This window comes from Triticum aestivum, chromosome 6A, assembly GCF_018294505.1.
Source record: "Triticum aestivum cultivar Chinese Spring chromosome 6A, IWGSC CS RefSeq v2.1, whole genome shotgun sequence".
NCBI lineage: Eukaryota > Viridiplantae > Streptophyta > Magnoliopsida > Poales > Poaceae > Triticum > Triticum aestivum.
Genome location: NC_057809.1, coordinates 557,575,414 through 557,647,502, shown reverse-complemented (window position 1 = coordinate 557,647,502; position 72,089 = coordinate 557,575,414). Strand labels below are relative to the sequence as shown.

The 72,089-nt window shown below is 45.0% G+C and overlaps 2 protein-coding genes across 2 annotated transcripts; one reads left to right on the top strand and one right to left on the bottom strand.

Annotated features, from left to right (window-relative positions):
- The first annotated feature begins 28,032 nt into the window (after positions 1-28,032).
- On the top strand, positions 28,033-45,578 carry LOC123128479 (protein CTR9 homolog). Its single transcript, XM_044548491.1, has 24 exons — positions 28,033-28,265; positions 28,827-28,893; positions 29,044-29,235; positions 30,086-30,186; positions 31,463-31,549; positions 31,628-31,744; positions 31,835-31,898; positions 31,978-32,192; positions 32,339-32,423; positions 34,860-34,960; positions 35,052-35,144; positions 35,937-36,005; positions 37,269-37,361; positions 37,445-37,699; positions 38,804-38,884; positions 38,952-39,113; positions 39,489-39,584; positions 40,823-40,924; positions 41,006-41,113; positions 41,197-41,421; positions 43,538-43,804; positions 43,896-43,967; positions 44,682-44,972; positions 45,179-45,578. The coding sequence occupies exons 1-24, from the start codon at positions 28,125-28,127 to the stop codon at positions 45,296-45,298; spliced, it is 3,204 nt and encodes a 1,067-aa protein (XP_044404426.1). The 5' UTR covers positions 28,033-28,124; the 3' UTR covers positions 45,299-45,578.
- Positions 45,579-46,556: 978 nt separating this feature from the next.
- Positions 46,557-56,830, bottom strand: LOC123128478 (uncharacterized). The gene is made up of 7 exons (XM_044548490.1): positions 56,366-56,830; positions 55,449-55,601; positions 55,281-55,344; positions 55,116-55,199; positions 54,890-55,011; positions 49,023-49,099; positions 46,557-48,204 (listed from the first exon to the last, which is right to left on the bottom strand). Exons 1-7 carry the CDS (start codon positions 56,506-56,508, stop codon positions 47,066-47,068), a joined length of 1,782 nt encoding a protein of 593 aa, XP_044404425.1. The 5' UTR covers positions 56,509-56,830; the 3' UTR covers positions 46,557-47,065.
- Positions 56,831-72,089: the final 15,259 nt, after the last annotated feature.

Below are 72,089 nucleotides of genomic sequence, written 5' to 3'. Positions count from 1 at the left end.
TGAGACTTTTGTACATCCCTGTTTCAAGCAATGTCTTCAACCTAGCATTTTCATCAGCAATAGCAGTGGTATCCTCAGCAGAGGGGTTAGTTACCACATCAACAGTTGAAGATATCGCAATAGTAGCAGCAGTAGAACATCCAGCAACAGGAGTAGCGTTATCACGCTCAATGCATTTAAGACATGGTGGTTCAAATCCTTCCTGAGCGGAACTGATCTGTTTGGCGCGAAGTGACTCGTTTTCCTTTTGAAGATCTTCATGAGCCGCTCTCAATTTCTCAAGATCTTGCTTCCTTTGAAGATAATCATAGGAAAGCTTTTCTTGAGTTGTTGAGAGCGTTTCATGACGACTTTCAAGTTCCTCATACTTAACATGAAGATTTTTTATGTCTTCAATTAAGGACCGAGATCGAGTCATTTCAGCGCCTAACAGGTCATCGCTTTTTTCTAATAGTTTTTTAATATGTTCCATAGCTTTCTGTTATTCAGTTGCAATTTTAGCAAGTGTTTTGTAGCTGGGTTTAGAACCACAATCACAGTCGTCTTCACTGGATGTTTGATAGTGAGTAGTGCTTGTGTTTACCTTGGCACCGCGTGCCATGAAGCAGTAGGTGGGAGCAGAGTAGTCCTTGTCATTTGCATCGGCGTCGGTGATGAAGCCATTGTCTTCAGTGTTGAAGATGGACTTGGCAACATATGATGTAGCCAGACTTGCAACGCCAGAATCGGACTCCTCCTCAGACTCCACCTCCGCCTCTTCAGAAGCGTACTCCTCCTCTGAATCCATTTCCTTGCCAACGAACGCACGAGCCTTGCCAGATGAGCACTTCTTGTGTGATGAAGACTTTGAGGAAGACTTGGAAGAAGACTTTGAGTATTTCTTCTTCTTCTTGTCGTCAGAATCATACTCCTTGCTCTTCTTCTTCTTCTTGTTCTCATTGTCCCACTGCGGACACTCAGAGATGTAGTGGCCAGGTTTCTTGCACTTGTGGCATGTTCTCTTCTTGTAGTCATGAGCAGAAGCTTCATCATTCCTTGATCTTGATCGTGAAGACTTTCAGAAGCCTTTCTTCTTGGTGATTTTTTGGAACTTCTTCACAAGCATAGCAAGCTCCTTTCCAATGTCTTCAGGATCATCAGAACTGCTGTCAGATTCTTCTTCAGATGAGGAGACAGCTTTTGCCTTCAGGGCACGAGTTCGCCCATAGTTGGGACCGTAGATGTCTCTTTTCTCAGAAAGCTGAAACTCATGTGTGTTGAGCCTTTCAAGTATGTCAGACGGATCGAGTGTCTTGAAGTCAGGACGTTCTTGAATCATCAGGGCTAGGGTGTCAAACGAGCTGTCAAGTGATCTCAGGAGTGTCTTAACGACTTCATGCTTGGTGATCTCAGTAGCGCCAAGGGCTTGAAGTTCATTTGTGATGTCAGTGAGTCGATCAAACGTGAGCTGAACATTCTCATTGTCGTTTCTCTTGAAGCGGTTGAAGAGGTTGCGAAGGACACTGATTCTTTGATCTCTCTGGGTTGAGACGCCTTCGTTGACCTTGGAGAGCCAGTCCCAGACTAGCTTAGATGTTTCCAGAGCACTCACACGGCCATACTGTCCTTTGGTCAGATGACCACAGATGATGTTCTTGGCCGTGGAGTCCAGTTGAACGAACTTCTTAACATCAGCAGCGGTGACACCTTCACCAGCCTTGGGGACGCCATTCTTGATGACATACCAGAGGTCGACATCAATGGCTTCAAGATGCATGCGCATCTTATTCTTCCAGTAGGGTTATTCAGTTCCATCGAAGACTGGGCATGCAGCAGAGACTTTGATTATCCCTGTAGTCGACATAGCTAAAACTCCAAGTGGTTAAACCGAATCACATAGAACAAGGGAGTACCTTGCTCTGATACCAATTGAAAGTGCTAGTGATCGACTAAGGGGGGGTGAATAGGCGATTTTTAGGAAAGTCTTAAAAACATGGGAGTTTCGAAGACAAACGATAGAAATAAACCTATTACCATGCAGCGGAAGGTAGACTACACTAAGCAAGCCATAGTCAAGTATTCAATGAAGTGAAAGCACAACGACTATTGCAGCTAGGCAGTATAGATCAGGTAGGAAGATAGTATGAAGCCAATCAGAACAAGCAGTCACTCTGTGAAGACAAAAGATAATGCAAACAGACAATGACTTCACAAGGACCAACTGTAAATAAAGAGATGGGAAGGATAGAACCCGTGACTCGTTGAAGACAATGATTTGTTGGACCAGTTCCAGTTGTTGTGACAACTGTACGTCTGGTTAGGGAGGCTGAGATTCAACTCAGAAGACCGTGTCTTCACCTTATTCCCCTTGAGCTAAGGACACCCAGTCCTCGCCCAATCACTCTGGTAAGTCTTCAAGGCAGACTTCCAAACCTTCACAGACTTCGTTCACCGGCGATCCACAATGACTCTTGGATGCTCAGAACGCGACGCCTAACCGGCTGGAGGATTCACAGTCCTCAAGTGTAATAAGTCTTCAGATCACACAGACAGGAAGACTTAAGTGATGCCTAACACTCTTTGGCTCTGGGTGTTTAGGGCTTTATCCTCGCAAGGAATTCTCTCTCAAAGGCTTCGAGGTGGGTTGCTCTCAAACGACAAAAGCCATACACTAACTCTGAGCAGCCAACCGTTTATGGTTGTAGGGGGGTGGGCTATTTATAGCCACTAGGCAACCCAACCTGATTTGTCCGAAATGACCCTGGGTCACTAAGGAACTGACACGTGTTCCAACGGTCAGATTTCAAACACACACGACAACTTTACTTGGGCTACAAGCAAAGCTGACTTATCCAGCTCTGGATAAGATTTGCTCTCATTGTCTTTGCTCGAAGACATAGGATTTTGGTTAAGCATCACTTCAGTCATTCTGACTGGTTCTCTTGGACCCCACTTAGCAGTACAGTGGTTCCTATGACTCAACAAAGAAGAAAAAGAACGACGAAACAACTAAGTCTTCACGCTCCATAGTCTTCACGCGATGTCTTCTCTTGTCATAGTCTTCAATGTGAATGTCTTCACATACCACCTTTGACTTTAATGTCTTCATACATTTTTAGGGGTCATCTCTGGTAGGAAAACCGAATCAATGAGGGACTTCTACCTGTGTTATCCTGCAATTCTCACTAACACATTAGTCCCTCAATCAGGTTTGTCGTCAATACTCCAAAACCAAACTAGGGGTGGCACTAGATGCACTTACAAGACCGCAAAACATAAATGCAGAGCACCTTTAAAGACCAAGGACTGACTAGACATTGTTATTCATGGTAAAAGAGATCCAGTCAAGTCATATTCAATGTAAACTAACAGTAATGAATGTGAATGACAGCGGTGCTCTCCAACTGGTGCTTTTTAATAAGAGGATGATGACTCAGCATAAAAGTAAGTAGATAGGCCCTTCGCAGAGGGAAGCAGGGATTTGTAGAGGTGCCAGAGCTCGGTTTTAAAACAGAGGTGAATAATATTTTGAGCAGTATACTTTCATTGTCAACATAACAACCAAGAGATGGCGATATCTTCCATGCTACACACATTATAGGCGGTTCCCAAACAGAATGGTAAAGTTTATACTCCCCCTTCCACCACAAGCATCAATCCATGGCTTGCTCAAAACAACGAGTGCCTCCAACTAACAAGAGTCCCAGGGGGAGTTTTGTTTGCAATTATTTTGATTTAGTTTGCATAAAGCATGGGACTGGGCATCCCGGTGACCAGCCATTTATCTCGTGAGTGAGGAGCGGAGTCCACTCCTCTTGAGAATAATCCACCTAACATGGAAGATACAGACAACCCTAGTTGATACATGAGCTATTCGAGCATACAAAACAGGATATTTATTTGAAGGTTTAGAGTTTGGCACATACAAATTTACTTGGAACGGCAGGTAGATACCATATATAGGTAGGTATAGTGGACTCATGTGGAATAACTTTGGGGTTTAAGGAGTTTGGATACACAAGCAGTATTCCCGCTTAGTACAGGTGAAGGCTAGCAAAAGACTGGGAAGTGACCAGCTGGAGAGCGACAATAGTCATGAACATGCATTAAAATTAATCAACACTATATGCAAGCATGAGTAGGATATAATCCACCATGAACATAAATATCATGAAGGCTATGTTGATTTTGTTTCAACTACATGCGTGAACATGTGCCAAGTCAAGTCACTTAAATCATTCAGAGGAGGATACCACCCTATCATACCACATCATAACCATCTCAATAGCATGTTGGCACGCAAGGTAAACCATTATAACTCATAGCTAATCAAGCATAGCACAAGAAGCTATGATCTCTAGTTGTCATTGCAAACATGTTCATTCATAATAGGCTGAATCGGGAACGATGAACTAATCATATCTACAAAAACAAAAGAGGTCGAGTTCATACCAGCTTTTCTCATCTCAGCCAGTCCATCATATATCATTATAATTGCCCTTCACTTGCACGACCGAACGATGTGAATAATAATAATAGTGCACGTGCATTGGACTAAGCTGGAATCTGCAGGCATTCAATAAATAGGAGAAGACAATGCAATATGGGCTCTTTTGTCAGATCAACAATAATGCATATAAGAGCCACCTCGACAATTTAGTTATGGTCCCCCAAAGAAAAGAAAAGAAATAAAACTATTTACACGGGAAAGCTCCCAACAAGCAAAAGAAGAACAGGAAATATTTTTGGGTTTTCTTTTTAATTACTACTACAAGCATGGAAATTAAACTAACTAAAAGTTACAACTAATTTTTTGGTTTTTCTTAAGGTTTATTAAACACACAAGAAGAAAGCAAAAAAAGGAAAATAAACTAGCATGGATGATACAATGAAAAAGTATGAGCACCGACATTTAGCAATGAGTGTGTGAGCATAAGTGTAATGTCGGTGAGAAATACATACTCCCCCAAGCTTAGGCTTTTGGCCTAAGTTGGTCTATGGCCACGGCTGGCCTGGCGGATATCCATAATAATAGTTGTTGGGGTCGTACTGTGATGAGGAAGAAGAAGGCTCAGATTGCCACTGGCTGACAATCATCTCTGGATCCCACTAGTAATTAGACTGTCGTGAAGGATCAAATTGTGGTTCCGGCTCTGGCTCCTCGGCTGATGCAGGGTTCCGGTAGGCGTGGATAGCCGTGAACGGAACAAGGTATGTGCCTATAGTCAAATCAAACAAAGAAGGAGCGGGCAAGGTAATAGTCTCAAGATGATGTTTATTAAAGAACAATTGATATTTAAGCTCTCCTTCCCTATTCTTAACAATAAAATCATGTGCCACCATACTTTTATAATCTAGATAAATACGGGGCAGCACTTTTTCTTCCTTCTCAGCATGCCTAATAGGTATGTTAAAATGTGCAGCTAGGCGTGTAGCATAGATGCCTCCAAAGATGGGGCACTTGGTACGGTCCAGACTTAACCGTTTGGTAATAATGCTGCCCATACTAAAAGAGTTATCACCGTATAAACCGTGGTGCAAAATAATAATATCAGGGATACTCAGGTTTCCACAGTTTCCGCGACCAATTAAGCAACAACTAGCAAATAATGCAAAGTAGCATAAAACAGGAAAATGTATGCTAGTGATTCGTGCATCGGAAACCTTCCTTGTTTCCCCTATAGTGATAGTGTCAATAAATCCCTCCACATCATCACGATGTGGTTCTTCTGTCTTGCCCCCAAAAGGGACTAAACAGATCCGACAAAAATCATAATGTGACATCTCCTTATGCTCATCATATAAATGAAACTCCACCGTAGGTGGTGAGTTCCTAGAATGGAAATGAAAGTTTTGCACAAAGGTATTTGCGAGCAAGAGATACTGATCGCATTGGTCATGGAGGAAAGAGGTAAGGCCTGCAGTCTGAGCCAATTCATGAAAATCTTCATAAATCCCGGCTGCTCTAAAGAAATCCTCGGAAGGCCATTCACACGCCCGAACCTCCGCGGTGCGAGGCAGATTATACGTAGGCTTTGGTGTCTTTTCCTTCGAGCTTTGGCTCGGTGATCCCCTCAAAAGTCTCCTCATCATTTTCTGAAAAATTCTGAATTTTTTAGTAACTTCAAAATAAAAGTAAATCAAACTCAATAATATTGATAGCAACTACTCCTACAAGTGCCTAGGGCCTATATCATGCATCAAAACTACTTTTGACCATATAAATTTGACATGCAAGCTCAAGAACAGGGTCACCTAAACAACATAAATTTGCAATGAATAAAGCACTAGAACAATAACTAATTGGACCAATGGAGGAGTCACATACCAAGGAACAATCTCCCCAAGCAGTTTTGTGAGAGGTGCTTGATAACCACAAGTATAGGGGATCGCAACAGTTTTCGATAAGTAAGAGTGTCGAACCCAACGAGGAGCTAAAGGTAGAACAAATATTCCCTCAAGTTCTATCGACCACTGATACAACTCTACGCACGCTTGACGTTCGCTTTACCTAGAACAAGTATGAAACTAGAAGTACTTTGTAGGTGTTGTTGGATAGGTTTGCAAGATAATAAAGATTACGTAAATGAAAAGTAGGGGCTGTTTAGATAAAAGAAACAATAAAGTAAATATAGCGAGTGTGGAAAAATGGTGGTAGGAGTTGCGGAATTGCCCCTAAGCAATTGACTACTTTACTAGACTGTTAGCAAGTATTATGTGGGAGAGGCCACTGCTAGCATGCCATCCCTGACTTGGAATTCTATGCACTTATGATTGGAACTATTAGCAAGCAATCCGCAACTACTAACGTTCATTAAGGTAAAACCCAACCATAGCATTAAGATATATTGGTCCCCCTTCAACCCCGTATGCATCAATTTCTATGCTAGGTTGAAGCTTCTGTCACTCTTGCCCTCCAATACATAGTCCTATCAACATACAACTAACCCTATGGTGTGATCCACGCGCGCTCTCATATGATGGGAACCAAAGGACAGCAACATAACCACAAGCAAATTAAATCAATCATAGCAATTCATCAACCCCCGATAGGACAACGAAAATCTACTCAGACATCATAGGATGGCAACACATCATTGGATAATAATATGAAGCATAAAGCACCATGTTCAAGTAGAGGGTACAGCGGGTTGCGGGAGAGTGGACCGCTGTAGATAGAGGGGGGAAGGTGATGGAGATGTTGGTGAAGTTGCGGAGGTGTTGGTGTGGATCGCGGTGATGATGATGATGGCCACGGCAGCGTTCCGGCGCCACCGGAAGAGAAGGGGAGAGGGGGCCCCTTCGTCTTCTTCTTCCTTGACCTACTCACTAGATGGGAGAAGGGTTTCCCCTCTGGTCCTTGGCCTCCATGGCATGGGAGGGGCGAGAGCCCCTCCGAGATTGGATCTGTCTTTGTGTCTCTCTCTGTTTCTGCGTTGCCAGATTCTTCCCTTTCACCGTTTCTTATATTCCCGGAGATCCGTAACTCCGATTGGGCTAAAATTTTGACATGATCTCTATCCGGAAATTAGCTTTCTTGCGGCGAAAGAAGGGCATCAACCGCCTTACGGGGTGGCCACGGGGGTCAGGGGCGCGCCTGCCTCCCCAGGGCGCGCCCCTACCTCGTGGGCCCCTCGAGCATCGTCTCACGTGGATTCTTCTTCCCAAAAATCATATATATTCCAAAAAAATCTCCGTCAGTTTTTATTCCGTTTGGACTCCTTTTGATATGGATATTCTACGAAACAAAAAACATGCAACAAACAGGAACTGGCACTGTGCACTGGATCAATATGTTAGTCCCAAAAATAGTATAAAAAGTTGCCAAAAGTATATGAAAGTTGAATAATGTTGGCATGGAACAATCAAAAATTATAGATACGACGGAGACGTATCAGTGCTTTGAGCAAGGAGATCGAAAATGGCAGCAAAACGAGATTGGACTCGGGTTTGAGCTGGTTTTTCGTGTTTGGGGGAGGAAGATGAAGTGTGTGGGTGCAGGAATAAGTGGAGGAGGGCCACCGTGGGCCCACGAGGCAGGGGGCGCGCCCTAGAGGGGTAGGCGCGCCCTCCACCCTCGTGGCAAGGTGGATGGCCCCCCTGGTGTGTTCTTTGTTCCATAAATCCTCAAATATTCTAGAAAAAATCATATTTAATTTTCAGGGCATTTGGAGAACTTTTATGTCACAGCCCCAGTTCAGGCCTTGCCTACCTTTGCATTAGCCTCCATGCATCATGTCTAAATTCTATTAATTTTGAAATGGGGACTGATAAACCCTAGCAGCAAGTGAAATACAACTAGGGTCAAATTAAATCTTTTCCATCTACCCAAAATGGCTTTTAGAAAAGTTCATCAATTTTGGAATGGGTGAAAACTTCTTCCAAAAATGATGCACACATTTCTAGGACATTTCTGGATTTTGGAGTTAATTCATACGTATTTGCATTTGGACAATTAAATGCTATATAATATATTAAATGTCCAAATAATTCTGAACTTAAGTGAGGGCTGTTGGAAATATTCCATACAAAGCCCACAATTATTTTCAGGGTTTTAGAAAATGCCTTAGCATTTTAATTAAGTCAAAACAATTACAGAAAAATAGAAAACAGAAACTAAATAAAAGAGAGAGAGAGAAGGAACAAACCTGGGCCTCCCCTGTGCTAGGCCCAGCCACCTGGCCGGCCCACCGAGGGCAGGGGCGTCTTCTTCCTCCTGCCAGAAGGCAGAGGAGAAGACAGCCACGGCGCCGCGGCGTGCCACGCCGGCAGCTGCCTGCCTGGCTGCCCCCTCGTCGCCCTGGACTCCCTCTGCGACGCCACGCTACCCCCCCCCCCTTGATGCTCTCGCACTCTCCCTCGCCCTCGTCCCCTTCTCCGTCTCTCTCTCACGCGCGCGACCGAACGCAGCCGTCGCCGCCGACGAGCTCCCCCACGGCCACAACCATCTTTGAGCCTCTCCGATGCGCCCCCGAGCTCCTCCTGGTGCCCCTCTTCCTCCTCGCCAAGCCACGCAAGCCGAGGATCACCATGCCGTCGTCTTCGAGCTCGTCACCACCGCTTCTGCTCGCCGGACTTCGCCGGTCGATTCGCCTCCCCGAGCATGTTGGCCATCCCTATGTCACCACAGTGAGCCCTCGAGTCGTTTCCCCCTTTTCCCCTGGTCGTTTTTGACCTCTAGGCCATAGCCCCATCTTGGCCGAGAACTCCACGCCGCCGGCGATGTCTCCGCCGTGGCCACAGCCACCGCAGCTCGTGTCTGAGCACACCATCGTGCTCAGCACGATCCCATGAGCCCGCAGACAACCGCAGCGCCCCCTCCCGTGCTCTGTAGCGCTATCCCGAGGATGCCCGAGCTGCTGCCGCCGCTGAACCTCGTCGCCGGCCACTTTTCCGGCCACCCCAGCTCCTACCACCACCCCCAATGGATGCGCCTCACTCCCAGGAACCCGTAGGTGCAACGCACGGATCGAATGGTGCCCTGTAGAGCATTTCCGAGCCGCCCCGCCGTCTCTGTCGTCGCTGGTGGCTAAACGCCGGCGACCCCTGACCCGTTGACCGGCATGGGTTGACCCCACTGCCCGGTTTGACCTCCCCCTCTCTCTCACTGACTTACGGGCCCCGCCCGACTAATTACTCTAGTTAGCGCTAATTAGCTAGTTAGGTTAGTTACTACAATCGCTGACTAGTGGGCCCAGGCTAGTTAGTTAGGGCTAACTAACTTAGTTAGTTGACTGGGTCACTGACCAGTGGGTCCCACTAGTCAGGTTTGACCTGGTTGACACCTTTGACCTGCTGACGTCACTCTTACGTCATGCTGACGCAGTAAAACCTTTTCTGCATTTTAAATAAATCTAAATATTTATTTATTTTCAGAAAATATCCAAAACTTTGAAAAATCATAGAAAATAATCTATAACTCAGATTGAAAAGATTTATATATGAAAAATTATCAGAAAAATCCAAAGAATCTGAATCTGGCATTTTCATGCATGTTGGAACAACTTAAAGTTGCTGTTTAGGACAATCCAATTAAATGGCATTTAAGAAATCACATATGGAGTTTGAATTTGAACTTAGGGTTCAAACCAACCCCATTTAACCTGTTGCTAGTTGCATTAGCTGAAAACACAGCATATTGACATGTCATGATCATGCATCATATTGTGCATTGCATTGATTGTGTTCTTTCTGTGTTTGCCGGTGGTTGTCCCCTCTCGATAGACGTTGTACCGACGCTGTGATCGTTGACACTGATGAAGACCCAATGATATCTTCAGAAGTGCCAGGCAAGCAAAACCCCCTTGTTCATTCCGATACAATCCCACTCTCTTGCTCCTGCTCTCTTTTACTGCATTAGGACAACACGATTCCTCTGTTACTTGTTGCGGTAGTTGAACCCCTTATCCTCTGCATGACCTGTCATTGCCACAGTAAATAGATGAAACCCACTAGCATGAGTAGGAGTTGTTTGAGCCCTGATGTGCCTACTCATTCATGTTTGTTTGTCATGCCCGCTACTGCTTAGAGTTGAGTCAGGTCTGATTCATCGGGAATGAATCGGAGGTGTGTGAACATGTCCTACTGTTGAGAGCTAAATGTGTGAACACGATTTGGTAAAGGTAGCGGTGAGAGGCCATGTAGGAGTACATGGTGGGTTGTCTCATTGGAGCCGTCCTTAGGAACTGAGTTCTGTGTTTGTGATCCATGAAACAGTTACTACCACACATTGGGCCCGAAACCAATGGACCCTCTCAGCTTATTAATCACCCTAGTACTCTGTCCAGGAGTTGCAACTAGTTTCTGGTGTTTGTAGGTTATGTGTTGGCGGCCGTGCGTGGCGCTGACCCTAGGGGTGGGCTATGTTGCGGTAGATACACCATGGCACGGTGTATCGGGCACCCGTTTGGTGTCTCGGGAACCCTGTTCACATCATTCGGGGCCGTATGTGGAAACCTCGGCCGGACTCCCTGCGGATGGAACCTGGATAGGCGATATACCTGGACTAGAGACTTAGGTGTTTAGGTAGGCCGTGGCCGACACCCTCGTTGGGCTTCCGCTTGAAGGTTGCCGAGTACATGTCGTGTAAACGACGGTAAGTGGTGGGAGCGTGTGTGAAGAAGTACACCCCTACAGGGTTATCATTATCTATTCGAATAGCCGGATTCCTCGGATATGGAAACTTGGACCCCTTGCATAGCTCATAGGCGAGTGAAAGTGGATACTCTAAAACTTGCAAGATAAGTGTGAGTGCTATGGATGGCCTTCTCGTAGGGAGATGGGAGCAGATCCATAGTGGTGTATTGATTGGTGAATATGTGGACTCGTGTGCGCCACCTCAAAAGAGTTGCTTGCAGTCGTAGTTCAGGTTAGCCACTGAGTCAAAGCTGGCTTGCTGCAGTTAAACTCCACCACCCCCCTTGTTGATACCGATGCATATGTAGCTAGTTCTGATGTAAGTCTTGCTGGGTACTCAAGTTTTACATTTGTACTCACGTTTGCCTATTTTATGTTTTGCAGAGAGACGCCAGTCTCGCTAGTAGTTCCGCGTGGACTTCGACGTTTAGCTTGATACCTCAGCTACGATCTTGTGCCCTTGGCAGGATCTGGTAGATAGTCAGGCTTCTCAGCCTTCTTCATTTGTAGTTGTCTGTACTCAGACAAGTTAAGCTTCCGCATGTGCTTGTTGCTTGTATGCTCTGTATGTTGGGTCATAAGACCCATGTTTGTAATATCTCGCTCCTCGGAGCCTAATGAATAAATACTTTGAGTCGTAGAGTTATGTTGTGATGCCATGTTGTATTTACACATATCGAGCATATTGTGTGTATGATTGAAATGCTTGGTATGTGTGGGATCCGACAATCTAGTTGTTTATCCTTGGCAGCCTCTCTTATGGGGAGATGTAGTCCAGTGCTTCCTTGAGCCATAGTAGTCCGCTACAGCCCGGTTCACCGGAGTCCTGCTAGCCCAGCACTACTGCTCAGATCACTTGACTGGCCGACATGTGTTTCACTTCGTTCCTGTGTCTGTCTCTTCGGGGAAATGTCACGCGGTGACATCCGGAGTCCTGTTAGCCCAGCGCTACAGCCCGGATTCACACGCTGCTGACCGACATGCTCGATGTGATTCATGTATGCCTGTCCCCATAGGTTAGTGCCGCTTTGGGTTCATGACTAGCCATGTCGGCCCGGGTTCTCTGTCATATGGATGCTAGCGACATTATCATATACGTGAGCCAAAAGGCACAAACGGTCCCGGGCCATGGTAAGGCGACACCCATGGGAATACCGTGCGTGAGGCCGCAAAGTGATATGAGGTGTTACCGGCTAGATCGATGTGACTTGGAATCGGGGTCCTGACATTTTATTTTCGAGGTATTTTTATATTGCACGGATAATGAGATAACAGACAGAAAAATATTTATTTTTATTTTATTTAATATAAATAGCAGAAAGTAAAAGTGGGGTACAGAAGGTTGTGCCTTCTAGTTTCATCCATCTCATAATCATCAAAAAGAATCCACTAACAAGGTTGATCAAGTCTTGTTAACGAACTCATTCCGAATAACATGGAACCGGGGAAATTTCAAATAACACTATGTTACCTCAACGGGGATATGCACATCCCCAATAGTAAGAATATCGTATTTCTTCTTGATAGTAGGAAGAGGAAATTCAAAACCTCCAAATATAATCGATGGAATTTTTCCAATAGAATTGATACTGTGAACTCGAGGTTGTCTCCTCGGAAAGTGTACCGTATGCTCATTACCATTAACATGAAAAGTGACATTGCCTTTAGTGCAATCAATAATAGCCCATGCAGTATTCAAAAAGGGTCTTCCAAGAATAATAGACATACTATCGGATACGTCTCCAGCGTATCTATAATTTTTGATTGCTCCATGCTATATTATTTACTGTTTTAGACATTATTGGGCTTTATTATCCACTTTTATATTATTTTTGGGACTAACCTATTAACCGGAGGCCCGACCCAGAATTGCTGTTTTTTGCCTGTTTTAGGGTTTCGAAGAAAAGGAATATCAAACGGAGTCCAAACGGAATGAAACCTTTGGAAACGTGATTTTCTCATCACATAAGATCCAGGAGACTTGGACCCTCCGTCAAGAAAGCCACGAGGTGGTCACGAGGGTGGAGGGCGCCCCCTGCCTCGTGGGCCCCTCGAAGCCCACCGACGTACTTCTTCCTCCCATATATATCCACGTATCCCCAAACGATCAGAACAGGAGCTAAAAACCTAATTCCACCGCCGCAACTTTCTGTATCCACGAGATCCCATCTTGGGGCCTGATCCGGAGCTCCGCCGGAGGAGGCATCGATCACGGAGGGCTTCTACATCATCATCCAAGCCCCTCCGATGAAGTGTGAATAGTTTACTTCAGACCTACGGGTCCATAGTTAGTAGCTAGATGGCTTCTTCTCTCTTTTTGGATCTCAATACAATGTTCTCCCCCTCTCTCGTGGAGATCTATTCGATGTAATCTTCTTTTTGCGGTGTGTTTGTTGAGACCGATGAATTGTGGGTTTATGATCCAGTCTATCTATGAATAATATTTGAATCTTCTCTGAATTCTTTTATGTATGATTGGTTATCTTTGCAAGTCTCTTTGAATTATCAGTTTGGTTTGGCCTACTAGATTGGTTGTTCTTGCCATGGGAGAAGTGCTTAGTTTTGGGTTCAATCTTGCGGTGTCCTTTCCCAGTGATAGAAGGGGCAGCAAGGCACGTGTTGTATTGTTGCCATCGAGGATAACAAGATGGGTTTTTATCATATTGCATGAAACTATCCCTCTACATCATGTCATCTTGCTTAAGGTGTTACTCTGTTTTTAACTTAATACTCTAGATGCATGCTGGATAGCGATCGATGAGTGGAGTAATAGTAGTAGATGCAGAATCGTTTCGGTCTACTTGTCTCGGGCGTGATGCCTATATACATGATCATACCTAGATATTCTCATAACTATGCTCAATTCTGTCAATTGCTCAACAATAATTTGTTCACCCACCCTAGAATACTTATGCTCTTGAGAGAAGCCACTAGTGAAACCTATGGCCCCCGGGTCTCTTTCTCATCATATCAATCTCCATTACTTTATTATTGCTTTGCTTTTACTTTTTACTTTGCATCTCTATACCAAAAATACCAAAAATATTATTTATCATCTCTATCAGATCTCACTTTCGTAAGTGACCGTGAAGGGATTGACAACCCCTAAGCGCGTTGGTAGCGTTGAGCTATTGTTTTTGTGTAGGTACGAGGGACTCGAGCGTAGCCTCCTACTGGATTGATACCTTGGTTCTCAAAAACTGAGGGAAATACTTACGCTACTTTGCTGCATCATCCCTTCCTCTTCGGGGAAATCCAACGTAGTGCTCAAGAGGTAGCACTATCGTCCTCGGGAATATCAAGAATAACAAAGTCCGTTAAAATAGTGACGTTTGCAACTACAACAGGCACATCCTCACAAATACCGACATGTATAGCAGTTGATTTATTAGCCATTTGCAAAGGTATTTCAGTAGGTGTCAACTTATTCAAATCAAGTCTATGATATAAATAGAAAGGCATAACACTAACACCGGCTCCAAGATCACATAAAGCAGTTTTAACATAGTTTCTTTTAATGGAGCATGGTATAGTGGGTACTCCTGGATCTCCAAGTTTCTTTGGTATTTGATAACCCACAAGTATAGGGGATCGCAACAGTTTTCGATAAGTAAGAGTGTCGAACCCAACGAGGAGCTAAAGGTAGAACAAATATTCCCTCAAGTTCTATCGACCACCGATACAACTCTACGCACGCTTGATGTTCGCTTTACCTAGAACAAGTATGAAACTAGAAGTACTTTGTAGGTGTTGTTGGATAGGTTTGCAAGATGATAAAGAGTACGTAAATAAAAAGTAGGGGCTGTTTAGATAAAGAAATAATAAAGTAAATATAGCGAGTGTGGAAAAGTGGTGGTAGGAGTTGCGAAATTTCCCCTTAAGCAATTGACTACTTTACTAGACCGATAGCAAGTATTATGTGGGAGAGGCCACTGCTAGCATGTCATCCCTGACTTGGAATTCTATGCACTTATGATTGGAACTATTAGCAAGCATCCGCAACTACTAACGTTCATTAAGGTAACACCCAACCATAGCATTAAGATATATTGGTCCCCCTTCAATCCCGTATTCATCAATTTCTATGCTAGGTTGAAGCTTCTGTCACTCTTGCCCTCCAATACATAGTCCTATCAACATACAACTAGCCCTAGGGTGTGATCCACACGCGCAATCATATGATGGGCACCAAAGGACAGCAACATAACCACAAGCAAATTAAATCAATCATAGCAATTCATCAACCACCGATAGGACAACGAAAATCTACTCAGACATCTTAGGATGGCAACACATCATTGGATAATAATATGAAGCATAAAGCACCATGTTCAAGTAGAGGGTACAGCGGGTTGCGGGAGAGTGGACCGTTGTAGATAGAGGGGGGAGGTGATGGAGATGTTGGTGAAGATGGCAGAGGTGTTGGTGTAGATCGCGGTGATGATGATGGCCCCCGGTGGCACTCCGGTGCCACCGAAAGCGAGGGGGAGAGAGATCCCCCCCTCCTTGTTCTTCTTCTCCCTTGACCTCCTCCCTAGATGGGAGAAGGGTTTCCCTTGTGGCCCATGGCCTCCATGGTAAGGGAGGGGAGAGAGCCCCTCCGAGATTGGATCTGTCTCTCTGTCTCTTTCTGTTTCTGCGTTCTCTGATTCTTCCCTTTCACCGTTTCTTATATTCCCGGAGATCCGTAACTCCGATTGAGCTGAATTTTTGACACGATCTCTATCCGGAAATTAGCTTTCTTGCGGCGAAATAAGGGCATCAACCTCCTTACGGGGTGGCCACGAGGGTCAGGGGCGCGCCTGCCTCCCCAAGGCGCGCCCCCTACCTCATGGGCCCCTCGAGCATCGTCTCGCGTGGATTCTTCTTCCCAAAAATCATATATATTCCAAAAAAATCTCCGTCAGTTTTTATTCCGTTTGGACTCCGTTTGATATGGATATTCTGCGAAACAAAAAACATGCAACAAACAGGAACTGACACTGGGCACTGGATCAATATGTTAGTCCCAAAAATAGTATAAAAAGTTGCCAAAAGTATATGAAAGTTGTAGAATATTGGCATGGAACAATCAAAAATTATAGATACGACGGAAACGTATCAGTATTCCACCCTTAAAAGTATAATTAGCAAGCATGATGGAAATTTCAGCTTCCGGTATCTTTCTTTTATTTGTAATAATATCTTTCATATATTTAGCATAAGGATTGGTTTTAAGCATATGAGTTAATCGCATACGCAAAAAGACAGGTCTAATCATTTCAGCAAAGCGCTCAAAATCCTCATCATCCTTTTTCTTGGATGGTTTGGGAGGAAAAGGCATGGGTTTCTGAACCCACGGTTCTCTTTCTTTACCATGTTTCCTAGCAACAAAGTCTTTTTCATCATAACGTTGATTCTTTGATTGTGGGTTATCAAGATCAACAGCAGGTTCAATTTCTATGTCATTATCATTACTAGGTTGAGCATCATTATGAACATTATTATTAACATTATCATTAGTTTCTGGTTCATTACCAGATTGAGTTTCAGCATCAGAAATAGAAATATCATTTGGATTTTCAGGTGTTTCAACAATAGGATCACTAGAAGCATGCAAAGTCCTATCATTTTTATTTTTATTGTTTTTAGAAGAACTAGGTGCATCTAAATTATTTCTGTGAGAATCTTGCTCAATTCTCTTAGGATGGCCTTCAGGATACAAAGGTTCCTGAGTCATTCTACCAGTTCTAGTAGCCACTCTAACAACATTATCATTATCTTTACTATTCAATTCATTGAGCAAATCATTTTCAGCTTTAAGTACTTGTTCTACTTGAGTGGTAACCATAGAAGCATGTTTACTAATAAGTTTAAGTTCACTTTTAACATTAGCTATATAATCACCCAAGTGTCCAAGCATATTTGAGTTGTATTTTAATTGTATACCAAAATAAGCATTAAAATCTTCTTGCTTAGCCATAAATTTATCAAACTCATCTAAGCATGGCTAGCAATTTTAGTAAATGGGATTACAGCTTTATCATATCTATAGAGAGAATTTACCTTTACTAGCTGTGTCGGGTTATCAAGACCATGAGTTTATTTAATAGGTAAAGGATTAAGATTATATGTTTCTTCAACAGGCGGTAAATTAAGACCATGTATTTCTTCAATAGGAGGTAAATTCTTAACATCTTCAGCTTTAATACCTTTTTCTTTCATAGATTTCTTTGCCTCTTGCATATCTTCGGGACAGAGAAATAGAATACCCCTCTTCTTTGGAGTTGGTTTAGGAATAGGCTCAGGAATTGGCTCCGGAGGTGTCCAATTATTTTCATTTGTTAACACTATTCAATAGAATTTCAGCTTCATCCGGTGTTCTTTCCCTGAAAACAGAACCAGCACAACTATCTAGGTAATCTCTGGAGGCATCGGTTAGTCAATTATAAAAGATATCAAGTATTTCATTTTTCTTAAGAGGATGATCAGGCAAAGCATTAAGTAATTGGGGAAGCCTCCCCCAAGCTTGTGGGAGACTCTCTTCTTCAATTTGCATAAAATTATATATATATCCCTTAAAGCAGCTTGTTTCTTATGAGCAGGGAAATATTTAGCAGAGAAGTAATAAATCATATCCTGGGGACTACGCACACAACCAGGATCAAGAGAATTAAACCATATCTTAGCATCACCCTTTAATGAGAACAGAAATATTTTAAGGATATAAAAGTAACGAGTTCTCTCATCTTTAGTAAACAGGGTTGCTATATCATTCAATTTAGTAAGATGTGCCACAACAATTTCAGATTCATAACCATGCAAATGATCAGATTCAACCAACGTAATTATATCAGGATCAACAGAGAATTCATAATCCTTATCAGTAACAAAGATAGGTGAAGTAGCCAAAGTAGGGTCAGGTTTCATTCTATCATTTAGGGATTACTTACTCCATTTAGCTAATACTTTTTTAAGTTCAGTTCTATTTCTGCAAGCTAAAATAGCTAAAGAAGCATCTTGATCAAATACATAACCCTTAGGAATAGCAAGTGGTTTTTCATCATCACTTTCATCAGTATCATCAGATTCAATATTTTCAATTTCTCTAGCCCTAGCAAGTTGTTCATCAAGAAAAGCACTAAGTCACATAGTAGTATCAGGCATAGAGGTAGTTTCATCATAAGTATCATGCATAGCAGAAGTGGCATCATCAATAACATGCGACATATCAGAACGAATAGCAGAAGCAGGTGTAGGTGTCGCAAGCTTACTCAAAATAGAAGGTGAATCAAGTGCAGAGCTAGATGGCAGTTCCTTACCTCCCCTTGTAGTTGAGGGATAGATCTTGGTTTTTGGATCTCTCAAGTTCTTCATAATGATAAGCAGATATATATCCCAAGTGACTCAAAGAATAGAGCTATGCTCCCCGGCAACGGCGCCAGAAAATGGTCTTGATAACCCACAAGTATAGGGGATCGCAACAATTTTCGAGGGTAAAGTATTCAACCCAAATTTATCGATTCGACACAAGGGGAGCCAAAGAATATTCTCAAGTATTAGCAGCTGAGTTGTCAATTCAACCACACATGGAAACTTAATATCTGCAGCAAAGTGTTTAGTAGCAAAGTAATATGATAGTAGTGGTAACGGTAGCAAAAGGTAACAGTAATAAAAGTAATGTTTTTGGTATTTTGTAGTGATGATAGCAATAGCAACGGAAAAGTAAATAAGCGGAGAACAATATATGGAAAGCTCGTAGGCAATGGATCAGTGATGGAGAATTATGCCGGATGCGGTTCATCATGTAACAGTCATAACCTAGAGTGACACGAAACTAGCTCCAGTTCATTGATATAAAGTAGGCATGTATTCCGAATATAGTCATACGTGCTTATGGAAAAGAACTTGCATGACATCTTTTGTCCTACCCTCCCGTGGCAGCGGGGTCCTTACGGAAACTAAGGGATATTAAGGCATCCTTTTAATAGAGTACCGGAATAAAGCATTAACACATGGTGAATACATGAACTCCTCAAACTACGGTCATCACCGGTAAGTATCCCAATTATTATCACTTCAGGGTTAACAGATCATAACACATAATAGGTGACTATAGACTTGCAAGATAGGATCAAGAACACTCATATATTGATGAAAACATAATAGGTTCAGATCTGAAATCATGGCACTCGGGCCCTAGTGACAAGCATTAAGCATAGCAAAGTCATAGCAACATCAATCTCAGAACATAGTGGATACTAGGGATCAAACCCTAACAAAACTAACTCAATTACATGATAGATCCCATCCAACCCATCACCGTCCAGCAAGCCTACGATGGAATTACCCACGCACGGCAGTGAGCATCACGAAATTGGTGATGGAGGATGGTTGATGATGACGATGGCGACGGATTCCCCTCTCCAGAGCCCCGAACGGACTCCAGATCAGCCCTCCCGAGAGGTTTTAGGGCTTGGCGGCGGCTCCGTATCGTAAAACGCGATGATTTCTTCTCTCTGGTTTTTTCTCATTGAAACTCAATATATGGAGGTGGAGTTGGAGTCGGAGACGCAACAGGGGGCCCACGAGGTAGGGGGCGCGCCCCCATCCTCGTGGCAAGACGGCGGGCCCCCTGGCCTTCATCTTTGGCAGATATTTTTCTTATTTTCTAAAAAGTGTCTCCGTGAAGTTTCAGGTCATTCCGAGAACGTTTGCTCCTGCACATAAATAACACCATGGTAATTCTGCTGAAAACAGCGTCAGTCCGGGTTAGTTTCATTCAAATCATGCAAGTTAGAGTCCAAAACAAGGGCAAAAGTGTTTGGAAAAGTAGATACGTTGGAGACGTATCAGTCCGTGCCTCTTCTACTTGGAGACGGTCGACCGAGGAGGACGCCTCGATCGACGAGACCCCGCCACCTGCGGCGGCTGCGGACACCCCCGCGGATCCCACAGCGACGGCCTTCGTTGTCTCCCTCCACGCCCTCGCCGGCATCCGTGACGAGCGGACCATGCTATTGCCGGTGCTCATACAGGGCGAGCAGCTCGTGGCCTTGGTGGATACCGGCTCCACCCATAACTTCCTGCCTGCGGCGACCATGCGTCGTCTAGCACTTCCGTCGACAGGCGGGGAGCGCCTGCGGGTCACCGTGGCGAATGACGATCGCCTCCAGTGTCATGGGCTAGCACGCGACATTCCCATCTCCATCGGCGGCGAAAACTTCTCCATTACCTGTGCCGGGATCGACCTGGGCTGCTTCGACTTCATCCTTGGTGTGGATTTTCTACGAACCCTCGGTCCCATCCTTTGGGACTTCGACGCACTGACGATGACGTTCTGGCGGATGGACCACCGTATCCGGTGGGACGGCCTTGGGAGCGCTGCGCCAGCCGTGCCCCAGCTCCAGATGGCCACTGCGTCCGCGGAGGCCGACCACCCCCTCCTGGATTCTCTTCTGCAGTAGCACCACGACATCTTCAACGAGCCGCGGGGCCTTCCACCCGCCCGGGTGTACGATCATCGGATCCACCTCTTGCTGGGCTCCACCCCGGTGGCGGTTCAGCCTTACCGCTACCCTCAGCTGCAGAAGGATGAGTTGGAGCGCCAATGTGCACTCATGTTGGCCGCCGGCATTATCCGGATATCCACATCACCCTTCACCACGCCGATGCTTCTCGTCCGCAAGGCGGACGACACGTGGCGCTTCTGCATCGACTACCGTGCCCTGAACGCGCTGACACTCAAGGACAAGTTCCCTATACCGGTGGTCGACGAGCTCCTGGACGAGCTCCATGGGGTGCGCTTCTTCACCAAACTCGACCTCAGGTCAGGATACCATCAGGTGCGCATGCATCCGGACGACATCGCCAAGACGATGTTTCACACTCACCATGGCCACTTCGAGTTCTTGGTGATGCCCTTCAGCCTCGCCAACGCCCCAGCGACCTTTCAGGCCCTGATGAACGATGTCCTTCGGCCCTACTTACGGCAGTTTATACTTGTTTTCTTTGATGACATTCTTATCTACAGCGCCACATGGGCCGAGCACCTCCAGCACGTCGCCATCGTCTTCAACAAGCTTCGAGCGCACCAACTCCATCTTAAGCACTTGAAATGCTCGTTCGGGACGCCTTCCATCGCCTACCTCGGCCACGTCATCTCGGCCGACGGGGTGGCTATGGACGCCGACAAGGTGGCCGCCGTCGCCGCATGGCCGACGCCTCACTCACCGCGGGCTCTTCGCGAATTCCTCGGCCTCGCGGGCTACTACCGGAAGTTTATCCGGGAGTTCGAGCTCATGCGGCGCCCCTCATGCGGTTACTACGCCGCGACGCCTTCGCTTGGGACGACGAGGCGACGACGACATTCGAGGCCCTCAAGGGGGCCCTCACGACGGGCCCCGTTCTCCAGATGCCCGACTTTGACCGCCCATTTGTGGTGGACTGTGACGCCTCGGGTGCGGGTTTCGGCGCCATGTTGCATCAGGGCGATGGGGCCCTCACTTTCTTCAGCCGGCCCTTCGCTCCGCGCCATCTTAAGCTGGCAGCATACGAGCGGGATCTCATTGGCTTGGTGCAGGTCGTGCGCCATTGGCGGCCTTACTTGTGGGGACGGTCGTTCCACATTCGCATGGACCACTACAGCCTCAAGTTCTTGCTGGACCAACGGTTGTCGACCGTGCCTCAACACCAGTGTATCAGCAAGCTCTTCGGCTTCGACTTCTCCGTCGAGTATCGGTCGGGTCGCCTGTACACCGTGGCCGATGCGCTGTCCTGTCGCGACTCCGACCTCGTGCCCTCCACCGGCGATTCCAAGGGGGCGGCCCTGTGCATCCGCTCCGGGCCGACTTTCGACCTCTTCACTGACATTCGCCAGGCGACCGCGACCGCCGCCGATGCTGTCCTTCTTCAACAGCAGCTGGCGGCCGGGGACCTAGAGGAGCCGTGGCGCTTCTTCGACGGCCTGCTCCTCCATGGGCGCCGGATCTTTGTTCCGGCACATGATGATCTCCGTCACCAGGTGTTGCTGCTCGCCCACTCAGCTGGTCATGAGGGTGTGCAGAAAACCCTCCATCGTCTCCGCGCCGACTTCTACATCCCTGGCGATCGAGCCCTGGTCCGTGACTGGGTTCGGTCTTGTCAGATCTACCAGCGCAACAAGACGGAGACCCTGCAGCCGGCCTAGTTGCTTCAGCCCTTGGAGGTGCCGTCTCAGGTCTGGGCCGATATCTCCATGGACTTCACCGAGGGCCTTCCCAAGGTGGGTGGCAAGTCGGTCATTCTCACGGTGGTCGACCGCTTTTCCAAGTACGCCCACTTCATCGCGCTAGGCCATCCATACACGGAGGCGTCCTTGGCCCGGGCCTTCTTCGACGGCATCGTCCGTCTCCACGGGTTTCCAGCTTCGATCGTCAGTGATCGGGACCCGGTGTTCACGGGCCATGTCTGGCGCGACCTCTTCAGGATGGCGGGCGTCAAGCTCCGCTTGAGCACGGCGTTCCACCCTTAGACGGACGGCCAGTCCGAGGTGGTTAACAAGGTCATTGCCATGTACTTGCATTGTGTTACAGGTGATCGACCTCGAGCTTGGGTGGATTTGGCTCTCTTGGGCAGAGTACTGCTACAACACCTCATTCCACTCCGCCCTGCGTGCTACGCCGTTTGAGGTGGTCTATGGTTGGCCACCCCCGCCTATCATGCCGGTGGACCCGGCGACGGCTCGGACGGAGGTTGCGGCCGATCTTATCCGCACCCGTGACGAGATGCTTGCGGAGGTTCGTCAGCGTCTCCTTCAGGCTCAGCAGCTGGCCAAGCACTACTACGACAACCACCATCGCGAGGCGGAGTACGCGGTGGGCGATTGGGTGTGGCTACGTCTTCTTCATCGCTCCACGCAGTCACTTGACCCGCGCGCGAAGCGCAAGCTTGGCCCTCGCTACACCAGGCCCTTCGTCATCCTGGAGCGCATCGGGCAGGTGGCCTATCGTCTTTAGCTTCCAGCCGGCGCTCGCATCCACGACGTCTTCCATGTGGAGCTGCTTAAGCCTTTTCGCGGCGAGCCACCGGCCGGTCCTCCGACGCTTCCTCCGACCGGCAATGGCCGTCTTCTTCCGGAGCCGGAGAAGGTGTTGCAGGCACAGCTTCGTCGCGGGGTGTGGTTCATCTTGGTCCAGTGGGCGGGTCTTCCAGAGGAGGAGGCTACTTGGGAGCAGCGTGATGACTTCCGCCAACACTATCCAGACTTTCAGCTCGAGGACGAGTTGTTTGCGCAGGCGGGAAGAGATGTTATGACCGGTTTAGCTTATAACCGGAGAAGGCCCACCGGGCATTAGTTAGGGGCTTGGCCCACAAGTTATCTTAGGATTAATTCTTATGCAAGTTATTTAGGTTATAAATATAGGCTGTAAGACTCTTTGATAATCAAGCAATAAAGATATTATCTCTTCTGTTGCCCGGCTCCCTGAGGAGCCAGAACCCTAGCCGCCACCAGCCAACCGCCGCCGCACCTAAACCCTAGCCGCGACGGCGCCCACTCGCCGGCGCGCGCGCTCCAGCCCTCGTCCTCCTCCACCTTGTCCCTATAACCTGCGTAGCTGCACCGGTAGGAACCCTAGTCCTACCAGAGTGAAAAGCGGGTGCCTCTTACTAGCAGTAGTATTAAGTGTAGCTTGGATCGTGTATACTACTACCACTGTTTCTAAATGTAAGACATTTTTGTAGTTTAAATTGAACTGCCAAAGACGTCCTATATTTAGAAACAGAGGGTGTATTTCAGTTCGGAGGATGTCAAAATTAAATAATTTTGTCAAAGTGAATATGATGGAACAAAGTTCATGACGTGCAAATCATGTGTCTCTTACTAGTTGGGATATACAGTATTTGACAATTCTTTTTTTTTTTTACAAAAAAGATATCTCAATATAGCACGCTATAGTGGGAAAGTACCCTTTTGAGTTCGGGAGAATAGTAAATTAAAAACAAAAACTGAATTTTTTTGTGGTATACTTTGACAGATGTTCTAAGTGTTTGCAAATTTTCATAATGAGATCACATTCGTGGAAGGTGTGGCAAAAAAATAAATTCAGTGCTTCAAAATGCTTTCGAAAGTAGCATTTTCAGAGCATCCTTTTTATATTTCTTTTGTCAGGCCTTCCTCGAATGTGATCTCATGATGAAAATTTGTAAGTACTTAGAATATTTGTCAAAGTTCACCACAAAAAAAAACAGATTTTCTTTTGATTTTTTTATTGTACTGTTCATTCGGGCTCATTTGAGTTCGAGCTCAAATACTCCACATCCACTATAGTGTAACATCTGAAGAAGCGCGATAGTAAATATGCTACAGCACTATTTTTTCCATTCCTCGGGACCGAAGGTTCGAATTTTGAAAACACGAAAATAACACAAGGATCAATGAAGAAGAAACTCATCACCCACTCAGTCCATCTAGAAGCTACATCGAGCACAAATACGACGACTGAACCACCATGCCGGACCATTTGAGTTTAAAATCTCAGACCACCGGGGTGTGCCTGTGCACCCACTAGTCCAAGGCGGCCATGGAAGGCTTTGAGTGGGAGAATATATATGCCACATATCTAAGACTTTCATAGGCATATTCAGAAGTTAAATTAGCTTTATTTATATGGTTTCATCGACATCTCATACCGCCGGGGTGTGTCTTTGCATGTTTGGTGTTCGCCAATCTTGCGAATTTTAGGTTTATACCCTTGTAGATTCATTCATATGGATTGGATGAGTTGTGTTAGTACTTTTTGTTGTCTTTTTTGGTGTGATCTATTGTGACTTTGGGGTTATTCTTTGGCGTTCTAGAGAAGATGTTGTGGTTCGACGACCTATGCCTCTAGAAAATCACCTTGGCCCCAAGTACTTTCCACTCCCACGACTTTTCATTCTTTTTGATGGGCGACTCAAGAGGGTTTCCAAAATCTTTGAAGGTAGTCAAATTCGTGTAGGTGTATGAGTGGCAGTATCGGTGTTCCAGTATGATGTAACTTTCTTTTATTGAATTTTTTTTGAACGTTGGCAGTAGAGCTGCCAAATTCATTGATCAGAAGAAGCGTTACAAGAACCCTCCAAGGAGGAAAGCACATCAAAAGGCTAGTGCAAAAAGAAAAGAAAGAAAAAAGGCCGGCACCACCACAAACCCAAGCTCCACCGACAAGCCATGTACACCATCGGAAACCATCGCTGGGCCTCCAAGGGGACGCCTCCAAGGAGGGAGTAATATCGAAGACAACATCGTCCCTCGATCTGGACTAGCCAAATCTTAGGTTTTCACCCGGAGACCACAAGCCATGAGGTACGAAGAGCAAAACGAGCTCCACAGCGGTACCTCCAAGGAGGAAGACGACACCCGTAGGCGCCGTTACCGTCGGCACTGACCAGAACAGTGCAGGACTTTCATCCGAAGCCGAGTCTTCCACCAACAAACATGGATCCGAGGCCAACCAGAGCTGCCGTGAAGAAAAAGGCCATGCACACACTACCAGGAACAGACTTGTCACCGCCGCACGCAGAAACTTGACGAACACGAGCCAACCTGGCTGGGCCGCCCCGCCGCGCGCAGGCCTGGGCGCCAAACCAGATCCGGCCATCCTCAGCCTCCATGCGCAGATCTGGGCGAGGAACCGCACCGCAGCGCACAGGAAGAGCCGAGTTAGAATCGGAGCTGGCCGGCAGCACCGCCGCGCGCCGTGACTGGACGGACACCAAATCAAACTGACTGCGTCCGCACCTCCGCGCGCAAGGACAAGACCAGCCGAGCCGGAATTGGTGTGCTTGAGAACCTCCTCTGCGCTACAGCCGCTGTACGGCGCCGCTACTCCAGGAGATGGGCGTGAACATGCTTGAAGGAGAGCCCACCCGCATCCGCCGACCCCCACCGCACCGCCACCACCAACTCAGCCCGGGCAACGAGATCCGGCGACTGTCACAGCCGCAGCGAGGCAGGCACCTCCGCAGGACGCGCGAAACGCGCCAGATCTGCGAAGGGACTGCCCCGGCCACCCCGAAGAGCCCACGCGCCCGAGCTCGCATCCTGGCGCCCACACTGCATGCCGCGCCCCCTGCGCCCGCACCAGCACGCCACGCCCCCGCGCGCGCCGCGCTCGTCGCGCCCGTCGCGTCCGCCCGCGCCCGCAGGCCGCGCCTGCTCGCCTCGCGCGCCGCGTCCGTCGCGCCCGCAAGTCATGCTCGCAGGCCGCGCCCACCGCGCCTGCTCGCCTCGCGCGCCGCGTCCGCCGCGTCCGCCAGCGCCCGCAGGCCGCGCCCGCCGCGCCTGCTCGCCTCGCGCGCCGCGGCCATCGCGCCCGTCGCGCCCGCAAGCCGCGCCCGCCGCGCTTGCTCGCCTCGCGCGCCGCACCAAACGGTGTCTGCATGCCGCGGCCGTCGCGCCCCCACGCCTCTCCTCAGCCAAGTAGCCCCGCGCTGCCCTGACCTCGCGAGAAGAAGGAAGGCCCCGCCGCCGCCGACGCCGCGCGGGCTTTGCCCGGCGGCGCTTGCCGCCGGCGGCGGGGGGAGGGGAGATCTGGGGAGGGGGAGTTGGTGTGGCGGCTAGGGTTTTGCCCGTGTCGCCCGCGGGGGGGGGGGGACGACACCACCGATACTTTGTGTTGTAAAGGCCGATGCCATGGAGAATGTTTTTCTGAGAGATTTCACTGTAATTCTTAGTTATATGAGTTACTTTGTAGTTTCTTGGATTTGTGATTCGAAGCATTGTGTTTGTAATGTTCATCGAGTTAGTCATGTATCATTCTAAAAGAAACTCTTCTTGTTAATAGGGCTGGTTTGGATAAAAACTCATATAGATGGAATGAACATGACTATAGAATCCACTTTGCTGGGATAAACAAGACCTTCAATTAGTTGGGGATGAATAAGGTCCCCATTTGAGGATGAACTCCACTTCTGTCTTTCTTTTTTCATCTGGATTTGAGTTGGATCCATTAGCCTACTGAGTGAAATTCAGTCGAGGAGTGTTGTTGACACAGACATTAACTAGACTCAGACAATTGAGATGCTACAACATTTATTTATAATTACCAATTAAAAACTAAATGCACATGGCAATCTTTGCTCTCTCTCGAATGACCTATCATGTACTTTTCATGTTGATCCAATTCTTCCTCTATAATCCATTTTCTTAAAGTGTAATCATGTCTTTTACGAACCCATGGATTATAAGTTGGTAAGTTGTATGCTGTTGTTGGTTTATAAGGTTAACAAAATCAAAAAGAGGACGTGGCAAGCTAGGCATGGCAACCTGCCCAAACTTTTATCTTTTTTCTATACCATCTTCTAAACACTTAATTTCATGATTACTAGCTCACTATGCTTGGACCAGAGAAATAAGTAAGCTGGTGTCACTTGCTTTGAAAAGCTCTCTTACAGAGTCGTCTAAGTATTGGGATCATTGAAATCTTTAAGTGAGAGTATAGTTCGACATTTTGATAGCTTCTTAACTATTTGGTTTATCGCAATGGTAAAAGGTCATGACATTCCTCATTAGATGGTTTTATAGGAAGTCACTAATTTAGCATGTGTGAATAAAAAGATTATATGTGTTGGGGAAAAATAAATAAACAATCCTACAAGGGTAATCAACAAAGTATGAGGCGGTCAACAAAAGTCTTTTTTTTAAACCTCGGTCAACAAAAGTCCAACTCTGTGAACAAGAGTCAATCCATTTTCAAAATTCAAGAACAGTTTCTAAAACAGTACATGCGTTTTTTGGTTTTCTGTAAGATTATTTATCCTTTTTAAAAAACTAATTAATAATACTCTTAAATCCGAAATAAAAAGGTTAATTTAACTGATGAAAAATTGGGAGCTGGGCCGGGCCATTACACCGCACCGCTATTCCCGTAAAAAAAGAACGCGCAGCAGTAAATGGGCCGCTGCCCAACTAGCCCCCGTGGGCGTCTGCTACTCTTCTCCTGTCATATACGATTTTCTCTCCCCTGGGCGGCGGCGAAGGGAAGGGAAGAGAGGGGAGCGACGGCGGGATGGCGAGCGTGTACATACCGGTGCAGGGGACGGAGGAGGAGGTGCGGGTGGCGCTGGACCACCTCCCCGCCGACGCCTCCGACATCCTCGACATCCTCAAGGCCGAGCAAGCTCCGCTCCACCTCTGGCTCATCATCGCGGTAGGTCCCCTCTGCTCTCAGGAGCCCAAGCTTCCCTCGCAACCCCACCTAGGTCTAGGTCTAGTTCTTCGGCGGCGCGGATGGAGCAACTTCTAAGGCTAGGGTTCTGGCGGAGCCTCGCTCCCGCTGAGGCGACCCTTTTCAGCTTCGAGGCGGGCTTTCTGAGGGTTTGACCGATGCTGGTAGAATTTCTCCAAATGCGCGTGTGCGTGCGCCTGTCATTCCGTCCTCTGCTTTGCCCTGGTTGTTCAGCCGGAGCTATTTCGGCTAGGGGTGATGCTGGCGACGTTTTGGTACTGAGGATACCATCCTGATTCGTTCGGACGGATAATTTGAGTGGAAGATCTGAAGCAGAGCTTCTTGCTGAGCCAGAGTTTCATGCTCGAAATCCCAGTCCTTACACACGTGACTTGTGTTTAATCGAAGCTCTAGTCTCATGGTGAAACTTATTATACTTGCAGATACCCTGTCTCGTAATTTTTTTGGTTGTTTTCTTGTGAGATCGAACTATCCGGATTGGTACCTGTTTATCTAATTTACTTCTGAAAATTATTGTCACAGAGAGAATACTTCAAGCAAGGGAAGCTCGAACAGTTCCGGCAGATTTTAGAGGAAGGATCTGGCCCAGGTTATTTTTTTTATAACTCTTTTCCTGCACTGTAATATTATCTGAACAATCATATCACCTTTGATTATACGACACCAGTTCAATTTCTCATTGTTACTTTAAGTTTCTGCATAAATCCGCTGTTGTTGAACCATTCCCTCTCCTCTGCAGAAATCGATGATTATTATGCTGATGTGAAGTATGAGCGGATAGCTATCCTTAATGCTTTGGGCGCTTTTCATACTTTCTTGGGAAAGGCTGAGAAAGCACCACAGAAGGAAGTGCATTTCAAAGATGCGACTCAGTACTACAATAGGGCGTCGAGGATAGATGAAACTGAACCTTCTACCTGGATTGGAAGAGGTTATACCACTTCAGAACATTTCAGAGCTCTCAGATATGTTGTGGTTTATAGTTTCATGACTCTTATGTGCATCTCTTTATAGCACACTTTCATCTTTGGTTATGGTTGCGTAGCACTTCATTAACTTAAGTGTAGCATCATCTTAGATGAAGTGACCGTTTGAATTTTTGTTGTTGATAGTTTGATATTTCTGTTTAATGTTGAATGATTTGTTGTATCTGTTTGTAGCTTCTCTATCATAGAAACTCAATTTCAGAATCAGAGACATGCTACAAGACATTATATAGCTCTGCCTATCTAGTTTGTGATAAACAGAAAAATGAGTGTTTTTGTGTTCATTAGTTCACCAGAACATTGTAAATTTGAATAACACAAGATCAGCAATGTGTTTGTGAATTTTTTATAGAATATACCTAAACTGTGATGCCATGGGCCCAGTGAGGCCTGGTAGTGTTGCGGCTAGTCCCAAGTGGCTAGTTGAATTTCTGTTACAAATATCTTGTAATGCTCAGGAATGATCCAAACCCACATGGTTAACCTCTTCAGATGAAGCATGGGTGAAAGCCTAAGTGCTGCTTGGTTGGATGTTCTTTGAGTGTTATAGTCATGCAGTTTTGTTCATTTTTACATCCTTGGTTTTATTTGTTGCACCTGCTATGTATTATGTAAGTGTTGTTTTCTCATACTGGTTTATTAGACTTAGACAAGATCATACAACTGCTCTCTAGAACCTAGGAGTACTGGACTAAAGAGGGGCACTTTATCTACCAGCAAAGTGCTTTGCCATGTTGCTGTTCTGACCAGAGGAGTATGGTTTTTAACATTTTAATTATTGACGTTGCTGTCTAGGTCAACTCTGCGTGGCCAAGGGTGAGTTGCAAATGGCATCTGACTCATTCAAGATTGTTTTGGATGAGGATGGGGATAATTTCCCAGCCCTTCTTGGTCAGGTAATTTTCTTCAGGTTTCTGTAATGCTTGTTTTAAACATAAGTATATAATGTGTACTTCTGAATGACCGCAGTTTGCTTTTAGTATTAAAATACTAGATTGTAAGGGCCCGTTCGGATTCTCTCTATTAAAATACTAGATTGTAAGGGCCTGTTCGGATTCTCTCTATTAAAATACTACTCCCTCCGTCCGGAAATACTTGTCATCAAAATAAATAAAAGGGGATGTATCTAGATGTATTTTAGTTCTAGATACATCCCTTTTTGTCCATTTTGATGACAAGTATTGTCGGACGGAGGGAGTAGATTGTAAGGGCCCGTTCGGATTCTCTCCAGCTCTGCGCTCCGTTGACTCCATGGGTGAAGCCGGACAGAACGGCCCAGCTCCACGGAGCCGAGATCTAGGATCTGAGCTGACCCCTAGTACGAAACAGTGGAGCTGCTATTTCCTGGCTCCTTAGAGCGCGTTCAGTGGAGTTGGAGGAAATTACAAAAGTTTGCCACCACTAAGTGAAAAATACTGATTCATTTTAAGCCTCTCATCCGGGTTCTCCACTACCTTCTCGCTGCCCAATTCTCACCTGCAGAGTCTGCCGCTCATGGACGGTAATGACGCGGAGCTCGCACACAGGGGATAGCTGTAGACGATGATTCGTTTTATGCTTCTCTCCTCGAGTTCCTCCATGACCTTCTTGCCGTCCCACTCTCGCCTGCCCTGTTCGACGAGCCATTCAATGCACAGGCTTCTAGCATCTCGTCGTCTCCATACAGTTCATTTGCCTTCCACTATGAGTGTGCTCGCGTGTGTGGGAGAGAAGAGAGGGACCACATGTGAGAAGAAGAGGCCTACCAAGGGTGTTTATGCAAAATGTTCTTTCATTCAGCTATTTCGGATGGGACCTGTGTCAAGGTGGTGGAGGTTAACGTGCCACGTCAGCAGGTCAAACATGGTCTGAGCTGTTAGGATCTGTGATGAACAACATACAGATTTTTGGGATCTGAATCTGCATTTCTGAAGTTGTAGGACTAACTTGACACCCCTCAAATAGTTATAGGATCTCTCATATATATTATACTAATGAAACTGCAACCTTCGTATGCTTGCTCTTTCACTAGAACAACTTAATCCTTATGCTTTGATGCTTATAATATGATCGATGAAGATGTAATAATTTATCGTAGGGACTAACTAAAAGAAGCCTGTGTTAATCATTATTTTTTTGACATATTTCTTATCAGTTGTTCTAATCTTCAAGTCGCAAATATTGTCAGTGCAGGCTTCTGTTTATTTCCTGATGGGTGATACGGAACAACAACACAAGAAAGCTTTGGAATGTTATAAGAACTCACTAGAACTCTATAAGGTTGGAGACAGCTCAAGTTCTTTTGACAATTCCATGATATTTTGTAGTATATGTTATAAATTTCAATCATCTTTCTAGAGAGCTCTGCGGGGATATGCAGATTGTCCTGCTGCTGTAAGGCTTGGTATAGCTTTTTGTCGATACAAACTTGGTCAGCTAGACAGGGCCCGACAAGCTTTTGATAGAGTCTTACAGGCAAGATTTTTTATCTGTCTCTTGTTTCATGTAGAATAATTGTCCCTTAAGTTGAACTCATGCTTTTATTCACTTACAATTACTTCACAGTTGGACCCTGAAAACTTTGATGCGCTAGTAGCACTCGCGATCATGGATTTGCAAACAAATGAAGGTAAATGCTCTTTACAGACAAGAAATTTCCTTCTCACCTTTTTTCTCATTATTTTCTAAGTATTGCAACTTTGCTATAGCTGGTGAAATTCGCAGTGGGATGGAGAAAATGAGAAGAGCCTTTGAAATTTATCCTTATTGCACTTTGGCACTCAACCACCTGGCCAACCATTATTTCTTTACTGGCCAGCATTTTGTGGTTGAGCAACTGAGTGAGACTGCTCTGTCTTCAAGCAGTCATGGACTACTGAAATCACAATCCTACTATAACTTAGCCAGATCATACCATAGTAAGGTGATGTACCCCATTCATATACCCATTGAATTAGTTGGGTATTATTTCACTTTTTTCTCTGTGCTGACACTTTGGATTTCCGTGTTGAGAGTCTAGTTTACAACCCTGAACATGTGATGTATTTTTGACAATTTATCTGAATTCAGGGTGATTTTGAGACTGCTGGACGGTATTATATGGCATCTGTCAAAGAAGTCAATAAACCGCAAGACTTTGTGTTGCCATTTGTTGGTGAGTTTCTTGTTCTCATTCACATTTTTTCCTTTTTATTTATTTCATGACATTGTTCTGGTATGCAGTTTTTAGCATTTATGTACCTCCATGTTTCAAGTAGATGAAGTAGTAGTTAAATACTCGCACAATGCTATGGTCAGAAATCACCCAAATCCCTGCAAGTTAACTCCGCTGTTGTTGGGCTAATAATTTAGGGATATTTTTAATAAGGTGGAAGGGAAGGGGGAGGTGGAGAGGGAGAGGTGTATAGTAAGTAGATTGCTCCAGCAAAAAATGCTGATATTCTGGTAAAAGCCACTTAAAATATCGAAATGTTGTTTCTTAAAGATAGTACAAATGGTGAGTCAGGACAGTTTATATTTTTAGTGTGACTCATAATCAGCAGTAGCACTGCATTTCTCATCAACAAGCATACCTAATTAATCTCTAATGTCTAAGGCCACACTGATTTGCTAGTTCTGTCTTCTGGTGTACTCCCTCCGTTCCTAAATATAAGTCTTTTTTAGAGATTTCAATATGCACTATATACAGATGTATATAGACGTAGTTTAGAGTGTAGATTGACTCATTTTGCTTCGTATGTAGTGCATATTGGAATCTCTAAAAAGACTTATACTCCCTCCGTCCGGAAATACTTGTCATCAAAATGGATAAAAGGGGATGTATCTAGACGTATTTTAGTTCGAGATACATCTCCTTTTATCCATTTTGATGACAAGTATTTTTGGACGGAGGGAGTATACGCTAATGTGCTTAGTGTCTTTTAATTAGTTCGCTGTTAGAGCACATATCGTAGTTTTTAAGACCGAACCACATAGCATAGTTATTAAGAGTAAGGGAGGCAGGGAGGGAGTGAGAGGGGGGAGGGCTTTGCATCGTCTTCTCTCTTTCATTATGCAGTTCTTTTCTGTGTGTTTGAAAGATGTTATACTCTGTACTAGGTTAGGTTCTGTGCTTTGGTTTAATCTGCTAGTGGCTGTAAGTTATTATGCTGTCATACTAAGTAAGTGTTGTGATTGAATTTGCTGTTATCTTAAGTTAGGGTCGTATCTATTAAGTCACCTTGCCATATGCTTTAACAAGTGTTATAAATTTATGAAGGGGGTCGGTTGCCATAAAATGCATTATGCCTCAAAACTATACCACATACTCCCTCCGTTCCAAATTACTCATCGCAAAAATGGATGTATCTAGAACTAAAATACATCTAGATACATCCATACCCGCGGCAAGTAATTCGGAACGGAGGGAGTAGATATTTAGCTTAAAAAGGTCAGTTGCTGCTTGTGTGGTTTGTCCCTCTATTGTTGCCAGTTATCAGTGCATAGGCGTGCATCCAGCATCAACTGATAAACTACGTGCTTTGTTTCCTAAAGATAGTACAAATGGTACAACCGTAAACTGCCTAGGGGCAGGAATCACATTGTCCCTGTAAGTAGGGAGGCACCCCTCATTTGTGCTTGGACTCTTGCAAGAAAGATCAATATATTATCTGCACTTCTTGCTATTCTGTCTGCAACGAGCGTCGAGATTATTGCACATGCTGGTGTCATACGCATATCATAGTCTCGATCTCTTGATCCGCTCCCCATGCACTCTGTTTGGTCATGTAGCCGAACCAAGGTGCCACAAGTTCGTCGTTCGGTAAGTATTCACCATAGTTGCTGCATATCACGGGAACTGAACGAGAAATGATGTCGTGAGCAACATCCGATGTCGCTGACAATCGTCCGAGCACATGCCTTCATTATCGTCGACAGTCGGCCTTGTGTGTGTATGAGAACATCAAGTTGAGAGCCATGCCACCTAAAGGAAAGGAATACAACAAGAAGTTTATTGCTCCAATATATGTACGACAAGTGAGATAAGCATCTCTGCCTGAGGCATCAAACTACTTAGTGATTGAACGGAATATGCAATCACTGATTGGGGAGCTGGTAAATCGGAAATGTAGAATGGATCACATCCCACATTGATGGGACTTATGTTTGTGATTCGAAGGGGAATCTAATATATGTGAGGTCTCTTAAACTCGTTAGTTGTGAGCCATCTCTCCGAGATGATCTCATCAGTTACTTGCGAAGGGCAAACAATCATGGATAGTATAGTAACTATGGTGGTTATGAATTGATAGAATCCTCAAGGTAAAGCAAGCACTGAGAGGTCTGATAAAAATTCTGGCAAGTTGGCCAGAGGAAACCCATGTCATTTACAGTAGGTACTCATATCTCATCATCAGTTATGTGCCTGTTGTCTTCCTATTGATTTGCTAGTTATAAATGAAATAGTGCCATCTATTTAAAATACATGATATACTTGTCTCTTAATCGATATTTCAGGTGATACTTGGGCATACCGTATTTTTTTCTTCCATTTTAGAATATTTTATTGTGTATTTTGTTGCTGTTTTGTGACACTCGTGATCTGAACCAGGCCTTGGTCAAATACAATTAAAATTCGGTGACTTCAAACGTTCCTTAGCTAGCTTCGAGAAAGTGCTGGAGGTACACCCCGAAAATTGTGAAAGTTTGAAGGTAAGATGTGTTTCTAATCAAATGCCTCTATTCGTTGTTCCAAAGCATTCCATTTGATTATGAATGAAATGATTTATGTTGCTTGTGCTAGGCTATTGGGAACATCTATGCAAACTTGGGTGAGAATGACAAAGCCATAGAAACCTTTAAGAAGGTTACACGGATTGATCCAAAAGATCACCAGGTAGTCATTCGTCTCTTTCTCCTTTTTAGTAATAATTTGTAAACCACAAATTCATTGATTTTGTACAAATTGTATCACTGTCGCCTGTTACAAAAACACTACACTAACTGAACTTGTATTCACTTGGATGTTGCGATATTGATGATTAAGGATCAGGAATGCCAATCTTGGATGCATATGTGAACTAGGATGTCTGGACCTAGGAAACTTCATTGATAGTTGGGCACGCTAAATTATAGATTCCACACACACGCACGCACCTTTTATTGCAGCTCTAGAAGAGTGTACAACAATTCCTCTAAAGATGTCCTGTTGTTCGATGATTAGATGAAAATATGGAATTTATTATAGCAGCAGTTATTACCAGGTCATATAAATTTGTAGATATTGTTTCATTGATGTTGAGGAATACTGCAAGAGTCACACTTTTTATTTGCTGTAGAAAAGGGGTATACATTAATTCTATTTGGTTTCCAAACATAAAATGTACAATATTTGTACATCAGTTACTCCCTTGTTTCACTGTATCTCTTCATGGCCTTAGGATTCTCTGTTTCAAGTGAGCGAATCAAGAGTGTAGTTACGGCAATTTTTTCCAGTTTCTGCCCTACTTATGTTCCTTTTTGATATTTGATCATGTACTTATGTGAAGTTTGGACGCTTATTTAATAATCCCATCTTCCTGTACTACCTCTGTTGCATTATTCAATACATGGTTTGGTCATATATCTGATATTGTAGTTCCAATGTTTGTTTTTTGCATATAATCTTGTTGATTAATTCACTATGCAGGCATTTGTTGAACTCGGTGAATTGTTGGTAGAATCTGATTGGGCTGCTGCCATGGAATACTTAAAGACAGTAAGGCTCTTCAACTAGCTATATGTTTATTGTGTTGACCAATGCCATGTTGGAGTTCTTAAAATGCTGTTTTCCCCCTTCTATCAAACTTGTGTAGTGTTTCTGAATTAGGATTAATCACTGAACTTTGTTTCTTAGAATCTTATAATCCACAAATGTATGATTAATATAAAAAACAAACGTTAACACTACAGAAGGTGGATTCATTTAATTATAGGCTTCATCACTCTATCAGCTTAGGTTCTTCTTCCTCTAGATTACCATTGTATTGGCTGTGATAAAACCGGTTTTCTCCTAAAAGTTGAGTTGTTCTATCATGCTGCATCACCTACTCTCTAGGGTCAATTCTGGCAGGATTGGCACATGAAGTTATATGTGCTTCTCTTCGAACTTTGAAATTGGTTTGCAGCATGAAAAACCATATACTTGGTTGTGTGGGCTGGTGATTATAGGTTATATAAAGTGGATTATTTGACCATGATTTGCATATTGGTGATGCTAGGTTAGCTAAGGCTGGCATTCTGGCTATGATCTTATTGACGTGGCAAATGTTTGCTGCATCATTGCTGCATGTTAACTACTTTGTTGATCAAATGCATGCGTACCTGATTATTAAAAGGAAAGCATATTTTACCCCCCAGAAGCATTGGGTTTGTCTACTTAGCTTCCTAAACTTCTTTTGGACTCACATAATCCCCTGAACTCCTAATACTGGGCCACTTCATCTGGCATATCCTAGTTTTGCCACCGTCCACCACAAATGGATGCTGCTATCATATTCTACATATCCTCCCGCCGTCTTCCTTTTACATGGCTCGGGTGGAGAGGGGGTAGGAAGAAGACGTGGAGATTTGATGATGTCAGTATTCATTTTGTGCTTAAAAGTGGCGGAACCAGATGTTATGGCAGCCCATGTAGCAATATCACCGTCCACACTATCAATCCGGCTAAGCAAAACCAGGTTTGACTGGTAATTGAACTGGTACTGAAACACAGGCTTGTCAAGTTGATCAATAGAAAGTTTGGCAGATTAAAGACGATTAAACTTGACACCATTTGATACTTCAAAGGAACTCACAATCTACTTTTTATAAGATGTAATCTTATCTAGCATTTCCCAGGCACATCAAGTTTGACAGGTTACTGAATGGGTACTAAAACATGAGGGTGTTAAGTCGATCGATAGAAAGCTTAGGGGATTAATGCTATTAAATGGACTGGATGTTCTCCTTGTAATACATAATCTTATCTAGCATTTCTCAGGCATGCACTCTCCTAAGGAAGGCAGGAGAGAAAATACCGGTTGAATTGCTCAATGGAATTGGACTTCTTTATTTTGAGAAGGCAGAGTTTGAGGTTTGTTTACTGTTATACATATAACATTGTATTTACATTTTCATGTATACACCTGACAGTACCTCTTTTGTTCATGCTTTCAGTTGGCTGAGCAAAGTTTTAAGGAAGCTCTAGGAGACGGTATCTGGGTTTCAATTATGGATGGGACTGCTGGTAGTTCCATAGCAAACTGGAGTGTGCAGTACAGGGATCAGAGTTTTTTTCACCAACTTGAAGAAAACGTATCTCTTGAATTACCCTGCGATAAAGTCACCACATTGTTTAACTATGCAAGATTATTGGAAGAGCTTCATGATACTGTGAAAGCCAGCCTCCTTTACCGTCTCATTATTTTCAAGGTACTGTGGTGTCATCCCCAAAACCCTTCCTGAGTGTCCGCTCTCTGTCTCTCATTTACTTATTTTACAGTATAAATGTAACTGGGGATGGAAGCATGCTTTGAAAGAACATGAAAACAGTGAAATTGTAACCTTCACTTTTCTTACTTAGTGTTCCTGTTGTTTATTGCAGCTGCAATCTGCACACAATTTTGTCTGTCATTTTCTGATGTTAGTCATTTGCCTGCGCGCACATGCCTTCATGTGTGACTTTGTTTTTGCAGCTTCTCTAAAACCTGCAGTCAGTTACCTTTAGTTTCATTTGTATTGGCCTTCTCTTGATATAGTTGAGATACCATTGCCATGTTTACCCCGTTCACCACAGATGTATTAGTTACATTGTTTTGCCAGTGATTGAAAGCTCATTTTGTGAGAATTTAATCTTTTCTATCAGGATATTATGCATATATTCCTCAGTCAGTAACCAAGATTCTTTTTTGTGTAGTTCCCATTCTTTTTTCAGTTAATACTATGTTCTTACTTCTGTTTGCCCTTACTGTTCTCGGAATTAACTAGACACTGGTTAGTGTCAAAGCTTGTCGAGGGCCTTACGAACATTTTTTGTTTGATGTTGTTTACATTGTCTAGAAAAAGTTCATCTTCACAAGCTGTCTTGCGCAATTTTGTTTAAAAAAAATCTGTCGTCCACATCACGTCATATCGATGCTTTCTTCTTCTAAGACAAAATGACATGCAGTCAGGTGCGTGCTCAAGGAAAAATAGATGAAGTCTACATAAAAGAAAAGCTCTTAATATTATGTTTTTGATGGAAGTTGGCCCCCAAATAACTATCACAAGTACAGACCCTGAGGAAGTGAAGTTCCTGATCTGTATAAGTATCATTATGGGAAAACTTCCCTATGAAACGTTGAAGTGACAAGTATTGGTGATTTATTTTGGAGTTGCTGTATTGGTCATTGGTTTCCTAATAGACTTCTAAAATAGATCTCTGTAGCATTATTCTGTGATGCAGGATTCTCTGTGCAACAATGAATACACTCTTTTGTATTTGTACTACACTTGTATTATATTCTAATTCCCTGTTTTCTTTAATAATAATAACAGTACCCAGACTACATTGATGCCTATCTGAGGTTAGGGTCTATTGCAAAAGAAAAAAACAATATTCAACTGAGCATTGAGCTGGTAAGTACTGATGCTTACATTTGTTGTTCTTCTTAACTGAGAATAATAATGGTTTATTTGTTTCTAGATAGGTGATGCTCTAAAGATAAATAGTAAGTATCCAAATGCACTGTCTATGCTTGGAAGTCTTGAACTTCAGAGTGATGAAACCTGGCTCACTGCGAAGGAACATTTCCGTGATGCTAAAGATGCTACTGACGGAAAAGACCCATACTCTTGGCTTCAGCTGGTATGTGAGCCTACTTCACTATAGTAGTTTTTTGAATGGCCGTGGTAGAATTTAATAAGTAAATCCCTTCCATCCTGAGTTATCTGTTTACAGTTTACAATTACTGTTGAATTAATATAGCTTGTAATGACAGTGCGTCATATTTTCCTTTTATGAATTGGCTGCTGCCTGCTGGCAGGATAAAATGCGTCAAGTAATTTAGACCATTAGTGTATCACCAAATTTAGTGATACGTTAGGCTTACATATATAACTCGTCCCCTTGTATTTCCAACAATTCTACAATAGCTGGTCATTGTAATACAGAATTTTCACTGTAAATGACTATGTTACTTAACTCTTCTCCGACTGATCAATTGCATATGTATTGTTACAGGGCAACTGGAACTACTTTGCTGCCAATCGCCCTGAGAAAAAGGCCCCGAAATTCGAGGCCACTCATCGGGAGAAAGCAAAGGAACTTTTTTTGAATGTATGATATGTTACACCAGCTATTATTCCCAGTTATCTTCTCAAATTCATCAGGTCTTTGGAGGTTTTCATGCAATAGATTCTGTTCCTTCATATTTGTTACGCCCTCCGTCCCATAATATAAGACCATATTACATCTGATTTGTGAGCAAATCGGATGTAATAAGGTCTTATACTATGGGACAGAGGGAGTACAGAAATAGACCCCACAAACTGTTCTTCAGCAGCTGTCCTTTGTTTCGGTAATTGTGTGTAGGCATGTATTATACATGTACATTTATATTCACCATTTATGTTGATGCTCAGAATGGCCTGTCTTGATTGGATATCTCAGGAACATCTTCCGTAATTTATGTTCCCTGAAGTTCATCCGTGATTATTGCTTATTGTTTAAGATAGAACTGACTATTCTTGGGCCTGATGTCAGCTTGTAGTTTCTACTGTTGATAAGCTTTTTGTTTGTTTGTTTAGTAGTATTTCAGGCTAACAAAGAGTTAGTAGGAAAATTGTTCTGTGATCCTCTGCACAAGAATCAAAAGCTACATTTAATCTATTTTAAACTTCAGTAATTATATTTCTAGCACGATTTCTCATGTTCTTTATTTCATTAATGCCATCTTTTTAGAAGTGTAGCAAATGCTTAGTTTTTTATTTCTGTTAGTTTTCTAGTAAAACAATTGTCTAGTTTTAACTCCTGTCTCCATATTTAATGTATTTTGGAGATTAAATCACTGAATTAGGCAATCATATTTTTTTTAAAGAGTAAATAACTCTCCGGTTGGGACGAAGCACTTTGTACATGATCATTGATCAAGTCATGATATTTACTGCGTAAAGTCAAAAGCTTAGGAATTTGAATGCCATAATTTGTAGTGCGAGTGATATTTGTAGTAGGACATCAGGACATCATGATATTTAATAAGTCAAGTTGAAAACTTAGGAAGTTGGTTGGTACATTAGTGAGTTTGAGTTCCAGAGTCATACTCGAGCAAGCCATCCAGCAAGATGTGATGAATGATGATACATTTTCTTTTCTGGAGAATTGTAAATAAACAGGCAACTGAATTGGATGCACTTTGATTAAATTTCTTTTACATGAGAGCATTAATTTCTTGGAACCACAAAGCAAATGTGTGGTTGAAAGCAAATTATGTACTGCAGTGCTTTGAGGGATTGGTGATGGTATGGTGTCTTTAAGTGCCGGTTTGCTCATTGTTGGGATCTCAATCTCTGATTCAGGTACTAAAGCAGAACCATGGTAATATGTTTGCTGCAAATGGTCTTGGAATCTTACATGCTGAGAAATCCCAATGGGATATTGCGAAGGAGTTATTTACACAGGTTAGAAAGGGAAAACAATGTTCATTATTCTATATGACAAACTGTGAACTTTAATAAAGTGCATCACCAATTTGATATTAGGTACATGAAGCTGCATCAGGAAGTATATTTGTTCAGGTACCTGATGTATGGATCAATTTGGCCCACATATATTTTGCTCAAGGCCTTTTCCAACAAGCAGTTAAAATGGTACTCTCCCTCTCTTCTCCCTCTCCCTCTCTCTCTCTCTCTCTCTGTCGGATGAATGAAGTTCCTAATTCCTTTTCTTGCAGTACCAAAACTGTGCACGGAAGTTCTTCTACAACACAGATGCAACTACACTCCTATACCTTTCCCGAACACATTATGAAGCTGAGCAATGGCAAGACTGCCGGAAATCTTTGCTGAGAGCTATACATTTGGCTCCATCAAATTATTTATTACGGTTTAATGTTGGCGTTTCAATGCAGAAGTTTTCTGCTTCTACTCTACAGAAGACAAAACGAACAGTTGATGAGGTCAGTACTGATACTTCTCTTTGCCTGGTTTCTGATTCTTTGATATATGAAGTAAGAGAAAAAAGGTAATACCACCCAAATCTCTCTGGTTTTGGTATATACCATGTGGCTCATTTCTATATCCTCCAAACTCCACATTTCTCTCCATTATCCAGCTTTTTGAGGTGATCCGTCATCCCTGTGTTTTTTTAGGGAGAAGTCATTTTTGGTTTGAAGGCTGACGGTGACACTGCTTTTTTTGGGGTGATTATTGGACTGATCAACTTTTGTGGAGAAGAATCCTTTGGCTGCATTCTCTTGCCCTTGATAATCTGGTCTCGGTCCATGATGTGCTTACCACCCAAGACCCTCTGGATCTATTCCACCCCCCTTTCCAGCCAGGGTTTTGTTGAATTCCATGAGTTCAGACATTTCCTGATCAGCTTGCATTTTTTCCCGTATGCTGCCGATTCTTGGTCCTTCTCATGGGGTTAACTTTCTCATCTTCAGAAATCTACAAGGCTCATTTTCAGCATCTCCGAGCTCCATCCTTCACCTCTTGCCATGGAATTCCAAGTGCTCTCCTAAGCTCAAAGGCTTTGCCTGGCTCCTGAATGAGAAACTTAACACCAAGACATGCTTCAACTTCGCCAGTTTAATTCCCCTGGGGCTCCATTTGCTCTCTCTGCCAATCGAACTCCTCCGGAACTCGCGATCACCTCTTCTGGCTTAGCTTCAGCTCCTCATGCTGGCAGTGTCTCAGACTTCGCTTTGATATCCACATTTCATCCATGGAGGAGTTTGTTTCCCAGGCGAAACTTATGATCAGCAAGCCTTTCTTCCTTGAGGTTCTTGTGTTTGCGGCGTGGAATATCTGGAAGCAGAGAAATGCTAAAGTATCTGTTGTTTAACTTCAAGAGGGGTCTTTTCTTTCTTACAGAATAAAGGATTAGCTTTCCGCCTCTCTCAGGCTCAGGCTGGATTGGCTTTTTTCTAGCCCTAGCCCTTCTTTCTAGTTTCCCCTTTGTACAACCCCCTCCCCCCTCTCTACTTCTGCTATTATTAATAAAATTTACTGTCGGGGCCTCCCCTACCGTTTCCGCCAAAAAAGGCTCATGGTTACAGATGCAGCCACTACCAAAACCTATATGAGTCATCCTTGCATCTCCCTGTATTTGGTTGGGTGGGACTGTGGGAGGCTTTTCCACCCTGGACAAGCTCACTAAACTTGGAAGGAATGTCCCCGAGAAATGTTTGACAGGCCCATTCACCCATTTGACCAAATAAGCTCATCCATGCACAAGTAATCATGAGCGTTGGCAATAGTTGGTGATAATTACTTCAAGATTGGGATTGATAAGTGATCTAGTTATTCACACTTATGCTTAGTTTCCGGTTGTTGAACCATGTTGTCAACTTGTGATGAAATATTCCTCAGTAATCTGTTGTGAAAAAATTAGGCACATAAATAGGAAAACGCTGGTTAGCCAACCATAAAAAAATATATAGAAGCTGATTACATAAACATGATGATCGTAATCCACTGAAATGCCAAATGCAGCTTAGTGTTAGCGTCTGCTGATTAGTGCATGATAACTATTATTAATGAAAGTTAATGGCATAATTTAATTAATTAATAGCGTCCATCCATCCCAAACAAAATGCTGCAGAGTCTCATCCATCAAAGATGGAGTGTTTGTATTCCATCCTGAATTTTCAGGTTGTCCTATCCCATTCAATCTGACCCTATCTAAACACTACCTCGTGTGAACCACATGATCCTGGTGTTGCATACAAGTCCCCTGTTAAGATCTATACCAAACTTTTTCCGTGCCGCAAGCTACAGCAGACAAAACTACTGCAATGTTCTGGCAATATAAATTGGGTAGTCCCATCTACAGACTTATTGGAGCATAGATCTGACCCGGATATGCTGAAAGATGGTATTATGAATTACAGGCCTACAGCTCTATCATAGGGAATAAAAGCCTCATGACAGTTTTTTTCTTCACTAAATAGATCGCTTCTTTCAGAGGCCATCGCCCACCTTCTTGTTTAAGATATGACAATCTATCATCTTGTATGTACTCTTTACTAACCACAGAACTAATTTTTGCTGCATGCTTTCTTTTTCTAGGTTCGTGCAACAGTCTCTGAGCTTCAGAACGCCATTAGAGTGTTCAGTCTATTGTCTGTTGCATCAACGTACCATTCCCATGGTTTTGATGAGAGGAAAATAGAAACCCATGTCGAGTATTGCAGACACTTGCTTGATGCTGCTAAGGTTCATCGTGATGCCGCTGAACAAGCTGAGAAGCAAACCAAGCAAAAATTGGAAGTTACCCGTCAAATTGCTTTAGCTGATGAAGCTCGCCGGCGGGCTGAAGAACAAAGGAAATTCCAGGTCCTGCTCTTGCTGCATGTATTTCATCATAAATGTCTGTTTGTGTTTGAAAAATATTATATGTTTATGGCTAATGTGGTGCTGGTAACAGTTAGAAAGAAGGAAGCAAGAGGACGAATTAAAGCAAGTAATGCAACAGGAGCAGCACTTTGAGCGTGTCAAGGTATTTTTATATATTACCATGTGTGTTTCAATGAGAGCTATAGATGTCAATGATTCGTTCATAAGTGTTAAAGAACGATTCAAATCTACCCGTGAAAATCGGCCTATACAAAGTTTTGAGCTAGAGCTACTCGACTTGCCTGCACATACCAAAAATGAACTAGCACCCTTCCATCGGTTTTGGTCGGGTTGATTACAACCTGAGATTGAACACAGCTGTTCTTTGTTCGCCAAGGAGGACCAGCTGTGGTATGCCACTCCATTATTGAGATATGTTTGTTGGTATTGGCCCCAGGCTATTTGTGCCTACAGAAGGCATAGTTTCTTTATACTGTCTGATGTGACACATTTTTATGGTTGCTTATGTGGAAAAGACCATTCCATCACAAATAAGTTGCAATGTTTTCTCATGCTATTTGGAACCCTTTGGGAACAATTTTCTCTACAGTATCTGTATTCTAATCTTGCACTATCGCATCACTGAATAATAGGCACTTTATTGGGAAATAAGTCCATAGTCTTCCAAGAATTTGTTATGTATAGAAATGGTGACAGACCATATTTTTCTTGTCCATTGTGTGAAAATCTGCTTTTGTTCATGCAACTTAAGTACCTAACCCAGGATTAGTTTCTCCAAAGCTGTAATGTCACAAGCACATTTGGATTTTGCCTGACAGCTTAAAGCATGATTTGACAATGTACTGTTTCTCATAAGGAACAATGGAAAACATCCAACAACACCCCTGGTAAGAGAAAAGATAGGTCCAGGCATGAAGATGAAGATGGGGACAGTGGGAAGAAGAGGAGGAAGGGTGGCAAGAGAAGGAAGGATCAGAAGACAAAGATGCAATACGAAGATGATGAAGAAGATCAATACAGAAATGAACCAGAGGAAGATGATTATGCAAACATGTCAAGGGATCCTGGCGGTGATAGACCAGAGAAAGCCCCAGATCACCTTCTTGCGGCTGCTGGTCTTGAGGATTCTGACGCCGAAGATGAAACGGTTAGGGTTCCTGTTTCTTTCCCATAAAGTCAAAATACATTTATTTCTGCATCCAAGTTTGTTTGTTTTGTCTTTGGGGAGCTTTGATGTCTGTTTCCTGCTATGCAACGGAAGTTATTTTGCTCCATACATATGGTGGTTTAAACTGTTCATGCTCACAAGTGCTTTGGTGCAAAGTTGCCTTCATCTACTCTTTTGCATTGTAGGGTCATCCTCAATCCGTGATAGAGCGGAAGAGACGAGCATGGTCAGAATCTGACGACGAGGAACCAGTGCAGCGATCAGTGCAACCTACCAGCCCAGGTCCGAATGATCTGAGTGAATGAAATAAGTAGAAGGACAAAGCTCGCTCTTGACAGTGATGATACATTAGGTTATGATGTTGTTGTAGAAGTCCCAACAGTTTAATTTACTTTTGGGCTGTAACAAAATAATTTCTGTGGTAGTTTTTTTTTTGGGAGGGAATTCGCAGTAGTTCTAGAGCTAAGAAAAGATAAACCTTAAGGGCCATGTTTGCCCATACTAACCGAAGCACTGTATCCAATTCATGACACGTTTCTACGTTATCCTGTAGTATGTTTTATGACTATCCTGTCTTTTCTGGTCTGGGCTTGTGTTGTGGTTTTTGCGGGGTGCTCTGTGTTAAGGGTGGAAATGCAAAAGCTAGCAACTTTTTGCAATAAAACTACGTTCCAGGTATGGGTGGGGCCACTTCATACCCTCACCTGCCCTCAATGAGCTTACCCATCACCCTTGCCCATATTTGCCAATGGGTATAATTTATTCCCATACCCATTACTCGACAGGATAGATATGCCTGTGGGCAAAACATCAATTCAAACAACTCGCAGTCATGAAAAGCAATATATAATTACAATTTATAAACAACAACATATACTTATAAACAACACATTTAATAAACAATATCATTTCTCATAAACAACACGTCAAAGCGGAAGTGCCGAACTAAACCCTCTTTTAGGGCTTAATCGGTTAGTCCTCTCCCAAGAGGGTTGGAGAGGATTGACAAGGATTGGGACGTATTGTGGCTTATAAGGGGGCTTAAATCCCCCTCAAACTCTTTCAATCCTTTCGGATCCAAACTCAACCGAACAAGGCCTTAAGAAAATAGGATCACACCGTCTTTTAAAAGATTCCGGTAATCCTCATTTTACTGGCCGCTGTTTGGAGTTTCTATGGCCTCTAGCGCTCGTGCGCAATGCGGAGAATTTAACACGGAATGAAGTGTAAAGAATATCAGTCGATGGGAATCGTCTTTCAAAAAGAAGAATCCTCCAGTCTCCCAGCCAAAAGCACTAACCAAACTGCACCTTGGATGTGAGTGTTTGGTTAGCTTATTATCACTGCACAAATGTAAGGTAGTAGCTTCCAGAGCTTCCATAGTCATGTCAAGATAACTTCGTCGAGCAAATGGCATGCTCACAAAAAAACCATGGCAAGGCAAGATCAATGAAAAGATACGCAAAACTTTTGCATACTCACGGTAGAAAAAAAAAGGAGTAGCAATGACCAGTAACACCACGCGCAGAAGGATACGCGAGATGGCTCGAACGATCTAGCGAGTACAAGAAGTCTCAACTTTCCCATATGATACGCGCATGTTTCAACGTTACAATGCAGCTAAATTCATGCTTCAGTTCACCATGCCCCTAAGCCAGTGTCTCAGAAAATATTACAGAAAGAGAGTCAGTAGCGCCACGCGCCATCTCACAGGATGTTAATTTCGCCGTTCAGGTCAGAGCTCTATGCCTCCACAGCAAATCAGTCATGCTCGCTTGACGATGCTAAGATTAAACACTGGTTCGACGCTTAAACGACAGTAATAACTACTAGCTACCTATAGTAAGCACTGACCGGGAATTTAATCCAGAATAAGCAGAGTACAGGGTGATGGGGAAGGAGTTCAGTCATCATCATCGTCAGGAATGTCTATCACGGCAGGCCAACTTCTTGGATTTGGAGGAGTTGAACCAGGCGGGTCAGCCGAATGAGGTGGAACCACTTGACCAGCAGCGATGGAGCATGGAGCTGGTGGCTGTGATTGATCTGCAGGGGCCTGAGTTATCACCTGGTCAGCAGGAGCGACAGCAGCAGCAATGTCCATGCTTGTAGAGGCCAGCAGAAGCGACAGCAGCAATGTCCATGGATGGAGCTGGTGGCTGGGACTGACCTCCAGCTCCAGGAGCTTCAGCCACCGCCTGATCAGCGGGAGGGGCAAGAACATCCATGGATGGAGCTTCAGCCATCACCTCGTCATCGATAGCAATGACCTCCAAGTGCAGAGCCGGTGGCTCGGTTTGTCCAGACGAGACCTCCTCATCCGGATCCGGCCGGGCCTCGATGGAGCGCGAACGTGCTATCTGAACCAAGCGTTCCCTCTCCCTTCTCCTCCGCACTGTTCTTTTGTTCACGAGCGGCTCGGCCGATCCACTAGAGCACTCCGATTCGTAGAAGTTCTGCCACAGGCTGAAGCAAACGTACTCTTTCTCCTCGGCAGAGCCCCTAGCTTCGCTTCTCGCCGCCTGCCTCTCCGGCGCAGCCCGGTTCGATTGCTTCCGTTTGCTCCGGGTCAGAGGGGCGGCAGGCTGAACGGTTATTCTCGGAGAGTCTTCAGGCCGATGCTGCCTCCGTGTCTTCATCGAGGAGCTGGTCTTGGTCGGCTGCTTGACCGTGCTTTGAGTGGCAGCAGGCCGGGAAATGTGCTTCTCCAACGCGGCCAGGCCTTGCCCTAGCTTTAGTTTCTTCTGAGATGCACAAGGCTGCACACTGGATCTCTGAACGTCCTTCCTGGAGGTGTTGCTTCTCGGCGAGTTTGCGTCGTTGCAACTCCTCCCTGGAGAGAAAAACCCCTGCTCCTCCGACGTAACCGATGCTTGCTTCCGTTTCAGCCGTCTGCTCCGAGGGGCGGCAGAGAGAACAATTGCCTTCTGAGAGTCATCTGCCTTCTTTGAGGGGCTGCTGCCCGGTGATTTTGCATTGCTGCTGAGCAAATGCTCGCGCTTCGCCCATGCGAGAAGCTCTTGCTTCGGCTTTCTCCGAGGGGCAGCGGACAAAACAATTGCTTTCTGAAAGTCTTCAGGCATATTTCTCTTGCGTGCCTTCTTCAAGGAGCTACTCTCCCGCACTTCGTCTGAATCTGGATACGACTGCTGTACAGCTCCTTGTTGTGACTTGGGCATTTTGGTTGTTTCAGTCCGAAGCCGCAGCGTACCTGAAGAAGTCATGTTGTAAGTTGATATCGTAACAAGTTACCTATAGCAAAGAATTGTCTTTAATTTGGGGAGTACTGTAAGTCTACGTTCTTATTGGCAGCCAATATGTCGCACTAATGCTGGAAGTACCAAAGTTCACATAATGAAATGATCAAACAAAAAAATCACTATAGCAACAAGTTTACATGACCCACCAAGTTACGTGCAAAAAGAGTTACCATGCAGCTGATCTATTTTTTGTTAGATATCATGGTTTCAGTTTCAGTGCCACTCCTGACACAAACCCGTTGTTTTTCACTTAATTGTACAGCATAAGCAAAAGAATCTATAATAGATAAACACCTACAGCATCAGCCAAGAATTTTATAGCACATGGTAGCTATCTTGATTCCTGAATATTTACGAACTATAGCTGATCTATTTTTTGTTAGATACCATGGTTTCAGTTTCAGTGCCACTCCTGACACAAGCACCCTATTTTTTCACTTAATTGTATAGCATCAACGAAAGAATCTATAATAGATAAGAGGTCGCACCTACAACATCAGCCAAGAATTTTATAATACATGGTAGCTATCTTGATTCTTGAATGTATCAAGCTACAGAATGAAAAACAAATTGTGGACACAAACAGTTGCATGCATGCTGACAATTTAAGATACAAGAATGTAAGAATAACTGTAAACCGGACAGATTTTAGGTGAATCGTGTAGTGGTAAAACTGAAGCAGAGGAGCCAGGTTTGACCTCTATTCTCGTTATGGTTAGTTTGGAGCTCATAACCGATGGCGTATTAGATAATTGATTCTGACATTTACCTTTTGGAGCCATCTTTTGTCCTGGTGTCACTGCTGGTTTGGTCACCACGTATTTACCACGACAACCCTTCTTGTGGCTGCAGAAAATAGCATCAGTCAATACACCTTTGAAGTTCTCTCAAACACATACACCTTTGAAGTTCACATGCAAACATTAGCTGAAAGTAAATATTATCTAGAAAAACATTCAGAGTCTCTGAGAGTATTAAAAATAACAAATAAATGGTATACGAGTTTTGTTAGGGTACCAGATCGATCTATTATACTCTCAACAATTCAACTCAGTTCATACATCGATGGTGTTCTGGTGGTGGAAGGGAAGGGAAGGGAAGTAGGTGAGGAAGAGAGAGCCGCCGTCCTTTGCCTGATCCTCCTGGATGCCGATCCAATCGGTGCTTCCAGATTAAGTACTGGTGGCGATGCGTCAACGGTCCAGTTGGGCCCGACAAATCTTCTGTTGGGCTGGACGATCCTCTTGGGCCTGCTGGATATCCTTCTCGCCACGTAGCCGTCTTGGGCCGGGTTCGCTGCCATGGTGGTACTCTGTTCTCCAGTCGTCATGGCAGCGGCTCCCTTGCTCTGCTTGCTCGTCACGGCGCTGACATCCCCCCCTTCTTGAGTTGTGGCTTGTCCCCAAGCCAGCAGTGCAGGGTAGCGTTCGCGCGTGGCCTTGGCGTCCTCCCAGGTGGTGTCCATGATCGACGGGTCGGACCAGCGCACGAGTAGTTGTTCTCGTCGGCCTTGTGGGGTTTGGCGCCATCTTGTGTCGATGATCTCCACCGGCTTCAATGGCTCATCGTTGGGTACTGGCAGCGCCGTCTCGACCTGGGTGGTGGGGGAGAGAGCTCGGCGAAGTTGAGACACATGGAAGACGGGGTGGACCTTGGCGCCGGCAGGAAGCTCAAGCTCGTAGGCGACGGGGTTGATGACGCGGATGATCTTGTAGGGGCCGTAGTAGCGGAAGGAGAGCTTGTAGTTCGAGCGACGTACCACTGTCGTTTGGACGTAAGGTTGTAGCTTGACGAAGACAGAGTCACCCACCTGGAATGATCGTTCGATGCGCTTCTTGTCCGCCTGGGCCTTCATGATATTGCGAGCACGGTGGAGGTGCTCCGAGATGACCTGTTGCATGTGCTTTCGTTCTTCTAGCCAGTCTTGGAGCTGCGGAATCCTGCAAGTGGAAGCAGCTTCGATTCCCCAATGGCGAGGTTCATGACCGTAGAGCGCGACGAAGGGTGACGTGTTCAATGCCGAATGGAAACTGGAGTTGTACCAGAACTCTGCAAGGGCCAAGTACTGATGCCACTTGCGCGGGTTTGCGTGGGTGAAGCACCTGAGGTAAATCTCCAAGCACTGGTTAACACGCTCCGTTTGACCGTCAGTTTGTGGATGGTACGGCGTGCTCATGTTCAGCTCGGTGCCAATTGTCTTGAACAGCTCGCGCCAGAAATTGCTGGTGAATACTGGATCTCTGTCTGATACGATAGCTTCAGGCAGTCCGTGCAGTTTGTACACGTTCTCCAGGTAAGAGTGAGCAACTTTTGCAGCCGTGAACGGGTGACCGAGGGGCAAGAAGTGCGCGTAGCGCGTGAATTTATCCACTACAACAAGGATGCAGTTGAACTTGCCTGACAACGGCAGTCTGTCGATGAAATCCATGGTCACCACCTTCCATGCGCCGTCTGGAATCGGGAGTGGTTCTAGCAATCCAGGGTAGCGCACACGCTCTGGTTTGGCCTGCTGACAGATTGAACAGGACTGCACATACTGTCTGGTGTGCTCTTTCATCTTGGGCCAGGCGAAGAGGTGGCGGAGACGGCGGTAGGTAACAGGCACGCCGGAATGGCCGCCCACAATACTGTCATGGAAGGCCTGGAGCATGCGTTGCTGGAGTGCGGGGGAGCCACCCAACCAGAGCCTATCTTTGAAATACGGCAGGCCATCGCGCATGGAGAAGCGCTGTTTGGGGTCCGGTCGTCGCGCGAGATCACTGATGATCTTCTAAACTTGTGGGTTGTTCTCATAGCTTGCTGCGATATCGTCTAGCCATACAGGCTTGCAGACTGAAATTGCTGTCGCTGTTTCATCAGGAGCTCTTCGCGACAGTGCATCAGCGGCTAAGTTCGTTGCGCCTGGGCGATAGCAAATTTTGTAGCGCAGACCAAGAAGCTTAGTAAATGCCTTCTGCTGCCATGGTGTAGAGAGATGTTGGTCGCCGAGGTGGACTAGGCTTCGCTGATCTGTCCGGATGATAAACTCTTCATTCTACAGATAGGGACGCCATTGCTCGATAGCCATAAGAATCGCCATGCATTCCTTCTCGTAAGTGGATAGCCCTCTGTTTCTGGGACCGAGAGGCTTGCTCATATATGCTATGGGGTGACCCTCTTGTTGAAGAACTGCACCCACTCCGTAGCTGCAGGACAGGTGCTGTGATCAATTTCTGCTTCAGAACATCGAAGGCTTGCTGTGTATCACTGGTCCACACGAACTGATGATTTTTCTTGAGCAGATTGAAGAGCGGTCGTGCTATGATCCCAAAGTGCTGGACGAATTTCCTGTAGTACCCTGCCAGTCCTAGGAACCCGCGCACCTCCTTGGCGCAAGTGGGTGTTGGCCAATTCTCAATTGTCTGAATTTTGCTGGGGTCAGTGGAAACGCCCTGCTCGTTGATGACGTGTCCAAGGTAAGATATTTGTTGTTGTGCAAACGAGCACTTGGATTGCTTCACTTGCCAATGATCTGCCCGAAGCAATTGCAACACTTTCCTGATGTGCTGAATGTGCTCTTTCAGTGTCTTGCTGAAGATGAGAATGTCGTCGAAGAACGAGATCGCACAGACACGGTTTACAGGGCGGAGAGTGGTGGTAATGGCGCTGTTGAATGTAGCCGGTCCTCCGGTGACCCCGAATGGCATAACGCGGTACTCCCAATGGCCAGAATGGGTCTGGAATGCCGTTTTGTACTCTTCACCTTCCGCCATTCTGATTTGATGGAATCCTGCGCGCAGATCTAATTTGGAGAACCACTTGGCGCCCGCAAGCTCGTCCAGCAGCTCGTCTATGAGGGGAATTGGGTACTTGCTGGCCACCGTCATGGAATTGAGTCGTCGATAATCAACGCAGAGACGCCAAGTTCCGTCCTTCTTTTTGACAAGCAGTGCTGGCGAAGAGAACGGACTGGAGCTTTTTTGAATAATGCCGGCATCGAGTAGCTCTTGCACCTGCCGCTCGATTTCTGTCTTGAGTTCCGGCTTATATCTGTACGGCCGCAGGTTAACTGGTTGTGCTCCTGCCATCAATGGAATTCTATGGTCACAGTCGCGTCTCGGAGGCAGGCATCGTGGATCTTCAAACACATCAGTGAACTGTTCCAGTAAACGCAGAACTTCAGTTGGTATTGGGGTGTCAGGTTTGCTGCTTCCATCCAATGAATTCAGTTGCACAACATGAGCGACTGAGCCTTGTTTACATGCTTTGAGCAGTTCTGGAGCTGATATGACAGAGCATTGTGTTTGATCCGAAGAAACTGCCAACAGTTTCAGTTGGCCTTCAGGTGTAGTGACTGTCAGGTAATGCTCAATCCAGTCAATGTTCATAGGGCTGTGCTTGCGGAGCCGATCCATACCAAGTATAGCGTCGTACGATCCCAGCTTGAGGATTTTGAAATCCGTTTGAAACTGGTGACCTTGTGTGACCCATTGACACGCAGGAATGTAACGAGTGCAAGGAATGGTAGCTCCATCTGCAACTCGCACACGGCACGGCTTCGGCAAAGTAGTTGCTCCAGCCAGCTTGGTCGCCAGGGTGCTGTCAACGAAAGATGTTGAACTGCCGGAGTCCACTAGCAGTAGTATTTCTTGCCCTTGTACCCATGCTTGCAGTTGTAGGACCCCGGGGGTCTGATGATCCGTCTTCAGCCTGACGCGAGAGAGTGCATAGGTTTTCTTCTTCAGAAACGAGCGAATCGGGTGGTGAGTCACCAGTTGGATCATCCAGGCTGAACATGGCAAGCAGTTTGTCGACGATGTGCATTTGTACTGTTGGTGGGCACACATGGTCTTTGCCCCAGCGTTCTCCGCATTTGAAACAAAGCCCTTTTGCTCATCTAAATTGACGCAGTGCTGCGATCTTGCTTGTTTCAGACGAGGCCCGAGCTGCATCGGTCCCACGTCTGTCTTCAGAACCGGTCGCAGGTGTCACTGGTCGACTGAAGAAGGAGGGTGGAGTCGATCTGACCGCGTGGCTTGGCCCTTGGTTGGTGTTGGAGAAGCGCATGTAGGGTAAGTCGCCGTCGGCCACTTCCTCCTGAAGTAGGGCCAACGAACAAGCCGTGTCCAGGTCCGGTGGGCGCTGTACGAGCACCACCGCGCGGATGTCCGGTCGCAATCCCTCGACAAAGCGCGTCAGGAAAAAATATGGGTGAGTATTTTCGGAATAAGAAATGAGGTGATTCATCAATGATTCAAATCGCTCGATGAAATCTGTGACAGTAGTATGCTGCTTAATAGCGTAAAACTGTCGGATGAGCATCTGGTGTTTGTCGCGCCCGAATCGGGTGTAGAGTAATGAAGTGAACGATTCCCAGTCGAGCCCAATCAGTTTCTTCTGAACTGACTGGAGCCAGATGCCCACAGGGCCTAAGAAGTTCAAAATCGCCATAGGGACACGGTATGCATCATGAACGGCGAACATCTGGAAATACTGCTCACAGAGCGTTTTCCAGAGCTGCGGGTTTTCGCCGGTGAACAGGGGAAAATTCATGGGAGGTGGATTTTGCCCCAAATTGGCGAGGAACGATGGAGTTATGTGATCTGGAGGGGAAAGTGCCAGGTGCTGAGACATACCCGTGACCGGGAGTGCCGTCGGTGACTCGATGGTCACCGACGGGAGCCCCCCGGTGAGATCGACGTCGCCGTGGCCACTGGGCCCGTGGAGTATTCCTCGCGTTTGAAGCAGCGGTGGCGGAGGAACTTGGGGCGTCGCTCCACTCGACGAAGACGGTGCGGTTGGTTGGGGAGGGGTCGCTTGCATCATGGCGACTGTGTTCTCCAGCTTGGTGAAGCGGGCTTCTAGATCGGGTTTCCACCGAAGGAGATCCTCGATCTGCGATGTCTGCGCTTGCAGCTGCTTGAGGACGCTTGCGGAGTCGCTCTTCGCGTCCTGATGGAGCTTGTCGAGGTACTCTTTGAGCGCCGGATCCATGGCGGCGAGGAAGACTTGCCGGGCGTGGACGCGTTGTCGAGTTTCCAGGATGTCGCGGCGGAGATCGATGGTGGTGGTGGTCTTTGATACCAGGATGTTAGGGTACCAAATCGATCTATTATACTCTCAACAATTCAACTCAGTTCATACATCGATGGTGTTCTGGTGGTGGAAGGGAAGGGAAGGGAAGTAGGTGAGGAAGAGAGAGCCGCCGTCCTTTGCCTGATCCTCCTGGATGCCGATCCAATCGGTGCTTCCAGATTAAGTACCGGTGGCGATGCGTCAACGGGTCCAGTTGGGCCTGACAAATCTTCTGTTGGGCTGGACGATCCTCTTGGGCCTGCTGGATATCCTTCTCGCCACGTAGCCGTCTTGGGCCGGGTTCGCTGCCATGGTGGTACTCTGTTCTCCAGTCGTCATGGCAGCGGCTCCCTTGCTCTGCTTGCTCGTCACGGCGCTGACAAGTTTGAGACGTCATTCTGCGTCTAAATGATTGAGAGGCAAATTTCAAAAAGAAACGAACCACCTAGTGTTCAAGCCTTCAACGGCATATCTTGTCGACTTTGTGCGAGAAAACAGCAATTAAGAATGTGAGGCACAATTTTACAACTCATCATATAAACATGATGAGTTATATGTCAGGGTAAATTTATGCAGTCTTACTTGTGCCAGTGACAAAGCTTGTTGCCACAGGTTGGATCTTCGCTAACATTCTCGATACAGCAGGAATCAGATGGAGGTCCCAGGCTCTTGGCCCTCACAAGTGTATTGCCACACTTGTCACACTGAAATTTAAAATATTGAACATGCCAGTAAGAGGTAAACCAGATTGAAAATTAATAACCAAAAGGAAAACACTAAAAAGAGAACTATGCATGGAAAGTAGTACCTTCCACATAGAGCCCTGGATGTTGCAGGATTTTTCCTGACTGAAATCATGGGTAGTGGTGATACAGTAGCCACTTATCGGTCTCTGGGTAGTGTGGCGCAAGCAAAAGTGGAAATCACCAACAGGCTGAAATGGTTATAAACATATCTGCCAGAAAATACTAACCGCGTAATCGTCGACGGAGCTAGTGTTGATCGCATCCATCCAATCACGGAATGCAGGACCATGGCTGCATGAATGCACAGGAAAACTTAAGCAGCAGGCAGGCAGGCATGCTAGGAGAAGACTAAGATTGGAACACACAATCTTAGTTGAAAGGATACAAGTATTTACCCGAGGCTCGTCAGACCACGCTTTACAAATACGATTCCATGAATCATGAGATGCAGCAGGGCGTTCTTCAGATTGGCATTTGTGCGATATCGCGGCATTGGCTTGTAGAGTGTTATTTTGCTCAGGTCTCCAAGGGAACAGTATCCGAAAGAACTGCTTGTGTACAATCGAATCAGTGTTTTCTTTATATTATTTTTCATAATAAACTAAGTCAATTTAATAATTGAAAAAAACACTCTCTGTATACTAATATAAGACGTTTTAGCTCACTTTTACTAGCATAAAACGTCTTATATTAGTTTCCAGAGGGATTATATTACTAGATAACACACTCACGTTTTATAGCCCATAATCAACATACAGTAAGGAAATGCTCTTGCTAAAGTCTACTCCCTCCGTTCCAAAGTTGAGTCATCTAATTTGGAACGGAGGGAGTACATATCTAGCTAATGCGACAGTGAGTTCATTAAGGAAGTGCTGCGATCTATAAAAGTGAATGCTGAGCCGAGCTCAGGCAAGCAGTCAGTGGGGAAAATGCTATATTTGGAAAGAAAGAAAAAAAATCAAGATCCGAAGTCATTGCACCGTTCGGACGGAAAAATCGACTCAGGCCGAATTGGAAATCAAAATCTTCTACTGTATGACATTCGAAGTGTCAAATGGTACACAATGAAACATCTTGTGAGGCGATTAAGAAGAATCTATATCATTTCGCCAAAAAAAAGAGAACATATCTACAGCACCACGATCCTAGGCGGGATTGTGGTTGAAAGACGGTGAAATAAATTGGGTGAGCAAGCCATCTCCTAACCTAATTAACGGGGACTCCAACATAATTAATCCTGGCACCCACCCCAGTCCCCCCCCCCCCTCCCAAAAAAAAATCAAAGAAATGGGAGTGCAAGAGGCGGACTTACGTGATCGTCTTGGTGCGCGGGGCGGCCCGCTCGACGGAGAAGCCGGCGTCGGCGAGCGCGCCGCGGAAGTAGAGCTCGTCGTAGTGCCGGAACAGCTCCCACGGGTTCTCGTCGTCCGCGTCCGGATCCGCCCCCGCCCCCATGGCCTCCCCCACTCACAAGCTCACAAGCTCACGCGGTCACGCCTCAGGCGAGCGGCGGCAGCTTCGCGGGCAAGGATGAAGCGGCAGCGGCAGCAAGATCTCTCCCTCCCTCTCTCCTCTCCTCAGGCGAGCGGCGGCGGCAGCAAGACGAACCGCCGTGAGGGGAAAGAGAAGTGGGGGGGATTGGGGTTTTCTTGATCCTGCAGGAGGCCTCCGCTGCCCCGTGCATGAAAAAATGGCGAGTGAGAGTGAGAGAGAGGGGGTAGAGTAGGAGCCTAGGAGAGGTGCTTCGTGGGAGTGTCAGTGGTGATGACGCGCGGGCCCGCGTGGAGACGCTGGTTCCGCGTGGGCGCTGCTGTACACTCGTGTGTGTGGAAGACGGGGGCAGAGGGGGAGGCTCTGGAGGTGCGGTGTGGGCGGACGGCTGGGATGCCGCGACGCTTGGCGTGGGTGCGGCCCGAGCCGCCGGATGGAAAAGGAAAAGTCACGCGCGGACTTGACCTCTGGTTCGCCCATGTGGGTGGGTGGGTGGGCCCGCGCCCAGCGGGAGCTAGCTACAGGAGTAGGACTCGACTTGGGAATGAAATGGGGCAAAGGCGCTCCCGCAGAAAGGACTGGACGCGCATACTAGAATCGTGCAACTTCCTTTTTACTGTGCCAATCATGTTTAACTTTTGTTTCTACCGAAGCAAAACTTTTATTTCTACCGGGCTCACACGCTTCGATTTGATGGATTTACCGGATTCTCGTAGGGAGCTCGGTTCCCGAGGGATGGTTCTATCTAGCCCGTTTGGAGCAGAGGGGAAAAGTACCGATGGAATTTATTCCAAGCACTGTTTGTTTCTACCCCACGGTTCCGCGGGAAACCGGAAAAATTCACCCTGCCTACGGAGAAGGGGACGGAGATGCTCAGGCCGACTCGAGCTCGGCCGACAAAAATGTTTCTTTGTTCCTTATGGTCTTTTTAACCGTCAAGAACCGGAGCAAAACCGTAAGCTGGTTTCTTCCTGGCAACTTAAATTTTGCATTGTAAGCGAATACCATCACCTTTGAGATAGAAATGGAGACAAGAGGAAGTATCACATGACTAAGAATGTTGCTACGTGCACGGCACTAGCTGCATGGGTTTTGCACCACAACTCAACTCGGGCTTCCATCATGTGTATGTGTTGGAGCATGGTCGTCGGATCACATGTCGTCTGACAATCAGGTTCAAGGAGTCGTGTATGAAGTAGTCTCACATGATTAAATGGTGCTATTTATGGCTTCATTGGGAGTTTGGTGGCATGGGCTCTTTTTGTTTTTGCGGGGATGGTGCCATGGGCTTTACTTGCACGTGGATTTTGGATGCACATTTAAACATGTGGATCTTTAAACTTTAATATGGGAATGTGTTCTTGAGTACTTCATCCTTTCCGGTTTATAGGGTTTATTTCAAAATCTTAGTTTTTTTTTCATTTTATAAGGCTTAATTTGGTTGTTCATCATCACAAGTTCAGATTTCAAGATGCATTAAATAATTGCATGCAAGTATTAAGAGAAAATTGATCAATGCATGTACATTATGCATGCATGCATTGCATTGCAATTAATACATTGATAAACATAAATTTTTGAGAAAAATAAGAGCATTAATTGAGTGTTTTGCAAATTATAAAAAATATTCTAGCACTCACCATCTACCTTGGTTGGTGAGATTTTTGAATTGAGCCCTATAAACCAGAAATGAGGGACACATACCATCAGAAGGGGACACAATTTCCGAAGAGGTTTCATAAAGTTCAAAATTGGCAATAAAAACGATGCTTACGTGGTTAATTTTGGAGCTCATGTTTTTATTCTCAAATGTATTTGACTTCTGATGGACTATTTAGAGAGCCGAAATGGTATTAGGTTCGTTGGCAGCTAAAGGAGAAAGGAACGTTCTTAACTCACTCACTCTACAGTCATTACTGCTTCTAGAGCTAGTTAAAGACCTCAGCATAAACAAAAGACCTTAGCATAAAGCTTTCTTAAATGCTTATGTCAAGATCAAGGACTTATAGTGGTCGTACCTCATGATCCATGTGGCGACTAACTCAACTTGTACATCAAGGGTGGCCCGACTCATCAAATCGTCAATATTGCGCCCTGAGCATATATATTCAAAAACTGTGATTGTGAGTTTTCATATATGCATTGAATATCCAGTTTTCACTCTTGTTCTAAATGCTGATTTGCTTTCATTTTGGGTGGAAATGAGAGAGGACGAGACCTTGTGTTTGACAAATAAATAAAAAGAATGGATGACAAACACGGGAGATCATAATTGCCGTGTAACACGTCTAATGTTGAGCAATCCCATAAGAAGAGTCAATTGCAAGAAACCACCACATTTGTGGCTAGGTTTGCAGGAAACTACCAAGTCGTTAATCCGTTGCAAAAAACACCGTAAAATCTCTTAACCCGTTGCAAAAAGCACTGAACAACCGTTTAGCCTCGTTTGATCTCTTTACCGACGGGTGGGCCCCGAAAACGCTGACGTGGCATGACAGACAGGCAAACAGCGCCGTTAGGACCAAAACGGTCAAGACGCCGCGCCGGTCGGTCCTGTCGGTGCTTGCCAAACAGATCCCCCGCGCCCTCTCTCTCTCTCTTCCTCGCCCCTCTCCTCGGTCTCCCCCTCTCCCCCTCTCTCTAGCTCTGGTCGTCGTCGATGAGAAGCCAGCTCGCCGCCGTCCGCCATGGTTTCGTGGAGCGACGACAACGAGGAATCGGGCTACTGGGAGGAGGTTCATTGCCTTTGGACTTGATGTGAGTGCTAGCAAAAATCTGTAGTTTGCTTATTTTGTGAAGAATTATAAATTGTTCATATGCACTGTTCATTGTTCATGTTCACTGTTCATTATTCATGTTCACTGTTCACCTAGTAGTTTAGTTAAAGGTACTGTCATGTACCATACCATAGTGACTGGGTGAAGTAAATGAATTGCTCATAGATACTCCCTTCGTCCGGATTTATTAGGCCTAAAGACAACTTCTCTTAGACCAAGACACATAGTAATTTGCTCACATTAATTCTTCCATTTCACTCCCAATGCACTCTCTCACATGCATGCAGCCAATGAAAAAGCACACATGAAATGTATTAACTTTTCAGCCATGGCACCAACAACAATAGCTTTCAATACAACCAATGAAATGGTTGCATGCATGCACCTTTCCAACGCGGGGCCTTATAAAAGGGGGCATGCTTGTGATGCTGAGAGGCCTAATAAACCCGAACGGAGGGAGTATAAATGAAGAACACCACAGTGATATAAATGAATTAAATTTTGCTGTTAAAAATTAAGTACGTAGATATAAGGTATCCATAGTGATTGAGTGAAGTAAAGTGTGCTGTTAAAAACTATCATAGTGCATTATTCATAGATATAAATGAAGTAAATGAATTGAACTGAATTGTATTGTGCTGTTAAAAATTAAGGTATAAATGAAGTAAATTCAGTGTAGTATGCTGTTAAAAATTCAAATATAAATTCAGAATTGAGCTGAATTGTGCATGTGCAGTATACTATAGTTGTTTTGAATTGGACTGAATAGAAGTGAAGTGAAAAAGGAAGTAAATGCATTTGTACTTGTTGTTTTGCAGGAAGCAAGCAGTTGTGGTGTTGTTCAATGGGTAGATGAGGAGTGGCCAGAGCATCTGCAAAATGCTCTTCACAAACTATGGCTTTTGTATGAGGATTGCCAGCGTGCTAATAGGATGGCATGTCTGGAACATTCATCACTTGTCCACAATCTGACATCACAGAAGAACAAGCTACAGGAGACTTATGAGAAGCTTGTTGAGGATGTGAATAACCTACTTGATACCCAGGACAATATTCCCAAGGAAAATGAAGCCCAACAAGGTGAACATGAGGAAATCACTCCTCCTTTGGACAACAATATTTCAGCTTTGAAGGAACAGCTGGGTGCAATGGATGCTGAGAACAAAGAACTGAAGCAAAAGGTTGACCAGTTGAAGAGCATTCATGTTGCCCAAAGTAATGTGATTAGGAATCTGAAGTTTGCTCATTTTAAGGAGAAGGAAAAGTTGAGCACTGAGAGGAGGAATTTGGAGTTTCACATTGCTGATCTTGTCAAAGCTAGTTACAAGAACAAGAGAAAGCTGAAGGACATCAAGGATATTTGTGATGAAGAGTGATTTGTAATCTGACCATGTGGGTCATTATCTTAAGTTTCAAGCATTGAACTATGGCTTGTAATGTGTGAACTAGTGGCAGTTTTGAGTATTTGAAGTAGGGTGTAGCCTTGAACTATGTCTTGTAAGCTTTGAACTATGGTGTCATGATGTTAACTATGTTGTTAAGTATGATGTTAACTATGGTGTCATGATGTTAACTATGTTAGTGACTAGAGTTGTTAAGTATGATGTTAACTATGTCATGAAGTTAACTATGGCACCCTAAATGATGGAATGAGGATATGTTGGATACCGTCGACGTTGAGGCACCCTAGATAAATTAGGTTATTTTGAATACCGTCAACGTCGAGGCACCCTAGATGATCAAATTAGGTTATCTTGGATATCGTCGACACCGAGGCACCCTAAATGATCAAATTAGGTTATCTTGGATACCGTTGACGTCGAGGCACCTTAGATGATCAAATTAGGTTATCTTGGATATCGTCGACGCCGAGGCACCCTAGATGATCAAATTAGGTTATCTTGGATATCGTCGACGTCGAGGCACCCTAGATGGTCAAATTAGGTCATCTTGGATATCGTCAACGCCGAGGCACCCTAGATGATCAAATTAGGTTATCTTGGATACCGTCGACGCCGAGGCACCCTAGATGATCAAATTAGGTTATCTTGGATACCGTCGACGTCGAGGCACCCTAGATGATCAAATTAGGTTATCTTGGATACCGTCGACGTCGAGGCACCCTAGATGATCAAATTAGGTTATCTTGGATACCGTTGACGTCGAGGCACCCTAGATGATCAAATTAGGTTATCTTGGATACCGTCGACGCCGAGACACCCTAGATGATCAAATTAGGTTATCTTGGATACCATCGACGTCGAGGCACCCTAGATGATCAAATTAGGTTATCTTGGATACCGTCGACGTCGAGGCACCCTAGATGATCAAATTAGGTTATCTTGGATATCGTTGACGTCGAGGCACCCTAGATGATCAAATTAGGTTATCTTGGATACCGTCGATGCCGAGGCACCCTAGATGATCAAATTAGGTTATCTTGGATACCGTCAACGTCGAGGCACCCTAGATGATCAAATTAGGTTATCTTGGATTACAGTAGTAGCCACAATCATCACACTTATTAGCAAACAATAAGAAAATTAGGAGCCACAACTAACCAGAAAGTACTCAACCAAAATAAAGATGTTTTGAACATGAACAACTAACCAGAAGCAACTCCAAGTTTTCATCACAGCCCAACAAGTCCACTAGGTACCTTACATGAAAGTACTCATGACAACCAGAATAAAGATGGCATCCAACATTTCCTCCACCCTATCATCATCTGTCAGTTCTTCCATACCTGAAACCCCAACACCTGGATCTCAGACATAATACATAAAGTCTGTCATCCCATATCCTTCAAGCTCTATTAGTGCAATCAGATTGTAAAATGTGATATCATCCACAGTTAAGCTTCTTTCAAGATTATCTCTGTCATGGAAATGGAATCTGACTTCCCACACTTCATCATTCCATCTTCAGTTCAAGTAAAGCAATTCAGTTCAAGTAACAATTCAGTTAAAAGTTAAAGATTCAGTTAAAAATACAGTTTCAGTTAAAAATTCAGTTAAAAGTTAAAGATTTAGTTATATATTCAGTTAGTAGAAACAATTCAGTTAATGTTTCACTTGAAGATTTAACTAAAGTTTCAGTTAAAAATATAGTTTAAGTTAAAATTACAGTTTCAGTTAAAAATTCAGTTAGAGTAAACTATTCAGTTAAAGTTTTGGTTAAAGTTTCAATTATAGTTTCAATCCAAAATACAGTTAAAGTAATTTGTTCACTTAACAATTCAGTACAGGATTCAGTTATAAATTCAGTAACATTTTCATTTAAAAATTCAGTTGTAAATTCAGTAATTGAGTAGGTTGAAATTGAGTTTAACATTCACTAATTTCATGTAATTGAGTAGGTTCAAATTGAGTTTAACATTCAGTAATTTCAGTTAATGGTTAGGTGCCTACTACATACACTTAGAACCCTAGAACTACATAAACACTTCACTTACATGTCTGACCACATAAACAACCTACAACAATAATCCTATAACACTAGAATCACAAACACTTAGAACCCTAACCCTAGAAACCAAATCGGGGTACGGACAGAGAAAACTTACGAGACACCGCCGAAGGAGGATGCGTAGTGATGGCTCCCCTCTGGATCTTCCTTCACGGCCTTGGCGAACGCCCTCGCCGCCGCGTACTCAACACAGTAAGATGGTGACGGCGGCTGTGGAAGAGGCGGAGCCTGATATGGGTTTGAACTGCCGCAAACCTCTGTTGGATCTGCAGGAGCACCACTGCCACCAGATGCATCGCTAGCACCACCGCCACCGCCATCATCACCGCCACGCGAGGTGGCCATCACCGGCGGCGAGCAGGGGCAAAATAAAAGATCTCTCCCTCCCTCCCTCCTCAGGCGAGCATCCAGTTTTCACTCTTTTTTTGAATGTTGATTTGCTTCATTTTTGGTGGAAATGAGACAGGGCGAGACCTTGTTTTGATAAATAGATAAAAAGAATGGATGGCAAAGATGGGAAATCATATTTGTCGTGTAACGCGTCTAACGTTGAGCGATCCCATAAGAGACCTTCTCATTAGCGCATATATCGCCAAAAATGAGAACCGACACTCATGGGAACGAAAGCGGGCCACGACCCAATAAGCTTCGCTCCGTCTCTCACCTTCGATTTGCTTCTTCTTTCGCTCGCTCAAGTCGGCTTTCATGCCTCCTATTTTTTGCATAGCTGTGTTGTGTTGCTCGTTCGGGAAAAAGACGGGCCACCAGTTTTGTGATTTTGAATATGTTCATAAATTTGAATAAAACAACTTGTAATATTTTTAAAACAATTCCAAGATTTGCAAAAAAGTTCGTGAATATGAAAATGTTCAGAATTTAAAAAAACATGAATTTGAAAAGTTTATAGATTTTGAAAAACAAGTTTTTGATGCATTTGGAAGAAAATCATGGATTTGAAAAAATCATGATTGTTTTAAAAAGCATGAATTTAAGGACAAAGTTCATGAATTTGCAAAATGAAAGAGATCATAAAAATAAAAATAAAATAAAAGCGAAAACAATTGGCCAAAATTCAGTCTAAATCAGGTAGAAACAAAACAGAAAAAAGAGCAGGCTAGAAAATAATGCAGGAAGAACAAAACTATCACTATGATGCTAAATGGGCCGGCCCATTTTCTGTCGGGTGTGTGCGTTGCATAGGGGGGTTAGCCTGAAAGGCCCACGAGCGCTATAACTCGCATTTAACGAGACCGGAGTTCGTCCGAAATCACTAATTGAGGAGCACTCGTTGCAAAGATCACTTCAATTCCCCTGATTGCGACAAGTGGCGCCCATGCAGCGCGCCACTTATCGCAACCTATGAGTTTTCCTTTTTTCATAGATCCGTTTATTCAAAACGTTTTATCTCTCAAACCGTACGTCCAAATCTCGAACCGCTTTCACCGTTGGATTCCTCGCATCGAGATCTTCAAAACTAGATCCCATGTTAATAGGTTTTGACGAACTTTTTTTTCACGAAAAACCAAACCGGGAGCACGGGTTTTTTCCCTTTCCAAAAGAGGTAGGCCCGTGCCTCTCACGAAATCACAACCGTGCCTCTCGCGGAAGCAAGACCGTGACTCTCGTGAAAGGAAAAAAAAAGAGAAAATACGTTTTTTTCTTTTCCAAGGAGGCACGACCATGACTCTCGCGAAAGCACAACCGTACCTCTTGCGGAAGCAAAACCATGACTCTCGCGAAAGGAAAAAAAAATAGAAAACGCGTTTTTTCCCTTTCCGAGAGGCACGGCCGTGACTCTCGCGGAAGCAAAGCCGTGGCTCTCGCGAAAGAAAAAAAACAGAAAACACGTTTTTTTTGTTTTCGAGAGGCACGTCCGTGACTCTCGCGAAAGCACACCCGTGCCTCTCGCGGAAGGAAAACCGTGACCCTCACGGAAAAAAAACAGAAAACACATTTTTTTCGTTTTCGAGAGGCACGGCCGTGACTCTCACGAAAGAGAAAAAACGCATTTTTTCGCGCAAAAATTTTTTTGTTCTATTTTTTTTGATTAAAAAGCTAAGAAAGACCGGTGAAAAACCAAAACGTCGAAAAAACTGGGAAAAACCGTTTAAAAAGCCGAAAACGCACGCGAAAAAAAAACAAAATCCGGAGGGAGCGCCCAGAGCACGACACGTGACGAATGGCTGAGAGCGTTCGGGTCCGCCTCAACAGAGCATGCGCGGATGAGAATTGGAGGGAGCTCTTCCCGGCTGCGCAGGTGCTTCATCTGGCATCCTCATGTTTTGATCATAGTCCGCTTCTGGTGCAGCTCACAATGGTGGAACCAAAGAGGGGTCGGGCGTCGCCCCGGTATGAGATTATGTGGGAACGACATCCCGCGCTAGCCGAAGTTGTGGCAAGGAACTGGGCGAGGAGCAATCCTGCTGGTGACCTCGCGGCGGTCTGTGAGTCCCTGCATGACATGATGAAGGGGCTCCGGGCATGGAGTAAGGAGCACTTTGGCCATGTGACACATGAAATTGAGAAACTACGGGAGGAGTTGGCTGATCTACAGCTTAGGGATGCCGACCTTGCTGAGATCCACTAGAACATGTTTCAGCTGGATGAACTATTGTATCGTGAAGAGATGATGTGGCTTCAACGGTCACGAATTACGTGGCTGAAGGAGGGTGAACGCAATACTGCTTACTTGCATCGGAGGGCCGTTTGGCGTGCACGAAGGAACTATATTCAGAAGCTGCGACGGTCTGATGGTACTTGGTGCTCATCCCCTTCTGACATGGAACGAATGGCGACATCTTATTTCAAGGAAGTTTACACCAAGGATCCAACCTTAACTCCGGACAGTGTGCTTGATGGAGTTCTGCTGAAGGTGTCTGAAGCTATGAACGACAGGCTGTGCACCCCTTTTTCTGAGGAGGAGGTGTCGAATGCTCTTTTTCAAATAGGACCGTTGAAGGCTCCCGGAATGGATCGATTTCCAGCAAGGTTTTTCCAGCGTAACTGGTCAGAGTTAAAACCTCAAATTATTGCAGCGGTGTTAGACTTTTTTGTCTCTGGTATTTTGCCTGAAGGTGTTAATGACACGGCAATCGTCCTTATTCCGAAAGTTTCTCACCCCAAAGAGCTCAAGGACTTTAGGCCGATCAGTCTTTGCAATGTTATTTATAAAATTGTGTCTAAATGCATGGTTAATCGGCTTAGGCCGCTGCTCTCAGAGTTGATATCGGAGAACCAAAGTGCTTTTATCCCGGGCCGGCTTATCTCGGATAATTCTATTATTGCCTTTGAGTGCATTCATCACATACAAAATCTAAAAGGAAACAATATTGCTGCGTGTGCGTAAAAGCTTGATTTGTCCAAGGCCTATGATCGTGTTGATTGGGACTTCCTGGAGAAGGCGTTAAACAAATGGGGGTTCTCAAATCAATGGATTTCTTGGATTATGACATGTGTGAGATCAGCACGATATTCTGTCAAATTTAATGAGAAGTTATTGGAGGTTTTTACACCTTCGAGAGGACTTCGACAAGGTGACCCATTGTCTCCTTTCTTATTTCTATTTGTTGCTGATGCTCTTTCTGCTCTCCTGTCAAAATCAGTGAATGAAGGAAGCTTGAGAGGAGTGACCATTTGCCGTGGTGCACCGGTGATATCTCACCTTTTATTTGCGGATGATACCTTGTTGTTTTTTGAAGCTTCTGGCCAGCAAGCGAACATTGTTAAAGGTTTGTTGAACACTTATTCCTCGGCGATAGGTCAACTTATTAATCCCGAGAAGTGTTCCATCCTTTTCTCTGGAAACTGTAATGCATCAGTGGTGGAGGAAATCAATAATATCTTGGAGGTGCAGCAACAAGTGTCTGAACCAAAATACCTCGGTTTGCCGGTACCTGAAGGTAGAGTGCATAAGGGTCAGTTTGAGACCCTTCAGGACAGGCTAAGGAAAAGGCTAATTGATTGGAGTGAACAATATGTTTCTGTTGGGAACAAGGAGATCCTCATCAAGGCTGTGGCACAATCAATTCCAACATACGTTATGAGTGTGTTCCGACTTCCTGCTTCGGTGTGTGATGATCTTACAAAGATGATGAGGCAGTATTGGTGGGGGGTGGAGAACGGGAAGAGGAAGATGGCATGGCTTAGTTGGGAGAAGATGATGCTTCCGAAGGCTATGGGAGGTATGGGATTTCGTGATATGAGGGCCTTTAATCAAGCTTTGTTGGCCAAGCAGGCGTGGCGTCTCCTGGATAGTCCGGACAGCTTGTGTGCTCGTTCGTTGAAGGCTAAATACTACCCAAGGGGAAATTTATTGGACACGGTATTCTCAGCTAGTTCTTCGGCGGTGTGGAAAGGTATTATTCACGGACTTGATCTTTTGAAGAAAGGCATTATATGGCGAGTAGGTAATGGTACTCTCATTAAAACATGGAGAGATGCTTGGATCCCTAGAGGACATAATTTTCGGCCAGTAACTCCCAAGGGGAATTGTCGATACAAGTGGGTGGCTGACTTCTTGGATGAGCATGGTGCATGGAATGTGCAGCGGCTCAGGGAACACTTTTGGGACTTGAATGTGCGGGAGATTCTGAAGATTCGTACTTCTCCTAGGAATGTGCAGGATTTCATTGCGTGGTTCCCTGAAAAGAGTGGACACTTTAGTGTCCGAAGTGCTTACCATCTCGCAACGGAAGTTCAGCATTCGGTACACTTAAGTTCCTCCAGTGGTAACCCCTCCGGACGGAGGCCTATCTGGCAGCGTATTTGGAGTTCCCAAGTTCCATTGAAAATGAAGATTATGGCTTGGAAGGTTGTTTCGGGTGCCCTTGCTACAAATGAGTGCAAGAAATATAGACACATCTCAGTTAGGGATGGATGTCTGTTATGTGGGAGAGAGAAGGAGACGAGCTTCCATGCTCTTGTTTCATGTGATCATGCAAGCAGAATTTGGACACACATGAGGCTGGTATGGCGTCTTCCTAGCAATGATGTTTTACATGATACTGGACATGACTGGCTGTTAAATGTTCTTGCGAACTGCGATGATCAAATGAGGGATTGCACGATCATGCTGATATGGCGAATTTGGTCTTTGCGCTCAGATCTCACTCATGGCAAGGAGGCTCCCCCGTTGTCGGCGATATTAGACTACCTCCAGAGTTACATGAACTCACTCAACCTATGCGGCAGATTTTCAACGGAAGAAATTATTAAAAGGAAGATGCCGAGGGTACAGGAGGCTCCATACGTAGTTCCCAGGCCGAGCGCCACTATGGCTTGGCCGCGGCCGCCGGCTGAATTCGCTGCCCTCTCGGTGGACGGTGCTTTTATGCAGGAGGACGGGTCTGCTGCGGCGGGTATGATCCTACGGCGTCAAGATGGGAGTGTTATCTTTGCAGCATACAGGTGTATATTCAATTGCAACGACACGTTGGAAGCAGAACTGCATGCGATCATGCAAGGCATGGCACTGGCCGTGCAGCATTGTTCCATGCCAATTGTTGTGCAGTCAGACTCAGCATCGGCGTTGGTAGCATTGACTGGGGAGAGTTTAACCAGGTCAACTTATGAACACTTGGTGACGGAGATCAAGCATCATATGGAGACTCGGGAGTTTGTTCCTTCAAAAATCAAGCATGAGCAAAATAGGGTAGCACATCAGTTGGCTTTGTATAGTGGTACGGAGTTCACTACTGCTGTATGGCTAGGGAGATGCCTTCCTTGTGTTGAGGGTTTGGTGCCTCTTGATTGTAACCTCATGCATATGGAATAAAACTCTCTTTCTATCGCAAAAAAAAAAAACCTAGTTGCTCCCAGTTTCGTCTAGCTGAAGTGTTTCGACTAATTGGGCCGGCTCACTGGCGCACAATGAAATAGAAAACTTAGGAAGACCGAAAGGTTCGTCTCGCTGAAGCGTTTCGACTAATCGGTCCCGCCCACTAGCGCACAGTAAAATAGAAAACTTAGGAAGAAAATGAGGGCGCGGGGCTTTCGTTTCGATCAAGTGTAGAGCCTCTTCCCACTGCGCTACTTTTGACTTTGTGTTTACTTAGGAGGCGCACGCTACTTGAGGTAAAACACCGGAGTTTTTTTATTTCTCTGTATTCATTTTTTCTTTTTCTGTTTTCTTATTTTTCTCCATTTTTTGTCATTATAATTCGTTTTTATACATTTTATGTTTTTTAATTTGATTCTTCGATTTTCAATGCTTTTTTCGGTTTTGTTTTCTTTTGTTTTTCCTTTTTTCTTCTCCGGTTTTTATTTTGTTTTCATTGTTTTTATTCTTTCTTCATTTGTCTCTCGGGTTTTATTTTTCATTTTTGGGTGTTTAATTTTTTCTTCTTTGTTTTCATTTTTTGGTTTTTTTTCATTCTACATTTCTTTTATATGTCAAAAACATTCTTGTAATACATGTTTAACATTTCCAATACAAGTTGAACATGTTTAATACATGGTCAACGTTTTTATTGTACACATTTTCACATTTTTCAAATGATTGATCAACATTTTTCAAATACAAGATTATTATTTTTTCTTTGAGAATTAAACATTTTTTCAAATGCTTCACTCATATTTTTTAAATGCAATATTTAACATTTTTTAACATTTTATGCACATTTAACATTTTCTAAATGCTTGATTAGCATTTTTCAAATACTTGGTCAACATTCCAAATGATAGATTAACATTTTTATATACAGTATAAAAAAGCATTTTCTTAATACATAGTCAACAATTTTTATACAAATTTAACATGTCACAGTTGCTTGATCAACATTTTCCAAATATCTTTTCAACATTTTTAAATACCTGACCAGAAAATTTCATCAATTTTTAATACATGGTTAATATTTTTTCTATACAAATTTAACCTATTTCCAATACTTGATCAACATTTTTATATACATGATAAAAAATCATCATATTTTTAATACAAGGTCAACATTTTTTCTATAGACATTTAACAAGTTTCAAATGCTTAATCAACATTTGTCTAATACTAGTTTAAAAAATTCAAATGCTTGGTTATACACATTTTTATCTATTTTTTGTATACATGATAAACATTTTCTCTATACACATTCAACATTTTTCAAATGCTTCAACAATTGTTTTTTCAAATGCTTCAACATTTTTTTTTCAAATGTTTTTATAGAGTTTTTTTTGTAGTACATATATTTACCATATTTTAAATTATAAAAAAATAAGAAAAAAGCAAAAAAGGAGACAGTAAACCTAGAAAAAAAAGAAAAAAGGTGGTATCATCCTTTTGCGAGGGATATTGGCAATGATTATGAAAGCATAGAAGATTCATAATGACAGTCGATAACCTTCAGAGCAATTTTAATGGGGCGATCCATTTCGTCCGCCCGCGTCCGTTTGGTCGGCGCGTTGGCAAAAGTGACGGCCCAACGCGCCGACCCAAACGGACGCGCGTCCGTTTTTCGTCCGCGAGTGACCCATTCCAGACCCAATTTTGAGCCGGATTTGCGTCGGCGCGGACACGAGATGGACGCATGCGCGCCTGCTCCTCTCCCCGGGCCCACCTGTCGGTGGCAGCCACCACCATTTCCCCCAATTTTCCCTAAAAACGCTCCCGCCCGCGCGCGCCCCCGCACCCCAACCAGCCATGGAGAATGCCATCGACCTTGACCTCGACGCTGCCACCGGCCTCGCCTCCCTCGCCTCGTCTGGCGCCGTCGCCCCCTCCGGGAAAGGCAAGCCTCGTGCCCCGCGCAAGACCGTCGCGGCGACCAAGTCGAAGAAGGCACTGACGCCCGAACAACAGGCAAGGGAGTCGCCCAAGAGGAAGGGCCGGAGGCACACCGCAGACACGAGGGATGAGGCCGCTGCGCAGGCCACCACCGCCGCACAGCAGGAGTTCACCAACGCACGCGTCACCGCAGCAACGAGGGAGGCGCTCTACATGCTTGGGGTAAACCCTAGCCAGCACAACCTCGTCCAAGCCGCCGTCGCCGCGGCAGCACCGGCTCGTCGGTGTTTCCTCGGATGGTGATGCCCGACTCACCCCGCGCATTGGCTTGCAACCCGGTCCCCGGCTTCCACGTCTACCTGCAGGCCTCCCGCCTCTCCGGGGAGTGCTCACCCGACGTGAGCGTGGTCGCGCCTTCCACGCCCGCGCCCGCGCCCATCGACCTCAATGCCACCCCGGTGGTCGGTGGCTCGTCGTCCAGCGGCACGAGGAAACGCGCGCGACAGACGCCGACCGGCGGTCTCCCGGAGGCCCGTAACCTATTCGAGGAAATGCCGTCCGCCGTCGACGAGGACTACATGCAACACCTCATCTTTGAGGGTGGTGCGCCGGGCACTGGCTATGATCCCGAGGAGACGCAAAGCCAGGACGGCCGCGGGGCGTTCACGCTGGCCGCTGGCTATGATCCCGATCAGGTGGCCTTCATACGTGAACAGGTCGGCATCGACCTGGACGGCTCCCCCCTCGACCACGAGTTCCCAGACGACTATGGGCTAGAGGAAGAGGACAAGTGCGACATCGAAGTGGAGCCTTTGTTCGAGGACGAGCTCGCCAACCAAACCGCCGGTCCTAAGCCGAAGCGTGAGAGCAAGCGCACGAAGGCGTACACAGCTGTCGAGGACAAGCTTCTTTGCGAGTGTTGGCGAGACATTGGACAAGACCCAAAGACGGGCGCCGAGCAAAAGCATTCAACCTTTTGGACTCGTGTGCACCGCGAGTTTCATGAGCGCAAGAAGTTTCCACCCTACCAATTTGTGAGAACGCGCGGGTGGGTCTCCATTTCCAAGCGGTGGAGGGTGATCCAACAAGAGTGCAACAAGTTTTGCGCCACCCTTGAGAGCGTCAAGGCCCGCCCCATGAGCGGCATCGGCATGCAATACATGGTATGATAGCAAGCAAGCCACCCTCTTTTGTGCCATCAAGATCCTCCTTTTACGTCTTCATTTTGCTATCACTTGCCCATATGCTTGCATGGAAACATTTTATAGGCATTTCAAGCTTTGGAGGCATTCAAGGTTCAACACAATGGCAAGTGCTTCAACCTCTCCCATTGCTATCGGGTCATCAAGGACGAAGAGAAGTTCAAGGCACAATATGCCGCGCTCAAGGCACGTGGGGGGAAGGGTGCCGTGGAGGATGTTGGGGAGGGCAAGCCGGCACGGCCGCGGGGGAAGACCAACTCCAAGGAGGGCAAGCAAGATGCGGCCACCAACGCCTTGATCGCAAGCCTGGACGTCATGATGAATAAGAAGGACTCAGGAGAGGGGGAGCGCCGGCGTTTCAAAGCGGAGCAAATGGATGCTTTC

Coding starts and splice junctions, on each gene's coding strand:
- LOC123128479 (XM_044548491.1), top strand. CDS start 28,125: ATGGCGAGCGTGTACATACCGGTGCAGGGGACGGAGGAGGAGGTGCGG. Junction 34,961..35,051: donor AAAATTGTGAAAGTTTGAAG/GTAAGATGTGTT, acceptor TGCTTGTGCTAG/GCTATTGGGAACATCTATGC. Junction 39,585..40,822: donor CAAAGGAACTTTTTTTGAAT/GTATGATATGTT, acceptor TCTCTGATTCAG/GTACTAAAGCAGAACCATGG.
- LOC123128478 (XM_044548490.1), bottom strand. CDS start 56,508: ATGGGGGCGGGGGCGGATCCGGACGCGGACGACGAGAACCCGTGGGAG. Junction 55,602..56,365: donor CCGCGCACCAAGACGATCAC/GTAAGTCCGCCT, acceptor GTACACAAGCAG/TTCTTTCGGATACTGTTCCC. Junction 55,200..55,280: donor GCTCCGTCGACGATTACGCG/GTTAGTATTTTC, acceptor CACACTACCCAG/AGACCGATAAGTGGCTACTG.